The 72,089-nt window shown below is 42.3% G+C and overlaps 3 protein-coding genes across 3 annotated transcripts; 2 read left to right on the plus strand and 1 right to left on the minus strand.

The window, feature by feature from the left end:
• The first annotated feature begins 17,839 nt into the window (after positions 1 to 17,839).
• On the plus strand, positions 17,840 to 49,217 carry MLLT6 (MLLT6, PHD finger containing). Its single transcript, XM_075277211.1, has 20 exons — positions 17,840 to 17,999; positions 20,683 to 20,762; positions 29,430 to 29,484; positions 30,346 to 30,455; positions 30,546 to 30,649; positions 31,110 to 31,218; positions 32,100 to 32,201; positions 32,927 to 33,022; positions 34,427 to 34,553; positions 34,964 to 35,407; positions 36,483 to 36,631; positions 37,556 to 37,661; positions 38,116 to 38,182; positions 38,338 to 38,465; positions 39,216 to 39,377; positions 39,503 to 39,579; positions 39,913 to 40,238; positions 40,333 to 40,417; positions 41,452 to 41,664; positions 42,314 to 49,217. The coding sequence occupies exons 1-20, from the start codon at positions 17,891 to 17,893 to the stop codon at positions 42,353 to 42,355; spliced, it is 2,691 nt and encodes an 896-aa protein (XP_075133312.1). The 5' UTR covers positions 17,840 to 17,890; the 3' UTR covers positions 42,356 to 49,217.
• A 5,855-nt stretch (positions 49,218 to 55,072) lies between these two features.
• Positions 55,073 to 58,981, plus strand: CISD3 (CDGSH iron sulfur domain 3). Its single transcript, XM_075278723.1, has 3 exons — positions 55,073 to 55,134; positions 56,722 to 56,835; positions 58,209 to 58,981. Exons 1-3 carry the CDS (start codon positions 55,096 to 55,098, stop codon positions 58,386 to 58,388), a joined length of 333 nt encoding a protein of 110 aa, XP_075134824.1. The 5' UTR covers positions 55,073 to 55,095; the 3' UTR covers positions 58,389 to 58,981.
• A 5,933-nt stretch (positions 58,982 to 64,914) lies between these two features.
• PCGF2 (polycomb group ring finger 2) lies at positions 64,915 to 70,773 on the minus strand. The gene is made up of 9 exons (XM_075277213.1): positions 70,623 to 70,773; positions 70,303 to 70,399; positions 69,962 to 70,017; positions 68,296 to 68,346; positions 67,491 to 67,602; positions 67,082 to 67,124; positions 66,345 to 66,443; positions 66,108 to 66,188; positions 64,915 to 65,847 (listed from the first exon to the last, which is right to left on the minus strand). The coding sequence occupies exons 1-9, from the start codon at positions 70,732 to 70,734 to the stop codon at positions 65,539 to 65,541; spliced, it is 960 nt and encodes a 319-aa protein (XP_075133314.1). The 5' UTR covers positions 70,735 to 70,773; the 3' UTR covers positions 64,915 to 65,538.
• Positions 70,774 to 72,089: the final 1,316 nt, after the last annotated feature.

The raw sequence follows: 72,089 nt of genomic DNA on the forward strand, positions 1-72,089 counted from the left end.
TTAAGGTTCACCTACTATATTAAACAGATCTTAGCAGCAGCCTTACCTCAGCCAGAGCTGTTATCTCTCTGTGTAACCACACTCAACCCTCAGTGTGTAGACAACTTTGCATATTATCTGATCTGCTCCAGGAGGTGCTGACAAACCAAGCGAGGTGCTGAGCTGCCGGAACAATCCCAGGCACAGTGCAAGAACCAAGTTCAGCGGCAGGCCAACTTGAGAGCTGCCGAAACGCTGGAGCATGCGGATCATCAACACCAACAACACGCTTATTATATGGCGTCCCAGTGAGCTGCTGAGATGCCAGAACAATAATGGGCTCAGCACCTGGAACAAGTTCAGCGGCAGGCCAGTCTGACAGCTGCCGAAACGCCGGAGCAGGCGGATCATCAACACCAACAACACGCTCATTATATGATGTTCCAGCGAGGTGCTGAGATGCCGGAAAAAATCCCAGGCAGAGTGCAAGATACAAGTTCAGCGGCAGGCCAGCTTGAGACCTGCCGAAACGCCGGAGCATGCGGATCATCAACACCAAGAACACGCTCATTAATATGGTTTCCCAGCAAGCTGCTGAGATGCTGGAACAATCACAGGCACGGTGTGAGGAACAAGTTCAGCAGCAGGAAAGCTTAACAGCTGCCAAAATGCCGGAGCAAACCATTGATATTATATGTGGGGCTCATACAGCAAAATTTTGCTGATAGAGCCCCTTTAAGATGTCTCCTGCCCACAAATGGCATATATGTGGTTATCACTGACTTATACATTAAAAATGAATTGACAGAGCCTGAACTGCAGACAGCTATAGGATATATATAGCTCCATAATTTGCACCTCTTCAGTCTGGCAAAAAATTTCCACAAAAAGAACGTCTGTCTGTATGGGTTCCGTTGAAATGTACAGGTCCTTACTTTTATCCTCAGTTGTGGATAAAAAGTATAGTCATGTGCATTACAGTTTAGCAACTCCATTTGCCTCATATTAATAGTAGTCATGTCCCTCACATTAACCCCTGTGCTTTACATAAGGGTTACTGATGTGAGATATATGGAGGTAATAATTAGGTATCTTCATTATTGAGGACCTTCATTAGTATTCTCATGTGTCTCACATATTAGTAACCCTTTTGTGAGCTACACAAGGGTTAATATGAGGGACATGATGGGGTTAATTGCTATTAATGTGAGGCACATGGAGTTACTGAAACTAAATGAATAACCCCAAATGCCTGACATTAACTGAAATAGTAATCCCACAATGTACCTGGTGTGTTTTCTTTTTTAATTTCTTTTTGTACAGAGCCCTCCTCTCCTACTTCTGTGATAGTCCTTGCACGGTGCAGAGCTGGAGCTGAGCTTTAGCAGCAGTGGACACTCAGTCTAAGGAGAGCAAGGCTTCAGACAGCACCACAGGCCTTGCTGAACTGGAGGCTGGACGGGGGCGAGGCTACTACCTCACACAGCAGCTCATACAGAGCCTTCCCTGGAGTCCCTGCTAGCACGGCCGCTGCGCAGCTACAAGTGACTGCACAGCCTAGCGGCCGCTGCACAGTGAGTGACCCGACTGTCTGTCAGTGAGAACAGATGGTCAGTCACTCCATAAACATAATGCTCATTAGTATGTCAGTATATGATCTGTCAGGGATCAACACCCGAACCCCATACAAACCAGTTGTAATAGCTTCTGGGTAGTTATAGCCTAGTACTGCTAGCATCGGCTTTGGGCTTGTATGGTACTGCTAGCATAGGCTTTGGGCCTCGGATATTACCATATAGGCCGAAAGACTGTGCTAGCAGTACCATATAGGGCCAAAGTCTGTGCTAGTAGTAATAGCTTGTTACTGCTAGCACAGGCTTTGGGCCTGTATGGCAACAGGCTGTTACTGCTAGCACAGGCTTTGGGCCTGTATGGTACTGCTAACACAGGCTTTGGGCCTATATGGTAATATCCCAGACCACGTGACGTCTGGGACATTATCATACAGGCCCAAAGCTTGTTAGGATTCACATGAGCACAAACAGAATGTCATGCATTTTCCCCCCTCGGCTTATACTCGAGTCAATAAGATTTCCCAGTTTTTTTGTGGTAAAATTAGGGGGGTCGACTTATACTCGAGTATATGCGATATGTATATATACCCCCCCCCCCCCATACAGCTGGCACCAACTAAGAGCAAGATGAGAACCCACGGACTGTTATACTCCAAATCACCCACTCCCCCATACAAGGGTCATCACGTCCCCTCACAGGTCCTTCTCCGGAGTCCTCTATACAGTGATCTGAACTGTCCCTGTGGTCTTCCATTTCCTTACTATGTTCCTCACAGTGGAAACTGACAGGTTAAATCTCTGAGACAACGTTTTGTATCCTTCCCCTGAACAACTATGTTGAACAATCTTTGTTTTCAGATCATTTGAGAGTTGTTTTGAGTAGCCCATGATGCCACTCTTCAGAGGAGATTCAAATAGGATATCAACTTGCAATTGGCCACCTTAAATACCTTTTCTTATGATTGGATACATCTGGCTATGAAATTCAAAGCTCACTGAGGTTACAAAACCAATTTTGTGCTTCAGTAAGTCAGTAAAAAGTAGTTAGGGGAATTCAAATCAATAAAATGATAAGGGTGCCCATACTTTTGCACCGGTCAAATTTTGGTTTAATGCATATTGCACATTTTCTGTTGGTACAATAAACCTCATTTCAATCCTGAAATATTACTGTGTCCATCAGTTATTAGATATATCAAACTGAAATGGCTGTTGCAAACACCAAAATATTTAGAACAAAAAATGATTAAGATTAATAGGGGTGCCCAAACTTTTTCATAGGACTGTATATATATATATATATATATATATATATATATATATATATATATATATATGATATGGATTGTCTTGGTCTGCACTTTTATGTAGGCTGCAGAAATACATTGTTATATTTTGTCAATGATTATAAAAGAAATGAAAGATGAGCCCTGACTGGTTTCCATGGACAGGCATCTTTATTGGCAGATATTTTTTTGGTAAATTTGGGTTTCTTTTATGACATCATATGGTCAACTGTGCAGTGCCGTATTACTTTTCATGACGCTTGCTGTAATATGCACCCAATACAACACGTCACACAAAATTAAAATGGAAGCATTTATATATACAGTAGTAGTCCTGTGAAGGTCCGTGGGTACCACTGTGGGTGCCATGTGTATAAGACCTTAGACTGTGGTCACATATCGGTTGCTGTGGCACTATATATTAGCTTATTAGCTGTCAGCATTTTTTTTTTTTTTACAAAACTGGGAATATTTCCAACACGACGATAGTTATAATGTATCCTTTATATCTGTCTTTCCTGTTGGATCCAATCCTACCTTTGGTAAAAAAATAAAATGTAGGCGGAAAACACACCACAATGTGAAACCGCTGCTTGTCTGACTGTGGTGCGCTGGGTTGGGCCACCCCACATTATTTTGAGAGCTTGGTCTTATAAGAGAAGTTACTTGCTGCAATTTCTGGGAACTAGTTTTAGATCTCCTCTGCCCTGATCTCTTCTATGCGTGTCCTGATGACACTTAAATGATCTTCCTCCAGAGATGAGTAATTCATCTTGGTTTCACAAAAGCAATAGGTACAAAACAGATAAAGCGAAATGTTAACCTATAGGTTTCTCACGCGCAGCTGTTCAGTCTTTGAAGACTTAACCTAAAGTAAAGGGTCACTGAAGTGCAAGGCCTGGACTTGATGTAAAAATCTTTTTTGCTCCTTTTTTCCTCAGATCAAAGTTTTTGGACAATAGAGGAGAAAGGTAATGGAAGAATGGTTGAAGGATTGAGTGATCACCTGCTACAGATGTGGCTAGCGGAATGGAATGTAAGTGCACAAGACGATGAGATTCTTAGGTTAGTTTTCACAAACTTCAATTTCAGTGACATCTGTTCACAGCAAGCCTGATAGGAAATGATGCACATGGCCAACTAGGGCCTTTCGCCCTGAACAAACCTGTTATGGCAAAAAGATGGACAAACGATTAAACAACCATTTTTTGAAATATACTAATATGGTTGCAAGTTCTCCTTAGGACATTGCACTGGCCACAAGTGCCCCGCAAACAGCATTAAATCACTGCCTCTCACTACCTAAGACCAAGCATGTCGCTGTGACTGACTGCAAATCAGAGGCAGATACTGAAAGCAGGGGGCCCTAGGGCAAGATTTGCTTTTGCCTCTTCCCCCTTACCTTAAAAGGTTTTAGAAGGTTCTTAAAGGGGTATTCCCATGGACATAATCATATACATATATATACATACATACATACATATACAGTATATATATGCAGGTTTCCGTTTCCTGCCCGACACTGGACAGGAGATGGAAACCTGCAGTCATTTTTCAAACCCATTCAAATTAATGGGTTTGGAAAGTGTGTGGCCGTGAGCGCCTGTGAGCGTATTGTGCTCTCTGCGGCGAAACTGTTTTTTTTTTATTAACAGGACTTTGTGTCCAGTTAAAAAAAACAGTTTCGCCGCGGAGAGCACAAAACAATCACAGGCGCTCACAGCCGGACATCGTCTGCCAGGTTTCCGTTTTCTGTCTGCAGAAGACGGAAACCTGAAAACAGAGATTGGGCGCTGGTGTGTAGTTAGAAAATCTTCAGAGTTTTAGGCTAAGGCCCCACGGGACAACCCGCAGTAATAAAGTGCTGCGGGAAAAACCACGGCAGGTACACATCACGGTTCTTCCTGTAGCGCTTTAAACAGAAAGTACGCAGAGTTTTCCTCCACAGACTTTCTGTTACAATTATACCTATGGTGAAACCGCCGGCGTTTCCGTAGGTATAATTGACATAATGCGATTTCCAAAACCACACTGACTTTGGAAATTGTGGCATTTCTGTATGGTGTTTTTTTAACCGCAAAGTGGGATTCACTTTGCTCTTACTGTAAAACACTGTGCTTTTTCCCGCAGCTTTTCTGTCCCGTGGGGCCCCGGTCTAAGGCTGTCTAGTCTAACTTTGCATTGCCTAAAAGTTGTACAGTTTTGGTTCACCTGCCCCACAGAGTGCAGCCTGGAGATTTCAAGAAAGAGGGTGGTCTTAGGTAGCAATAGGCAGTTATTTAAAGAGGAATTTTCATGGTTTGGACACAGGCAGTTTTATATACTGCTGGAAAGCCGACAGTGCGCTGAATTCAGTGCATTGTCTGCTTTCCCGATCTGTGCCCCGGGTAAAGCGCTATTGGTATCGGTACCGTAGCTCTTCACAGTCAGAAGGGAATTCCTGACAGTCAGTCAGGTACTTCCTTCTCCACAGCAGCGCCTATCGCGCTGTACAGTGTGAGCGGGGAGGAACGCCCCCTCCCCTCCTCATAATACTCGTTTTATTCCTCCCCGATCGCACTGTACAGTGCTATAGGCGCTGCTGTGAAGAAGGACGTTCCTGACAGACTGTCAGGAACGCCCTTTTGACTGTGAAGAGCTACGGCACCGGTACCGATAGCTTTTCACCCGGGGAACAGATCGTGAAAGCCGACAGTGCGCTGAATTCAGCGCACTGTTGGCTTTCCAGCAGTATATAGAACTGCCTGTGTCCAAACCCATGAAAGGTCCTCTTTGAGCGCCAGGAGACAGCGAACTTGTGCCCAGTGTATCGTACTAATAAGCATGCTTGGTCTTTTTAGCATGTTTCAAAAAAGGTTATTCTGGACACCAAACATGATAAGGTATGATGGTAACAGTTGCACCAATAGGGCTCTAGTGAGGATTCCTCAGCCTGACAAATTTAACTGACTCCAAAAAAAAATGGCAAGAAACCCAATACTAAGCACTGGCCAAAACACTGATGATGAATGAGGCCTGACATTTCATTTGCATAGAGTACTCAGAGCACCCTGTTATTATAATTATTCGCAGTCTCAGCAATTGGACCCCCAACAAATGGACACATATCCCCTATCCTGCAAATAGCAAAAAATATTGCTAGCAGGAAAACACCCAAATCACTTCTAACCACTTATATGCTGTTGAAGGGGCTGTTAATGATATAGCGAACATTCCTTTCTTGTGTCAAAGTGCAAACTTGCTGCTGAAAGATCAACTTTTATTCTGTATGTGAATGGTAGATACTAGAATGGAGTGCGTAAAATCAGGTGCTGCTGGGTATGATGTGGATCCAGTAGGTGGCGCTGCCTCCTTTGACTGTTAGTATGAAGCAACACCTGCTGTATCCATGTCAAACCAGGACCAGAAGCTTCGAACAAAAACGGCTCTGCTTCTGAATGTATACCTAGTATATGACTTCCAGCAGCCGAAACAGATGATCAGGATGGTGTTCGGTTGTCAGAAACCAACCAATCTCATACTGATGATTTATCCTATAGATAGGTCATTAATATCAAATACCTTCAGATCCCCCCTTAAGGAATCTCTGAACTTCTGAGATTCTCCAGAATCCAACTGTAGTGATTAGATGGGAGTGCCAGGAAAGGACTTCACTCCATAAGTAACAAAGATACAGTCCTATGAAAAAGTTTGGGCACCCCTATTAATCTTAATCATTTTTAGTTCTAAATATTTTGGTGTTTATAACAGCCATTTCAGTTTGATATATCTAATAACTGATGGACACAGTAATATTTCAGGATTGAAATGAGGTTTATTGTACTAACAGAAAATGTGCAATATGCATTAAACCAAAATTTGACCGGTGCAAAAGTATGGGCACCTCAACAGAAAAGTGACATTAATATTTAGTAGATCCTCCTTTTGCAAAGATAACAGCCTCTAGTCGCTTCCTGTAGCTTTTAATCAGTTCCTGGATCCTGGATAAAGGTATTTTGGACAAACAATTCAAGTTCAGTTAAGTTAGATGGTCGCCGAGCATGGACAGCCCGCTTCAAATCATCCCACAGATGTTCAATGATATTCAGGTCTGGGGACTGGGATGGCCATTCCAGAACATTGTAATTGTTCCTCTGCATGAATGCCTGAGGATTTGGAGCGGTGTTTTGGATCATTGTCTTGCTGAAATATCCATCCCCGGCGTAACTTCAACTTCGTCACTGATTCTTGAACATTATTCTCAAGAATCTGCTGATACTGAGTGGAATCCATGCGACTCTCAACTTTAACAAGATTCCCGATGCCGGCATTGGCCACACAGCCCCAAAGCATGATGGAACCTCCACCAAATTTTACAGTGGGTAGCATGTGTTTTTCTTGGAATGCTGTTTCTTTTTGGACGCCATGCATAACGCCTTTTTTTTATAACCAAACAACTCAATTTTTGTTTCCAAAATGAAGCTGCCTTGTCCAAATGTGCTTTTTCATACCTCAGGCAACTCTATTTGTGGCGTACGTGCAGAAATGGCTTCTTTCTCATCACTCTCCCATACAGCTTCTATTTGTGCAAAGTGCGCTGTATAGTTGACCGATGCACAGTGACACCATCTGCAGCAAGATGATGCTGCAGCTCTTTGGAGGTGGTCTGTGGATTGTCCTTGACTGTTCTCACCATTCTTCTTCTCTGCCTTTCTGATATTTTTCTTGGCCTGCCACTTCTGGGCTTAACAAGAACTGTCCCTGTGGTCTTCCATTTCCTTACTATGTTCCTCACAGTGGAAACTGACAGGTTAAATCTCTGAGACAACTTTTTGTATCCTTCCCCTGAACAACTATGTTGAACAATCTTTGTTTTCAGATCATTTGAGAGTTGTTTTGAGTAGCCCATGATGCCACTCTTCAGAGGAGATTCAAATAGGAGATCAACTTGCAATTGGCCACCTTAAATACCTTTTCTTATGATTGGATACATCTGGCTATGAAGTTCAAAGCTCACTGAGGTTACAAAACCAATTTTGTGCTTCAGTAAGTCAGTAAAAAGTAGTTAGGGGAATTCAAATCAATAAAATGATAAGGGTGCCCATACTTTTGCACCGGTCAAATTTAGGTTTAATGCATATTGCACATTTTCTGTTAGTACAATAAACCTCATTTCAATCCTGAAATATTACTGTGTCCATCAGTTATTAGATATATCAAACTGAAATGGCTGTTGCAAACACCAAAATATTTAGAACAAAAAATGATTAAGATTAATAGGGGTGCCCAAACTTTTTCATAGGACTGTAAACAATTCCAGCACTCAAGTGTTGTGTGATACAATAATTATTATCTTGCAATCTCCAGAAAACATAATGGATCGTCCTCAGACATTGGATTGCCTAGAGAAGAATGGAGTAGCGGCCATGCAAGCGTGCAGTCCAACTTTTGTCTTGGTGCCGCTACTACTCCATACTTCTCCAGGCAATCGATGTCTGTGGAAGGTCCTTTAAAAGTTTTCTGTGTATAGCCAAAATATATTATTTTCGTATCAGACAACGCTGGACGCAGTGTTGGAGAGGTTTCTATTTTTACAGCTCTAGCACTATGGCAGATGTGCACGCAGCCTTTTTGTCCCAGACTGTATAAATGGTTGCAGTTTTTGCTCATTCTCACTCTTCTCTCTTGTCATGCATACAAGAAACATTACACTTATATTTGTTCCATAATCCAGGATTTTACAGCCAGGCTGGTTTATATGTAAGCGTTTAATCCCCATACATATATAGCAAGTAATAGAATCCTTCTGAAGAACATGAACCCATAGAACAAGTCAAAGTAACTTTAAGACACAGATATCCCTGTGAATAGTGCAGAAAGTTCATCCAAGTCAATGTGCAGCTTGTGTCCAAATAGCTGATTTATTGAGCAAACGCTAAGATATTATGAGCTATTGAATAAAACCGTCTTCTTTAAGGCCTAAAAGAATGACCATTTTAGGCAATAGCATCCCCTGCACAGCATGGCAAACATTTGCTTTACTCATACAAGGGACTCAAAGCGCACAGAAAATGCTCACCATGGGAAGACTTTATTGGGTAGATAGGTGATAACGTCATGCATCTTTAGAACAAGGACCTTTCTTGCGCCAAAGATGCGCTACATTCCCCATTCAGCGCCTCATCCTAGGACCTCAGCATTGGACAGTTCACTGATATCAGTGACAATAACGTAATACTTTTATTTCTTTATTCCTTATACATGCATGCATGAGAACCTGTCATACCTGTCCACAATCAGGAAATCATGGCTAGATTTCCGACAAGTGCCAGACCATAGAAAGTTCCTGAATTCATGGAAGTGTCTGTTGGCAACGCATAAAGACAACAGACTGTCATCACTAAGCGTTTTGGTTGTGGCGGGAACGCAGTGGAAAAAAATGCTGTGTGTTATAGTACCTGCAAAGTGGATGGGATTCTGGATAATTTCATCCACACGTTGCAGAAAAAAAAATCTGAGGCAAAAATGCGGCGATTTCAAAAACCGTTGTGTTTTTGTAAATTGAAGCATGCCGATTATACTATCGGAAATGCTGGCGTTTTCCATATAGGTACGTATAATAGAGACAGAAAATTTTCCTCTGCAGATTTTCTGTGAAAAACACTGCACAGCCACAGCGATTTTTGGCTGCGGCTCGCTCTGTGGGGCCTTACGCTAGGTTCACACCTGCGTTCAGGGTCTCCGTTCTATGGTTTCCGTCTTCTGCATGCCAGAAGACGGAAACCATAGACCAGGTACGGCCGTGAGCATTTTAGGCTGTACTGCATGTCCGACTCTGTGTTTGGATTATAAAACCCGGTTTTGCGGCGGAGAGCATAAAACGCTCACCATCGCTCACGTCCGGACAGCTTTCTCACCCATTCAAATGAATGGGTGAGAAAGAGTCCTGCAGGTTTCCGTCTTCTGCCTCTGTTTTGTGCAGGAAACGGAAACCTGCATAACGGAGTGCCAGGCGCAGATGTGAACGAGCCCTTAGCCTGTATTGAGAAGTGCTGTATAAGGGAATTGCATTCTGTAGAGGGGTAGTACATCTCATAGGATCTGTCAACTCTCCAACTACAATCATACAATCATACCAAATGAATTGCTGTCCATAAAGCTATAATAAGTGATAAAGGTACTGCTAGAAACAAAGGAAAAGTATATAGCATTATTATCTATACTGGAGTGATACCATAACACACTGGTCTCCCTCCTGCTGACTTTACAGAGCGGCCATGCTCCTTGCAGATGCATCAAATCATGTACACATCTGTAAACATTTTATCTGTGCAGCTCTAGAGTATCTTATAGCTTCCAGATGGTCTTACTACTTCTCCTCTGTGTGATGGGCTCATTGGTGAGGGGGATTATATATAGAGAAGACAAAGCATACGCAGTCTAGTGCATCTTTTATAGGAAATTGTGTCCGATAAAACGCCACAAATCCAACATTGTGAGAAAATGCTGCCTGTTTACAATATTCACCATATTGCTTTTCTATGTTTATAATGTAGCAAAGCAATAAATAACTACACAGTATAGAAAATGGGAATTCCAAGTCTTATGCCACACAAATCTATATGGTAGTATACTGTACATTTTTACTTTCATGTGGATGTCTATATGAAAAATATGGGACACACACGGTATTGACAATGCCTAAGTCATGCGCCTCATTTACGTTGTCTGACCTCTTCATAAATAGAGCTATATTAGCATTAGTAATTAGTATAGATTTCCATCATCATTTACACCAGATAACTGGTGCAAATTCACGATAAATCTGACAGAGACGATGGTCCTGCCCACAGAAAACGCCCTTACAATGCCCCTTTTTCAGGAAAGCATACCTACTATTATAAAACAACTTCACATATATAAATAGTGTATGAAACATAAGAAACTTTGTAATATATGTTATTAAAGAAATGTGTTTCTTTCTCAACTTACAGTGGCTTGCAAAAGTATTCATACCCCTTTAACTTTTTCACATCTTGTTATCCACAAACTTAAATGTATTTTCTTGAGATTTTAAGTGATAGACAAACACAAAGTAGCAGACAATTGTGAAGTGGAAGGAAAATGATTCATCGTTTTCCAAATTTTAATCAAATAAAAATCTGAAAAATGGGACGTGCATTTTATTTAGGGATATCAGGGTACAGGGTGGCTGAATATTTTGGATGTCACTACAGATTTATATTTGATTAACATTTTGAAAACCATGAATCATTTTTGTTCCATTTCACAATTATCTGCTAAATTATGTTGGTCTATCACGAATCATACAGACATGAAAGTAGATTGTGAACTACTTTCCTGTCCGCATGTTCCCTGCGGAGATCTCGCAGCAAGCACACGGACCCCATTATAGTCTATGGAGATCCGTGTGCTTTCACTGCACACCGCTTGCAAATGCGTTCGGTAGTCCGTTCGGTGGGCTCCCCATGTGGTCTCCCCCGATTACCGATGCAGATGTGAACGAGGCCTGACAAAATGTGAAAATGTTCAAGGGTTATGAATACTTTTGAAAGCCACTGTATTAGGTTCGCCTCCTCCTTATCTTCACTCAAACTATTTGTTTTCACAGAATCCGAAGGTATATCCAGCTCTCACACAGCTGGAGAGGGGAAGGTTAGATGGAAGCTGTTATTGACTGAATAAGCAGATGCTACCAAAATAACCTGGATATGCCAATTATCTACAAATTAATATCTCATGTGTATGTGGCCAGCTTTAGAGAAACACAGACTTCTTAAAGGGGCTCTATCAGCAAAATTATGCTAATAGAGCCCCACATATGCGTGAATAGCCTTTAAAAAGGCTATTCAGACACTGTAAAAGTTATATTAAATCCCAGGCCCGTTTTTAATTAAAAGCATTAAAACATATATGAAAATCTTACCTATCGTGCACCATGGGCGGGGATAAACAATGCGACGTCAGCTTCAGGCACGCTTGCTTCTTCTGTCTTCTTGTAGTGACGCCCTCTGGTTCTGTGTCTTCCGGCTTCTTCTCTTCAAATCATGTGCCTGCGTAGTAGCGCTTCCCTCCGGAGCGCTACTGCGCAGGCTCACTCGCCATTTTACTTAATGGCAGTTCGCGAGTGAGCCTGCACAGTAGCGCTTCAGAGGGAAGCGCTACTACGCAGGCACGGGATTTGAAGAGAAGAAGACGGAAGAAGACACGGAACCAGAGGGCGTCACTACAAGAAGACAGAAGAGGCAGGTGTGCCCGAAGCTGATGTCACATCGTGCATCCCCGCCCATGGTGCACGATAGGTAAGATCTGAATATATGTTTTAATGCTTTTATTTAAAAACGGGACCGGGATTTAATATAACATTTACAATGCCTGAATAGCCTTTTTAAAGGCTATTCACGCATATGTGGGGCTCTATTTTTTTCATAATTTTGCTGATAGAGCCCCTTTAAGGCCGGTTGCAGATGACTGTGGCCGTGATCAGTGTCCTATTCGTATATCACACTGACCCATTCTTTTCTATGGGTCCGTACACGCGACCATAAATTTCACGGTCCTGTATGCAGGCCGAGAGTCCGGTCCGCAAAATATAGAACAGGTCCTATTCCTGTCCTTGGTTGCCCTTGCTTCCGTGGCTCCTATTCATTTAATAAAAGGAGCCGCAGAAGCACGGCCTGTGCACAGGCGGCACACAGGGACATCCCGGTGCCCCCCATGTGCCGCGCGTGCTAGGACCCCACATAGCAAACAAGCATAGCTTTGGGCTAAAACATGAGATGTGCAGGTTGAAGCCATTCTAGACTAGACTATTATGCAAAATTGCATATAGAAAATCCTCAGTGTATTACACTACTAGCAAAGTGAATTAAATTTTACTAAAAAACAATCAGAAAAAGAACCTGTTTGAATCTGCAATATGTACATTCACACTGTGGATTTTTACTACAGATTTCATACTGTAATGCAAAGAGTGAAATATTCAGCAACCTCTGCAAACCTGTGAAAAGCACTTCAGGAAATACTGCGATGCATTTCCATCGTGGGTTTTCCCGCAGCGCTTTTTTTTTGCAGGCTGCTTTGTGGGGCCTTAGCCTAAGACTGAGGCCCCACGTTGCGGAAACGCAGCTTTTTTTGTTGCAGATTTTGCTGTGGTTTTTTGAGCCAAAGCTAAGAAAGGACTGAGCAGAAGGTAGAAGTATAAGAACTTTCTATATATTTCCCATTCCTTTTATAGCCATTCTTGGCTTTGGCTCAAAAAAATGAAACAAAATCTGCAACAAAAAAAGCTGCATTTCCGCAATGTGGGGCCTCAGCCTTAAAACCCTACGTTACGTCTCAGCTTCAATGTGTTTTCAGAGCTGATTTTGAGGCAGAAAAATCCTCAATGAGTTCCAAAAACAGAATGAACATTCAGATCTGGCAGAAATGTTGCATTCACCTGAACAAGGTTTGTAGAAATCCATGTACTTGCTGACAAAGCAACCCCGTTCAGATGTATAGAACAGATGTTCAGTTGCAAAAAGTTCTGCAATAAATTTAACATGTGTGAATTCACCGGTAGGTGTATATCCATTAGGGACTCAACACTTCCAATTTTCTTCATGGAGTTTCTGTGCACACAGCAAAGTAGATATTCTTAAAATAATTTTCTGCACATAGCTTGTCCTGTGGTGTAGATTAAAAACCTGCAAGGAGTCAATTTTTCTGCAGACTCGCACCACAGCACAAAAAAACGAAAACAAACAGATTTCTGGCAAGAAGGACCTCATTTGCATCTCTGGAATTTCGAGTTTCTGTTAGGGTACTCCACCATTTCACAGATTGTCAGACCGGCCTATGAAGTGATCTGGTAATGACTGAGTTTGGCAGAGCTGCCACAGCCCAAGGCAAGAGACTGACTTCGGGCCGTTATGACTCTGCACAGCCTCGCAACTGTGTAAACACACGGTGTGGAAAACACATTCATGGTACAACGTCTGTAAGGGGGTGATGCTGCCTATAGTGTTGTAGTTCATTAGCTAGCTGGCAAATATTAGGAGCCCACTGAGATCTATGTGCAGCTAGGATGTTCTGGGACTGATATAGACAGAGAAGTCAGTGACAGGTGAGTGGATGTCTAAACGGACAGATTTGTACTCCATATTACTTGTTTTAGATCAGTTTATGACCCCTGGGGTCTTAGGGCAGGCAATATAGAGCACAAGAACAGGGCTTAAGCAGTGAGGAACCAGCTTAGTAGCCATAGCTGCTGGCGACCAATGATGTGTGTGTGTCCCAAGTGCTAGCCACTGCATCCAGGTGGGCACGCGTTGGTAGCCCTCTTCATCGCTGAAAGGGGACAAGGTCCAGCGATATGCCACTGGAGCTCGGTGTAAGCCTACAACGAGGTCCGACCCCACCCTAGCAGCAGGAACAGAGGCCATTCTGCGCAACCTGGATACCAAAAACGAATGATCAAGGCCAACATTGGCGGAATTCTTAGGGAACTCATAACATCGGACTGGATCGCTGGGATCAGCGAGATATATATATCTTTTTTTAAAAAAAAAATAAAAATTAAAGGTCGGCGCTGGCACGGTTCCAAGAGGGTGTTCCCGCCCAGCACTGACATGGATATTGCTGGGGGGAGACCTGCCCCCTCCCCACCACCAGCCATTGTGGGGTTTTTTCTTCTTTTACCGTGGGGGATAAATAATATTTTTGAATAGTGGGAACTTATACGCACGTTTGTTTATTTTTTTGTGTACATTATATAAAGTTTTTTTTTTTGTTTTTTTTTTACTTTTTATTAGTGTGTGTTTTTACTATGTTCACGGGTTGTTGTTTTTTTTTTTAAATTTTTACACGTCCCACAAGGAGACTTGAAGCTGGGATCTCAGATTCCCAGTGCAATGTACTGCAATATATAGTATACATAGTATTGCAGAACATCACACATAAGTTCCTATTGGAACTATGCAAGGGCAGTCAGGAAGCCATGGCTGCCTTGACAACCCCTCAGAACCTGCAATTTTTTTCTCGGTGGTCTAAGGGAGCAACAGACAGGGGCGATCTTGTCCTTGGATGCCGTTATGACTACTGATCATGGCATCCAGGGGGTTAATCTGCTGGAGTCGGGGTATCTTCTGACTCCAGTGACCTGGTCCTAGCCCTCAGCTGTATAACACAGCCAAGTATCGAAAGTAATGTCACAGGCACAGAGTGCACATCAGAACTGCTGAAAACCTGTATAATTAGATATATGTGGAGCAGTACAGTAAAACAAGTGGTTGTCTCTTATTACCTCTCCAATTTACAATCTACTTCAGGGTCCCTGTACTACAATTAGAAGCAGTTTTACTGCAGGTGGTGGTGCTGGTGGCCGTGGTTGAGGCCGGTACACATCTTGTAATGTAATTTATAGGATGTCTGACCTTTAGGACCCCTACTGGTCCTGAGGATGAAGGTGCTGCTGCAGTGATGATTCAGTGCAGCCCCTTCACTAGTTTCCCTGGCACAGCGGCGCTCACTTCAGCTGTTCTGCAGTTCCATTGCACAGCAGGAGGCAGAGATGCTGCTGTGCAAGAAAAACTATGAAGTGGTTTCAGCACTGAATCAGTGTGATGTCCCTTTTACTGTGACCATTAATGACGTCCCAAAGGTCAGTCCCCCACTGATCATATAATGATTGCATATCCTAGCAAAAAGCCATCACATTATGAGATGGAAATGCCACTCCAATGCCAGGGCCACATGATCTGAATGTGCAGCAGGTTGGCTAACCTGCTGGAACGTATAGTAGCAGTATTTTTATTTCTTTAAGTTTGAGGGTATTTGATCCTTTTGTTTTGTTGCTTGCCCAACCTACATTACAAGTCTAGGTAGATGAGGTATATTTATTAATCTTATGTAATATCTTTTTAAATCAACAATTTTATTCAGGATAAGTGTAAAGGATATGCAAGAACATGACTTTGAACATCTCCTGGGTACATCATCAGTCACAGTCCAGCATAAGGATGAAAACATATACATACAACACAAAAGCAGAAGAATTAACGCAACGTTCTATGCCCTATCAGCTAATGCACTAATCCTGAACCTAGTCACCTCCCGGGGGTGAAATGTGTGGAGGAACAACATCCAGCACCAATACTTTATGAGGGAATCTATCTTCTAATCCTTGGGTGGCTCAGCAGGGTCAGATGGAGAGGGAAAGAGGATGGTAATCTAGCCACCTACCTCACATGCTCCAAAATGTATCCTCTGTGAACATAGAGCCACTTTTTAAGGCACAAGTTAGTATTGACTGATTGTATCCAATCTTGGAATGAAAGGACATCCAAAATCTAAAATGCATTTTCCTGGCACTGTATAGGGCTTCAGCTAGGAAGTTTCTGTCCGTGGTGAAAGGATATACTGTAGTTCTGAGTCTATAAAGAGTAAGCAAATTTACGGTTATTAAGCATCACAAACACTCCTATTCAAAACTACGTCACCTGTTCACAAAAAACTCTTCACAAAAGGCCATGCCCAGAGAAGATCCCCAAAACCACCTCACATTAGAAGCATATATCTCCAAAAGTTGTCCAGAATCGTCTCACTCTAGATGTAGATAGATAAGGGGGCGTTCACACTACCGTCAGTGTCCGACAGGTAGTGTCCGCTCCTAGTGTCCGTTCAAAATCTGGCACGGACATTAGGAGCGGACACTAGCTGTGTCCATGACACGTTTCATTCATTTAAATGGTGATCGGGTGCGTTCTATTGCACTCCGTGCCCTTCCTTCACTGTCAAAGTCGGACATCTTTACAAACGGACAGTGAAGGAAGGGCACGGAGTGCAAAAGAAAGGTTTATTGAGGCTGCGCGCAAGATTATAAAAGGAAATAATGATGAGCACATGGACAACACATTAGTTAACACATTAATATCCGTGTCCTCCATCTTGTGCATGTGGCAACACTAGCTCATTATTGTCATTAGACCTTGGAATGTTTCACAATAAGGCCTAGCTCTTGTATCTCGTTTCCCACATGAAGGGAGTAAGGGACAGCCGGACCATCTTATCAGGAGACCTTGATAATAAGGCATTCTAAGGGCTAGTTCACACGGGGCTAAAGGGGCGGATTTTGACAGTGGAATCCACGTCATAATCCGCCCTTTTCAATGGTGGTCTATGGAGACCACTAGCTTTCTTTTTTCCGCTATCGGCAGCACCCTCCAGTGTCGGCTCATTCATTTGAGCCGGCTGCGGAGGGGGAAAACCGCGACCACGATGGTTGTCACCGGTGTCAAAACCCGCCGCACGTGTGAACGAGCACTAATGAATCAGCTTCTTATAATATACTGAATATATTCTCTTAAAGCCATAGACACAATTACCATTGATTATTGATCTGGAAGCCATTTTCTAATATTTTTCCACCACAACGGAAACCTGATAACGGAGTCCAGACGCTGGTGTGAACCCAGCGTAAGGTTGAGGCTGCACTGCAGTTTTGGCTGAAACACTCAATGCGCTACCAAAGACTATCATGTCACTCTGCAAGTAATAGGTAATGGGTACCCTCAGACACAAACCATCACAACTTTGCACAGGAATTCACCAGGCCTCCTGCTCACTGATGCTCAAGTGTCTAGGAAATGATGGCAGTCGTGTAGTCGGTTACTATGTGAACTTTCCCCTCTACTGGTTTTCATAGACGTTCCCACTGTTTAGATTGTTAGAAGATTTCTGATGGACAAAAGCGAAAAAGTGACATCTCTTCAGAAACATTAGCTCGTGACCTAGCCAGCAAAGCACCTGTGGACTGCGACCGACCACTACTAACACCGTGCACGTAGCGGACATGCGCAGTACACAACCTTCGCAGCCACTTATGCTTTTGTACTATTATTCTGCAGTGCGCATGCCTACTACTAGAGAGCTGGGTTTGTACGCATGCGTCATGTCCCTAGAATTATGGTCGTCGCCCGGGGTGAGCGGAGCAGGTTGCGCATGCGCACTGGCCCCGGCAGGTCGGCCGCCCGGCCCCGGGGAGAGCAGTGGCGGCGGCTCCATGGGAGGATGAAGGAGATGGTTGGAGGTTGTTGCGTGTGCTCGGATGAGAGGGGCTGGGCCGAGAACCCACTGGTCTATTGTGACGGCCACGGGTGCAATGTGGCGGTGCACCAAGGTGGGGCAACACGTCCTGGGGGAGGGGCAAATATTGACAGAAGGGGCGGTAGATAGACACCTTTGGGGCAACTGTTCGGGTGAGAGGGGCAGGTGCAAGAAGAGAGGCTGCGCTAGAGACTATTATCGGGGCAACTGTGCATGGGACGGGGGTATTACAGGCTGACAAAATAGTAGTGACCCCAACTAGGGGTTAATAAAGGAGCACACACTAAAGGAAAGCTAATCGTATTCCTCATTTACATATATGCTAATTAGCTGTAACTTAGTTACAATGAGCTGGAAATAGAATATGACATGTTACATAGTAACAGTACAGCAGATGATGGCAGGTTCTTCCTGTGCACTGGACACTGGGGAGCATTTGTTGCTTTGTTTTGTTTTTTATGTCCTGTTCACACTTAGCTGTTTGGTTGATGACAGTTTCTGTGTAAATGGCTACAAAAAATCTGATATTAAAGAATATTTTGCTGATGACTTCATTTTGGAGAATAGAAGAGTTTATTAGACTTTTTGCATGATCCATATCAGTGTGTGTCTAGAACAGCTCAGCTAATAATGGGTTAAGGGGCGATGCCAGTGTTACCAGCTATAGACTAGTTACGTGTAGTTACTGGTATATAAGCACTTATCAATAGGTTGTATTTCTATGGAAGAAGATGGTGAAATGCTATATAACTGACTGGCTATACTACATGTATATGTGTGCGTGTATATATATATATATATATATATATATATATATATATATATATATATACTGTGTGTATATATATATATTTATAGGTGTGTGTATGGAGATTATACAAGATGTTGTAGATCCAGTTACAAAAGTTTGCAGAGACCGGTGTGGTTTGTTGATGCCGTCTCTGACACACGGATGTGGGTTCCATGCCATTGACTTGTCACTGTCATTCACATTACAGGAAACCAGGGCAGGGTGACAGTATATAGCATGCAACAAAGTTATATATGAAAGCAAGATTTGTGTTTTGAGATCTGTACACTTCTGGGGATTGTTTTGGGGTTTTTTTGTAAGGCAAAAGTAAAACTGTCCTGAAAAGTTTGATCTATATGACCTATTGTTATAGGAGAATTTATGCATTATGTCTACAGCGCCACCTAGTGGCAATGTTAGTGAGAAGGTGATTTTATGGTCCATGAAGAATGTGAAAAAATGAAAGTATTTATTTATTTTTAACTAAAATCATAAGTGTTAACTAAATGAAGGAAAATACTAGTACTTATTATCTTGTGTCTTTTATTTGGCTGAAAAAAAATCAGTCGGTCATTGCAATTGAACTATTCGCATGTTCAGTTTTTTGATGGTCCATTTTTCACGGATCTGTGAAAACAGTCGCTCTGCAGATGCAAAACAGCTGTGAGAAACTGACCTTTTTGTCTTTTTTTTTTCTTTGCTGTTTTTTAGCACTGACGTGAATATAGCATTACACTTTTTAAGGTGATCGCATTAGTTTACCAGTTATATAGTCCTTAAAGAGCATCTACATCAGGTGTAGGCAACCTTCGGCTCTCCAGCTGTTGTAAAACTACAACTCCCAGCATGCATACTTGCTCTGCTATTCATGGAAGTGAACAGAGCATGTTGGAATAATACTTCTTCCTTCTAGTTCTTCTTTCTCTCTATTCATTTATATCGTATAGCTATCTATCTTTTTCTTTACTTCTCTTTTCTATTCATAATGTACTTTCTTCTGCTATTCTCTCTAGTTTCACAGCAGCTGGATTGCTAAAGGTTGCTGACCCCTGATGTATATATAAGATAAAAAGGAGTCCAACTCTAGGCACCCCACCAATCAGGGCTCGTTCACATCTGCGCCCGGTCTCCGTTCTGCAGGTTTCCGTTTCCTGCACAAAACAGAGGCAGGAGATGGAAACCTGCAGGACTCTTTCTCACCCATTCATTATAACTGGTAAACTAATTTGAATGGGTGAGAAAGCTGTCCGGCCGTGAGCGGCGGTGAGCGTTTTATGCTCTCCGCCGCGAAACCGTTTTTTTAATCCGGACATAGAGTCGGACATGCACTACTTTGTGTTCGGATTTTAAAAAAACGGTTTCGCGGCGGAGAGCATAAAATGCTCACGGCCAGACCCGGTCTTTGGTTTCCATCTTCTTGCATGCAGAAGACGGAAACCACAAAAAGGAGTGCCGAACGCAGGTGTGAACCTAGCGTCAGATGCATGAAGGGATTTTAGTGATTTAGCACAGCGCCATCCATTTCATAGTAGCTGTGCAGCTGCAGTGAAGATAATGCCACTATACAATGTATAGTATGAAGCATTTAGCCAAGACCTATCCTAAAGATAGGCAATCACTATAAAGTCACAGAAAACCCCATTAGGCTAAGGACACTAGGTGCAGAAATGCAAGTGTCAGGCTCGGTTCACATCTGTGTTCAGTTCATAGATAATGACACAATAAACTTCTTGAGTTTGACATTTTTACACCTGTAATATAACTGTGCAAAATATATTAAACGTACCACCTGCTCGTGGCTAACACTACGTAAAGGAGAGATGGGTGCTGCAAGTCGGCACCAAAGAGGTATTCTCTATTTCTTTCTAGCATTTGGTAGGAATCTGAGATAACCCACGATGTATTGAGTGAACATAGATTTTGTCTTCTACGTTTGATCTTATAATATTTCTCACTCTCCTTCCAGCATGTTATGGGATTGTACAGGTGCCTACAGGACCATGGTTCTGTCGAAAGTGCGAGTCACAAGAGAGAGCCGCCAGGGTGGTAAGTTGTGATTTGTCTGTATTGTTGCTATGTTAAGCATGTATGTTAGATATGTTTTTCAGTCCTGTCAGCAGATGCTTCATGTGCCTGTAGCCCCATAAACTGCTGTAAATGGTGCCAGGATTAATAGAGTAAGGGCGGGTTCACACCTGCACCCGGTCTCCGCTTTAGGCAATTCAGGGGGGTATCCATCTTCTGCCCGAGAAACTGGACAGGAGACGAAAATCCGGCAGTCAGTTTTCAAACCCATTCACTTGAATGTGTTTGCAAAGTGTCCACCCATGAGCGTCTTCTGCCTCTCTGCAGCGAAACTGTTTTTTTTTTAACTGGACACAAAGTCGGACATGCAGGACTGGTGGTGTGAGCCCGCCCTTAGATTAATTTTTGCAAGATTATCATAGATATATAATATATATTTATTTATTCATAGGGGTTGTTGAGGACCTGAAGATTTTTGATACTGATGACTTATACTAAACTATGAACCAATCAGCTGATGCAGCTGCCAGAAGCTATATACTGTGTATACAGCCAGAAGCAGCCCTGCTTTGACACTTAAACTCTCAGTGACATTCTCATGACATTCAGTCATGAGTCTTCAGGTCCTGAACAACGCTTCTAATTCCCTGAAAGCCATTTGCACAAAGCAGGGCCTAAACAGAATTCTTAGGGCCCAATAGCAAAATTTAGAGGCACCAACTAAACCTAAGCACAATATTTTTTTTAAGGTATTTATGTTAAAAAACTGGCATAAATACACTGGCTAATGTCCACAATTCACTTCTTCACTGAAAAACCTCTGGTTGCCCACAGCCAGCACTAGGGTAAGCTCAGTACATAGACATACAGTATATACAGAAATCTTTACCATAGAAATCCTTTGAGCTATAAAAATCTCTGTATAGTGAGCTCCCCCTAGTGGCAACATCTGGGAAACACTTATATACGTCCAGTAAGCAGGAGAAGGGAGTTCTGTGCTGGGCCATACACTGAGCACACAAGTCCGATAGAAGCTTCATTGTCTGTCTACATAGAAGGTACCCACTTGCACAAAGTTTTATTATTGATATTCAACCCCTCCCTTCTCCATTCACTGTGTTAAGACAGAAGAGAACCTCCCCTCCACTCACTGTGAAAATATCTCACTTATCTAATGTATCTATGGACGGATCAGGGCTAGCAACAGGGAGTGAACTGCAAATTAACTAGAAGGGAGACATATAGTAGCAGGAACTTTAGAGACGTTTTTCAGGCAGAAAGCAACCACATGTTTAATTAAAGTGAATTACATTTTGGTTCAGAATCACATGCTCTATGAAATGAGACTAAGTTGAAAGTTAGTGACCATTTAAGCCCTCTACATGGACCCATTAGAGGAATTTGGAAGCTGATAGACTCGCTTCAATAATAGTAAATCCATCTGAAGGTTAGTGATGAGAAAAGTTTATCTACAATCTGGCTAGTCATATTCCAGAGTAAAGAAAAGGGTGAACATATATGAGAACGCTGTCTTTATTTGAGGTACGTGGCCTCTAGTGAGAATGAAAAGCACGCTCTGTTCCTCTGATTCACACTTAACTATCCGTCTGCTGGCATCTATACTTCCCGTACTACTTAGCTATAGCACATGGCCTTCTAGCGCAGCGCCTTAAAACCTGCTATCAGCCAGGTATGTTTAATATGTGGTAGTTGTTACAACCACTAAAACAATACCAATATCAGGAGTGTTTTCTTATGGTCCAAATACTCCAGAGGAGGGTGGGAGCTTTCCGAGCGCTTTATATTTCTGTTAGTACACCAGAGAAACTACACTCTGTAATGGGATCTGGGTACATTCCATAAACAGGTCTTTTTTAAGACCAGAGTTTTGACCTGGTGTGTTTTCTACCTGACCCAGTGTTTCACATGCCGACATATGCTGGTGGTTTACTTTTCATTCTCACTAAAGGCCACATACCTCAAATAAAGTCAGTGTTGACATATATGTTCACTCTTTTCTTTACTTTATACTATGGTCATGGTGGACATGGTCTATTAGGCAATTATTTGTTAATTTCATAGTTATATTCCAGAACATACTTTCACTGATGATACACCTCAACACTTTTGTTCTTTTCCGTATATCGCCTATCTCTAGTCTTTATGCATTAGTCACTTGTATTGCATCATAAAGCTGTCCATAGACCATAGAGAGCTGAAAGTTGTCTGGGAGGCTGTGATTATAATATCATATCTGCATAAACAAGAATGTTATTTCTATCTTACTTCTCTGGCGTCACCCATTACAGGATAAAGTACTGTTTTCCTGAAAATAGGGAATCAACTACACATTGGAAGTTACCTCTCGTTCACATCTGCGTTTGGTAATCCAAACGCATTGGTAAGTGGTGAGCAGTGAAAGCACACGGACTCCATAGACTATAATAGGGTCTGTGTGCTGTCCGCATGCTGCCCACACAAGTCATGTGGACATGAAAGTAGATCACGAAGTAATATTTTGATTTGAAGAGCAATTACAAGATGTATCATTCACATATTGGAGAGAGATCTAGATATTCATTATAAAGCTATGCATGCCATCCAGCAATCCCTGGATGGCATGCACCAGGACAAAATTAAGAGTCAGCGCACACAGAGTTTTTTAGCGCTGATTTTGATGCAATTCTATTGGGAGGCTTTTTTTTTAGGCTGATTTTAAGGTGGATTCAGCGTCAAAATCAGCGCCCAAAAACTCTGCGTGCACTGACCCTAATGGTGTCTGAGATATACTAGCAAAGTTGTATTTCACAGCCCCTGTCTTTCTCGTGGTTCTTATGTGTGAAAGTCTATTAGATTCACTACCACTGGTGCACGAAAAAACTATAACCCTGCCGGTACAGGTACCATTTAGACAATCCAGAAAAAGGTAGTTGTTCAGCAACCAGTCTAGTGTCGACTTAAAAAATTGCTTTTATTCAAACATTTAAAATTCCAAAATAACAAGAAACCAGTGAAAAAATATTAGAAAAAAGAGATATGCCTGAGATATGGTTGTGGGGAGAAAAGGTGGTTAAAGGGGTTGTCCCATCACAAGGATCCTATCTATACTGCTTGTTAATGTGGATGTAAGACTTTTCCTAAATACAATGCTTCAGCAAAACTGCTTTGTTTGGCCACTATCTCACTTTATTCATTTTTTTGTGGCCACAGCCCTGACCTAGCTGCTCCTGAGTCAAGTGATGTGTCTGCTGCTCTCAGGGGGAGGGAGGAGGGGCTAAGTACACGGGAGCGAGCCTGGAGGGGGGGGGTAGTTTACCCTTTGGGGGACAGGTGAAGCCAGCAACATCGCTATGCTTCTGCCCTGCATGAAGACAGCAGCGGCAGAAGCGATGCTGTTCCGCTCCGGGGTCACATATGCAAAGCCAAGCGGCGAGATGCCGCCGGACCTGCGTGCAAGCTCATACACCAGTCTACCCTTCACAATGCTAATACAGACCCGCAGGGTGTCGGGTCTGTATTTGCATTATGAAGGCTAGACTGGTGTATGAGCGCGCACGCAGGGCCGGCGGCATCTCGCCGCTTGGCTTTGCAGATGTGACCCCGCCCACCAATGACGAAACAAAGCCGGAAGACAGAAGATTTTAGAGGAACGAAGGCGGGTGAGTATGCGATGTGGGAGTACCCCTTTAAAGGAGTTGTCCACTTTTAGAACAATATTGAAAGACAAATCATATTGTTTGTATACTAAAACGTTATACAATTTTCCAATATACTTTCTTGTTTTTATGTAGATTATGAGCCCCATATAGGGATCACAATGTACATTTTTTTCCCTATCAGTATGTCTTTGTAGAATAGGAGGAAATCCATGCAAACACGGGGAGAACATACAAACTCCTTGCAGATGTTGTTCCTGGTGGGATTCGAACCCAGGACTCCAGTGCTGCAAGACTGCAGTGCTAACCACTGAGCCACTGTTTTGGCCCGGTTTTCCAATATACTTTCTGTACAGTCCATGGTCATGTGTAGGACACAGGTGCACGTTGCCCATAGACTTCAATGTTAAAAAACTAACGTCTCTTGCTGTTCTTTTTTTCAAACGAACAGAATAGTCCTGCATGTCGGATTTTTTTTGTCCACTTGAAAAAACAGACATGGGTGTAAACGGACACAAATAGACACAAGATAAAATCCCATTGAAATGAATGGTAATTTCAGACGGACCAGTTAGTGTCCGTTGCTAAAATCTTGTATGGACAATAGCTACGGACATTGCTGATGGAATCCGACAGTAGTGAGAACACCCCCTACAACAGTATCGGTTTTCAATAATAAGCCGGACTTGGGTTAGACCTTATTTATAAAGAAGAAAAAATGTTACTGGGTAATGGAGGAACTCGCTAGGATGGATTGTGAAGAATTGTTGCACTGGCTGTAATTGAGAACCATGTACTCTAATCTGCTGGTTTGCTGGTGCTACTTGTATAGAGGTTAGGCTTGTCCAGAGTGGCATACAATTTGAAGAATATATCAGGTAACTCCCAAAGTAACAATCCCCTAATATTATATTATATTACTCAAGCTGCATGACTATTTCTTATAATACTATGCTGAACTACAAGTCGGTCAGCAGTGTCTCCAGACTACAGACCTCTGGAAAGCAGTATGTGCCAGATAGTAAATCGTATCATTATCATAAGAAAATGCCAGCCAAGCTATTCCTTTTAGTCTTTAACATTACTCCAAGACAGAACTTCATTGATACGTGAGAACTTTGTTCTTCCTGTTGTGCATCTTGTGTGAAGCACTATGGGAATTCACATTCATTAAGTTTTGTATTACAAAGGTCACCACTCGATTAAAAATTAAACCTACTGGCAGTAGTGTGTGAATATGTCTATAGTTGTGTTGTGGGGGCTGAATTTAAACAAGATATATTAGGAAGTGTTTTGTATTGATGCGTCCTGTTACTTAGCCCATGTTTTTACAAAACTGGATAACCCCTTTAAAGAGTACCTCCGGTTGTAAACAACTTTTCATAAATCTGTAGTACAGATGAATATAAGAACCTTTGTAATATATTAAAGAAATAGGTTTCCTTCTCCGCTTTTCAGGCTGAGTTACTTTCTACATACAAGTCTATGAAGAGGGGGAGTAGGAGGCTGCTGGAAGAGACACTCAAATAATTGCTGCTGGTGCTACATTCTGCTACTCTGAGTGAGGGAAAGCTCTTCTTCCAATACGACTTTATTAAACCACAGAATGATGCAATAAATCACTTAGCCAATTGACAGCAGCATCCTCCTCCCCCCTCCATACAGTTCTGTGTGTGAGGAGAATACGGACATGGATCTGTATGTAAATAAATAGTCTAAGTGAAGATAAGGCAGAAGAAAGAAGCTTAATAAGTGGCGAAAGAATATATTTCCGTATTAAGATATATTGCAAAGTTTCTTATTTTCACCTGTACTATTAATTCATGAAAAGTTGTTTATAGCTGGAGGTACACTTTAATCCTGGGGACATCTTTCAAGGTATTGTTCTGGTAGTACCCACCAGAATAACATCTGTACCAAAGTAACTTAAAGGGATTCTATCATTAAAATTACATTTTCTCGTTCACACGTAGGAATAGCCTTAAGAAAGGTAGGCTATTTTTCTCCTACCTTTAGATGTCTTCTCCGCTCCGCCGTTCGGTAGAAATCCCAGTTTTCACCCGTATGCAAATGAGTTCTCTTGCAGCACTGGGGGCATCCCCAATGCTGCAAGAGAAATTTCCATTGCCGCCTCCATCTTCTTCAGGAACGGCCTCTTTGCGCATCTTCTTCCGGAGCTGGGTTCAAACTTCTAGGTCTTGGGCAAAGCTGACTGCGCATGCCCACCGGCCGCTTACTTAATGTGTACTAAGTAATAATACATATAAACTGAGAGAAATCTCAACAATGATGATATAAGTAGGTCTTATACATGGCCCATCTACTGTAATATAGCCACTAATAAAAGGAAAAATACCAAAAAACTACAATGGATAATGCGTAATATATAGCGTCACAGGCACCAAGAGGTACCAAGTGCTATAAATGAACACAAGTGTGCCATAGAAAAAAATAATCTGGCATCTAATGCAACAGTATATGTAGACAAACTTTGTATATACTCAGTGCCATTGTGAAATAACCAAGGGGGCTCCAGAATACACCTCTGGGGGGGATGGGGTAATGGCTTTCACACCCAACATGCTTTTTTGCCAACAAATGGCTTCTTCAGGAGTAGGATATCATCAGTTTGTATCCATCACTTGTCTGTGTTTGGTCTTACTTTTACCATTGCCCATTACTGAACGATTTTTGATCCGTTTTTCTTAAAATTCTATATTTTACAGGTCCTCTGTTATTGTTTTTAATTTGACAGTTGTCGTTACCATGTCCCTTGTTAAAGGGCTGTTTCCCTATATAGCACTGTCAATGTGTGTAGGGGCGCTACTTTTAACTGGTAACACTCGGTTGTCAGTGTAGAAGGAATAACAGAGGACAGAACAGCAAAGATCTTCAAGAAAAGATTTTTCCAGAATGTTTATATTCTAGGGAATACAATAATTTATTAAAAGGTGACTTAGGAGGTGACAGATCCCCTTTAACCAACAGGCCTATCTTCCATAAACTCAACCAAAAATGCAACTGGAACACAAAAGCAAAGTGTAAGCTACAGTCCTATGAAAAAGTTTGGGCACCCCTATTAATCTTAATCATTTTTAGTTCTAAATATTTTGGTGTTTGCAACAGCCATTTCAGTTTGATATATCTAATAACTGATGGACACAATAATATTTCAGGATTGAAATGAGGTTTATTGTACTAACAGAAAATGCGCAATATGCATTAAACCAAAATTTGACCGGTGCAAAAATATGGGCACCTCAACAGAAAAGTGACATTAATATTTAGTACATCCTCCTTTTGCAAAGATAACAGCCTCTAGTTGCTTCCTGTAGCTTTTAATCAGTTCCTGGATCCTGGATGAAGGTGTTTTGGACCATTTCTTTCTACAAAACAATTCAAGTTCCGTTAAGTTTGATGGTCGCCGAGCATGGACAGCCCGCTCTCAAATGATCTGAAAACAAAGATTGTTCAACATAGTTGTTCAGGGGAAGGATACAAAATGTTGTCTCAGAGATTTAACCTGTCAGTTTCCACTGTGAGGAACATAGTAAGGAAATGGAAGACCACAGGGACAGTTCTTGTTAAGCCCAGAAGTGGCAGGCCAAGAAAAATATCAGAAAGGCAGAGAAGAAGAATGGTGAGAACAGTCAAGGACAATCCACAGACCACCTCCAAAGAGCTGCAGCATCATCTTGCTGCAGATGGTGTCACTGTGCATCAGTCAGCAATACAGCGCACTTTGCACAAGGAGAAGCTGTATGGGAGAGTGATGAGAAAGAAGCCGTTTCTGCACGTACGCCACAAATAGAGTTGCCTGAGGTATGCAAAAGCACATTTGGAGAAGCCAGCTTCATTTTGGAAACAAAGATTGAGTTGTTTGGTTATAAAAAAAAGGCGTTATGCATGGCGTCCAAAAAGAAACAGCATTCCAAGAAAAACACTTGCTACCCACTGTAAAATTTGGTGGAGGTTCCATCATGCTTTGGGGCTGTGTGGCCAATGCCGGCATCGGGAATCTTGTTAAAGTTGAGGGTCGCATGGATTCCACTCAGTATCAGCAGATTCTTGAGAATAATGTTCAAGAATCAGTGACGAAGTTGAAGTTACGCCGGGGATGGATATTTCAGCAAGACAGTGATCCAAAACACTGCTCCAAATCAACTCAGGCATTCATGCAGAGGAACAATTACAATGTTCTGGAATGGCCATCCCAGTCCCCAGACCTGAATATCATTGAACATCTGTGGGATGATTTGAAGCGGGCTGTCCATGCTCGGCGACCATCTAACTTAACTGAACTTGAATTGTTTGTCCAAAATACCTTTATCCAGGATCCAGGAACTGATTAAAAGCTACAGGAAGCGACTAGAGGCTGTTATCTTTGCAAAAGGAGGATCTACTAAATATTAATGGCACTTTTCTGTTGAGGTGCCCATACTTTTGCACCGGTCAAATTTTGGTTTAATGCATATTGCACATTTTCTGTTAGTACAATAAACCTCATTTCAATCCTGAAATATTACTGTGTCCATCAGTTATTAGATATATCAAACTGAAATGGCTGTTGCAAACACCAAAATATTTAGAACTAAAAATGATTAAGATTAATAGGGGTGCCCAAACTTTTTCATAGGACTGTATATAATTTCCATAAGGGAGTCTTAAGAATTTTCTATAATATCCATACAATTATTCAAAATTATTTTAATCCCTATACATTGAAAAAGAGAGCAAAGTATTAGGAGATGAGATTGTTACCTGAAAAATAAGACTTAGATTTAGCTTGCTGTAGATCATGGAATTGCGTAAGTAGCAACTTCCATAAGTTCGTAACACTGCAGGGAATTGCGAACCTCCCCCTAACCCTGCAAAAACTATTTGCAGAATGCCCTTTCTAAAAAGCTATATTCTATATATAGAAGAGCAGACACAAGCTCCTGTACCACCCAGTATTCCTACACACATACTAATAGATTTGGCGTACTGCAAACACTTGTACAATTGACCATTCTGCAATTCTTCTTTCCAGAGATGTGATCTTTGTCCACATAAAGAAGGGGCGCTGAAGAGAACAGACAATGGAGGTAAAGTTTGTCATAGATGTAACATTGGGAAATACAGTGTTGTGGCTAGGCATTGTCCTCTCTGAGGTTGTAGACTGTTTGGAGCTTTGACGTTCTAATTCTAATGGTAACAAAATGTTTTATCTTTCACCACATTTTGGAAGACCTACATGACAAGCCGTCTGACTTGGTGCTGGTCAAGGGTGTCCAGTTGCTATTCTGGTAGCAAAAAGGGTATTTTGCACCACTGGCTGCAACTTTGTTCCACTTGAAGAAAAAAAAATGACTGAGGCAATTGTTTTATAGGAAAATATTGACTCTGAAAGACTTGGGGACATATCTATTTCTTCCTAGTCCTTCTGTAAAAAAAATCAAGAAAATGAATTGTTCAAGTCGTTTGGAAAATGGAGATTTTCAGGGACACATCCTGGTACTGCACTGAGGACGTCAAGGGGGCATTGGGTAGAGTGGAAGTGGGATGTGGGCTGGACAAGGGGCAAATATGTTAGGATGAGTTTGGTACTGTGTTGTTTGTTGTATTTTAAAGAAAAATGCAGAGTTGGTATCAGAGTGACACTGTATCAGTCAAAGACCGAAGGACTTCTACTAGCTATACTGCTATCTTGTGTGATGTGCTATTTCAATGGTGGGAATGGTAGTGTAAAAAAGGCTGAAACAATTTTTGAAGCATGGATAAAAAATGTATTGACCAAACGGATTTCTATAAGTCAAAATGATCTATAGGCAAATAAAGCATTAACAGTTAGTAGTGTTAGGACTGTCACTTCATGCTTTGGTAATGGATATCGACAGAATACAACTTCCAGCTTTCCCTGACAATTTATAATTTTGCTGCTTCCCATTCTTCCATGTTTCCTTCAGGTTGGGCACATGTGGTGTGTGCGCTGTATATCCCTGAAGTTCAGTTTGCAAATGTGCTGACAATGGAGCCTATAGTCCTGCAGTATGTGCCGCATGATCGCTTCAACAAGGTATTCACTTGTTAAAGAGTCACTATTATGTGTTTTACCATTTATCTGCTTCAATTCTCTCTTCCAGTCTCACTATGCTTATTCTCATAGACTTGCTATATATGTGAAGACCAGGGGCGAGAAAGCAGGGCTGCATCTGGGGCCTGTATGACCTGTAACAGACATGGTTGTCGACAGGCATTCCATGTGACGTGGTGAGTGTGCCGATATGAAATTGGTTCAAGAATGACATGTTCTTTCACAAGCTGGGTTCCAGTTATGTTTGTGTGAATTAAGATACAATTATTATATTATAAGGCAACACTATATCTCTGTAAATACCTGTATAGCATCAGTAAGCAGCATGTCTTATACTTTTCAGTCTGAGGTTATTGCTTAGGGGATATCTTGATACTGACATCTACACTATAGTTGATTTGCAGTTATGTGTATGATACATTATAAAGCATTGTCCTTTATTGACGAATAGATACACTCAAAGTAAAAACAGCATATATAACATGTATGGGTAAACCACTGATGTGTTTCTGATCCATACAGGATCCTTATACATATAGATACTGTGTGTACAGTATGTGTATGTACAGATATTTTTATACACATACTGTGACCTATTCTTTTATTCTTGTTTATCCTTTGTTCTTGTTATTTTAGTGCCCAGATGGCTGGTTTGTTATGTGAGGAGGAAGCTCAAGAAGTGGACAATGTCAAGTATATTGGTTACTGCAAATACCACTATAACAAGATGGTGAGAGATCCACAGGTACCTGTCCTAATATACTTCTCTGTTACCAGTTCCTATTTTAATAATAATTAATTAATAATGAAATATGTTTTAGGATTCTTGTACACAACGAATTTTGTATTCCCAGTGTCTTCCGTTTTTTTAACGGAGGACACTCTGATGAATCCGAGTCTCATCAATTTTGCTTTGATTTCAATGGGTGACTCGGGTCCGTGAAAACAGATCTGAATAGAACAGAAGTCTTAATAGAAGTTTTAATTCTTATAGTATTTACACAATGATATTAAACTAATTTTAAGAGCTTTAGGGAATTGATTCAGTAACAACCCCCTGATGTAATGTTGTCAAGAGAATGGCAGCAAACCTTAGAACACATATGGCAGGGCTGCTTGTGGCATTTCATGAGGAAAGTCCCTCAGTTGACTTATGTACTTTGTTTTGTTGTTTTATCATTACAACTGCGTGTTGTCAGTTACAGCCTATGACTACACTCAGAGCTGCATTCACAATTCTGCATTCAACACAGACACATCCCTACATAGCCAGACTTCTGTAATGCAATGCGACAGGTTTTCATGCATTAGAATGCAGGTCACAGAATGTAATTCCCATAAGCATGTTCATTAAACCAGTGAAGATTATTGGGATATTGGTGGATATGTTCCTTAAGAACCATATTATATTATAATAAAATATAAGTATTGGGGGAATTTCCATTGACAGTCTTAATTCATTCCCCCACTGGCGTGAGATGCACCTGAATTATTACGAGGCTCCGGCCTCCTAATAATAGCATGTGCAAGGTCCCATGCTTCAAAACTGAAATCTAGGCCAGTCAGGAACTGTAATGCTTAGTGTTTAAACTTATTATGTGACATAATTTTTTCCCTCTTACTCAGAAAGTCTCCCGTCTTCCTTGTCCTTTCATCCCAGGACGGTGTAGTCGATCAGGTTCCCCTTCTATAGAAAAGCCTCTCCTGTATCGAGAACGACAGAAAAAGGTACATATTTGGCCAATTATTTTTTTTTATTGCTTGTAATATACCAAATAGCGGTTTCCCAAAAAATGCCGCCTACACACATTAAAGTCGGCAAATGAAGTGGGATCAGGGAGCAATGTAATGTGTATAAGGGAAGCTAGCTTATCTTGTGGGATTACAAAAGATCAGTCTGATTTATTTATTTTTTTTCCTTTTTTTTTAAATGGAAACACATGTTCTAGCTCATTCCTCTTATTCTAATGAAATAAACCAGGGCAGTAGAGTTGGTAGGCCACACTCCCGACTCCAACGCCTCTGTTTTTCCACAGCCCAACTCTGTCTTCCAAATTCTTCATAGATGGTTGAGCTATGGTCAGGACAAAGCAGCATGCAATAAAAGCCAGTGATTAAATTCTTATGGAAGTAAATATGTAACAAATTACCGGTATACATTTACTTGATTATACAATATAAATAATTGCATAAGATAATCATTCATAATTTTATTTTAAAGCGGGAATCAGTAAATTTTTTAGATTCTGACTCCACCTAAAACCAGCCATAGCTCTGAAATATACATACACACACCTGTCACATTTATCTCCCAGAAGTCCTGTACCAATAGTAGGGCAACCTATTTATACCACCTATAGCCGCAGGAATAAACTGGGTTACAAGAATAAAGCTTTGTTCACTAGAGTGCTTGATTTTTTTGCCATTTATATATTTTTTGAATTTCTGTTCAGAGTCACAAGGACAGGGAGAGAGTTCGTCATCGAAAGCATCGTGATTCACCCGGTCACATAACTGCCCCTCCTTTATTACCCATTTCTACTGAGAAGGTATTTCTTTTCTATCTATCTATCTATCTATCTATCTATCTATCTATCTATCTATCTATCTATCTATCTATCTGTATCTGCCTACATGGTTTCTTATCTGCTATAAGGATATGGCTATATAAGGAAATGGCTATTATACCTGTTTATTGTGCATGCATTTCTTTGGCTCTATATATACAGTCGATGAAGGTCTGTGACAGATGCCATACTGTCTATAGGATATATTATAGGGTCCCAAAAAGTATTGTGTGTAGGCCTTCTGAACTTTACTGTACCATTACAAAAAATAGCATATCAATGTATACCAACTGGGTGGCGGCAAAAAGAACATTAACATATACACCGGTCATTTTTTCCAGCATTTAGGTTAGGCGCTCATCCCCCAAGCGAGTGCTCTAGTTTGCACTGGTAATTCTACCATCTTGAGAGAGTTGTCTCAGATGAGCGTCTGCTTTTACTAACATTCTAGTTGTGTTCCTAGACTTATTTTAGGGGTTGGCCTCTGAAAAACAAAGGTATATCAATGTCTTTTAGTAATAGCATTATGTCACTAATAGATCTTTCTGGCACCTCTATAGCTTTTGTAAGATTTCATAAGCCGTGCCGCCACTGTTTCTTCAGCATGGTGCTTCCATGAGTGGGCATGAGACCCTACACATCATTCTGCTTCCTCCACTGGGCCTGCACTACATTTTGGAGTGCAGTGAGTTAGTACTGAGGATGATGATGTAATGGCCATATGTACCTCCACCTGATACTATCTTATGGATGGGAGCTCCATGCTGGCAAGATGGGGGTGGCAGAATTGCAGAGGGAATGGAGCATATGAAACCATAGAATGACCAGACAGATCTATTAGCAAGTGACCAAACGCTATAGTTAAAAAGCATTTAGGGAAACTTCTTTTAAAGTGGCCAAGACCTTTAAGAGTCAGACACTGACTTATAGGAGTGCATCCTTCCATCAGGTTGTGCTGGAGACCCAGGTATTTGTTTCTTAGAAACAGAGCTAATTTGCACATTTGTTTCCCAAAGGACTTATGAATGACCTATAAGACACATAGTGCTCTCTGTAAGTAGAAAGAACCCCCTCCTCCTGATTCTTGCAGTGGCCTCAGCCAGGCAGATTAGTGCTGCTCTTTGCACTGATGAAGGGCAGTCATCTTGAAACAGCTGTCTACAGATGGGTGTCTGCTTTGGCTTTCTTCTTCATTGTGTCCCAAGACCTGTTTAAAGGGCTGGGCATTGACTTATAGGTTGCTGTCTTCCAACTGGAGGTGTTAGAAGAACAGCTTTGTGAGGTTTTTTTTTTTTTGCTAACTATGTGGGCTCAGTGTGCACTTAGCTTTACTTTTATTACATCAAGTATTTTTCTCATGTCATGTTTTGCATTGGGTCCATACAGCTGGAAAGCAGTACAGACAGTCCAGAGGTCACAAGGTCTGAGAAGGGAAAAAAAACATCAGGTCACAGAGGTCGAAAAACAGGAGCTGGCAAAGGGGTTGCAGGTGCAGGCAGTGCTTCCTCTACAGGTATGTACCAGAATTCTGAGTTCTCATATACAAAGCAAAAAACACCTGATATCAGCACTCAGGTTGTGATGGTCAGTTATTTTTTTCTTTACACTGTTTGCTAAATTTATCACATTGTCTCATTCTTTTTTTGGTGATTTATTTTTCATAATCTTATTTCTATTCCTTATACTAATAATATGTAAATACAACATTATGGAGCCTGAGATATTATCAGTCTGTTGCAGTTAATATATAACCTGCAAAAATTAAAGGGCCTGTGTTTTCTACCCTTATTACATTTTTAGATTGCTATATGTAGATACAGTTTTCTCTTACCATAAAGATATTGTCCTATTGGTTCCATGTCTAAAAATATGCCAAATGTAAAAGTGTTCTCTATTTGCCACTAAAGAGATCTCCTATTGCAGGTAGTGCTCCCTCCCCCCCTGAATTAGTCACGTTCCCCAAACTGGAAGAACAGGAGGAAGAAGAGGAGGATGAGGAAGAAGAGGAAGATGAAGATGTGGGAAGGTCTGCTAGACCCACACCATCCTCTCCTGCAGAACTCACCTTCTCCAGCTTTGGTTCCATTATGCGCTTTTCAAGCGACTCATCAACTCATCCCCGGCCATGGGATCCATCAACTAGTGAGCATCGGCCACAGAAGTGGAGTAGAGAAGGGAGTGAGCCCCCAAGAGAGAAAAAACATAAAGGAAGTAGGAAAAGCAGACATGGACCTGGGAGACCACGAGGGAGTAAGAACAATCCACCTCACAGTGTTGCCTCCTCCACTTTGACCCTGCCACCACGACAGTACACCCACTCATCTTCCCTACACAGCGTCGGCATGGAATCACCCATAATGTCATCAGGTACTGTAAGATTACTTGTATGGTGGTGCTACGATTGTCTACTTTTTAGGTAAATCTGTCTTTAAAGTAACACTCCAGAAACATTTTGGGGACATGTTACCTAACGTAACAGCAGTATTCTGGCTGTGTAGTTTTTAATCCTGGTCCAATTCCATCCATACATTTTGAATCCTTTTTCTAAGAGGAGCTAAGTTACCGTATATGATCTCCAGAGCTTGTTCTCCTGTGTATACAGCATGATATTCTCTCCTATATGAAGGACTTCCTATGATCTAAAAAGGTACGTCATCACCAATTGAATCTATACAGCAGCTCTCAGATGTCTTTGTATTTACCCATTTTTACCATTTTTGTTCCTCTGAATGTCTCTCCAGTGCCACTGAAGATATCATTTATGTCCTATCTAAAAGACCAGTGATATAGTCAATGAGTCCATATAATGGTTAGCTGCCGATTTATAAAACTCCCCTCACTCACACTTGCCTGTTGAGTGATGTCTGTGTGTGCAATGTTCAGAATCTCCAGTGTATCCTATAAGATGGCCTTAACACTGCTCTCTCCTGCCTAATGCTTGTAAGAGCTGACATGGAGAGCCCTATAATAAGCAGGAGGCAGAGGAGAGGGACTGAAGCTGCATCACGTAGGAATACAGTGAGAGTTACTGCACAGCCATTCTATGTCACTTATCTATAACTGTTCATAGATAGGACTTAGAATAATGGTAGTGTGATGTGACGTAATTTACCCCACCCCATCTCTGCAACGCCATATGTATCATGGGGAATGTAGTCTGCACTAGGTGAACCATACCAGATGGTAATAAGGGATTAAGATGGCAGACAACCCATAAGTGATACTTCAGATAAAACTGGTATATACAAGGCATACGCGGGAGCTTCCAAGTTACTCTTTAATAATAATTTTTAATTATTTAATAATAGCAATGCTACACTATATAGACTTTTTTAGTTTTTTGCTGGAGTGCTTTGTTCACTAGTATAAATGAAAACATTCCTGTAAATTCCACAGTTTTGCTCTAGTTCTTTCTGATGCTATGTATTTTTTCTAATCTCAGGAATCTACACCAGTAATAAGGACCCCATCTCTGTGAGGACAGCCGGCAGCACTCAACTCCCTTCTAGCCTGTTGTCTCACCAGAGCTCTCTTACGCCATACAGCAGAGGCTGTTCCATCACGCCATCTTCCACGGCTTCTACTACACAGGTCTGAACTTTGGAAGAATACTGTAAGATACAGAATATCAATGCAAATATATTGTCTATTTGATATTGTACTCATAGCATTAAAGTTCTTTGTGCAGTTTTATCTACTGAATATATATCAGTCAAGTTTATTTACTGTCATTTACATGTGGTACAAATAATACAGTAGGATGGGAGGAGAGGGAAAACTGTAAGTTGATCCATAAGGGTCCTAGACTTTCCACACGCCCCCATGCCTGTAAAGTATTAATACCACATATCGTGTTACTTTAAATAGTCACTGTCATGAGAGCACCATCACCATTAAAAGTAGCTAACACTAATACCGATTTAACTAAAATTATGTTTTTCTGATGAAAACATTGTACTAAAGTTAGGCACTAGGAGTCTCCTGACTGATGGTCAGAAACGCCCTTCTGACATGACGGTGAAGAGCTACGGTACCGGCACTGATAGCTCTTCACCCGGGGCACAGAACATGAAAGCCGATAGTACACTGAATTCAGTGCACCATCAGCTTTCTAGCGGTATATAAAACCACATGTGCCCCAAGTGGTGAAAGCTCCTCTTTAAATAGGTAGAGAGCAGAAAAGGTTAATATTAAAGTCAATACTGTGTTTAGAAGAAGTGCAGAAAGACTTGCGGTTGTGTGAGGGGTAGGTATGAGCAAAAAAGCGAAAGTATCATGTAAGCATCAAGGCCCTGGTTTTATTTTATTTTTTCTGCTGTCATGCAAGTTATGATATAAGAAGTTGTTGTCACGTTCTTTTATTGTTAAAATTCTCCATACAGTCTAACATGATGTATTTGTACTGTACACTCCCTCTGATACATTACATACATCATGAAATTTAATGAAATACATAATAAAATATAATTCTATATTGTAATACATTTCTCTGTTTTTCCCCACTTACTTTGTTAGGTATTCTCACTGGCAGGTTCCACATTCAGTATCCCATCATCTCATATATTTGGAAGCCCCCTGTCGATGCCCCCTCTCCTCAGTCAGGCTGAAAACAATAGGACAGGTAAGCTCACTCTATAGTAATATTGTGTTGCCATAAAATGTAAAGAAACAAAGTAATAATTTCCTTTCTTACTCTGTATAAGTGAGGACCTTTCATTAATAACATTTATTACAGAGTAGGTGATATATAATAGATGGGTTGTAGTCCACAATTCCCTGCCACTTAATGGAACTGGGCTCCCTGAACCTCTTCACCAGGATTTTCTGCTAGCTGTGACAGTCAGAATCTCGCTAACTATATAGAGATTGTATATATGACATGAATGTAAGATTGATTTCTCATGATATCCCATGCATCGGCTTAGGGTACACCAGTTCATGAGGAGGCTTGCCCCCCACCAGACTCTGTGCCTGCAGAAGACTGCTGTACCAGATATAATGTATTTATACAACTCATGAATGTAACATTTTACAGTTTTATGAATGAAAGTAAATGTCAAGCTCTTCTTTTACAGAGCCTGAACTGGAAGACTGCAGTTTTATATGTAGAGGTAGTTCGCCACGGGAAAGTTTGTCCTCTATGTAAGTAAATTTGGTAAAGCAGAAATTCATGACAAATTGCATTGTGTGTTCTTTTGATGTCTCCTCATCTGGTGTATATGTTGTTTTCATTTTAGGTCTCCACATTTATTGTATATTTAAATTCATGCTAAGAGAAATACTTTGTTCGCAAACAGGTCACCAATAAGTAGCCTGCCTCCGTTGTATGATCCAAGTGTCCCCTCTACACAGAGTGACAATGTACCACAGATTACAGCCAACCTAGAGCAACTTCTGGAGAAACATGGAGAGGCAGGGGTTAACAGTAAGCACTTATTCCTCTGTTTTTAACAAACTTTAGAGACGTATTCTATTTTGGTCTGTTTTGTGGACCATTCACCCCCATTCTTGTATAGGTTTGTGAAAATACCAAAAAATGTACAGTTGTCATCTGTGCGCTGTCTATTTTCAGAACCAACACAATACAATGCTCTTGCCCTTGACACCTTCCCAAATAGGGGCATGCACGGGGCAGGGCCATCGGCCGCAGCAGATTTATCGCCATTTATGCCAGAAATCTGATGTAATTGACATGGACTAGCTGGCATACATTTGACTCCAGACGCATGGCCCAACAGCTGGTGCACGTCATTTATGAGGAGGTGTGCACCTTGTCCTTTATGAAGCGCCGGCTCAGGGGCTATGAAGACTACTAATTACTAATACCAGTCTTCATAAACTGCCCCAATATGTCTATAAAATCAGGTCCATGTGCTTTCAGTGGAAAGAGTGGCATAAACATTGGCATAAGGGGTGCTGTGGATTGTCAAAGCAGAGGTAGGTGGTGTCATGGCATTAGAGGGATTAGAATGGTATAAAATATATGCAGTAGTCACAAGTTATATATAAGAAATATTAAAAATCTATGCTATGTGAAAGCTCCAGTAGGAGAACTTGTGGTAAAGAAAAAACAGCCAGAGCCCATTAAAAGTGGCAGGAACAAATATGTCCTTTTTGGATATAGTGCAACCATCAGTCTGATGTTCGGATGATCATTCTTGTCCTTTCTATACAGTTGTGGACATGCTCCAGGCATTGCACTCTCTGCAGAAAGAGAACCGCTCACTACAAGACCAGATCTTGACTCTGACAGCTCGGAAGGAGAAGCTGCAGCTACTGAATGTCCAGCTTTCTTGTCCCTTCCCCCCTACCTTACCAGCTATAAATGTCCCTCATGGTGAGTCTTTTGTATATGGTCGTCCTCATATTTTAGAGACCAGCAGTTTCTATATAAAAGGACTCTTCTTCTACATTGTATTCCTTTCTTTAACTCATTCTTATTTTTCCTCTCTGTATATGCAGTGAGCTCCCAAGACTCTTTGAGCAATAAGAGTCCCACTTCCAAGAGCAGCGTTCGTACTGAAAACTCGCCTTCTGAGGTGGGGATTTTATAGACAGATCTTGACAATAATGATATTCTATCAGTAAAGGCAATGTAACTGGATACAATGTCCATCTTTGTGTCTTTCCCATCTTACTGTATTCCCATTTTCTCCTATAGTCTCCTATTGTTTTGCATACACTTAGGTTTTTCTATTTGTATATTGAAATACAATATCTATTGCTTATTTTTCCACCTAAGTTCTGGTGAAATGTCTTACTTGACCCTTATCTCATAAGTTTTTGTACAATAATATACGTTAACTTTTAGCGTTCTAATTTTTCCTTACATTTACTGACGTTTGCTTATTTTTCACAATACAATTATACAGGACCCACACTCCGGCTGCCCCAGCAGAAGCAGCTCCTGTCTATCCTTGCACAGCACTCCTCCCCCTCCAGGTCCGCTATCTCAGACAGCTTCATCACTTCCCACAATGGCAGCAGAGCAACTAATGAATGGGCTGGTACGAACCACAGGCTCTGTAGCCCCCTCTGCACTGGCAACCATTCCTCTTCTTGGAGCTCTTTCTGGGAACCCTGGAGCACTATCGCTCAATAGTATTCTAGGAAGTATCACAGGAGGCCTACAGAACCCATCCGGACAGACTCCGAATCCTCTGTGCAGCGGGACTGCCAGTAGCCACATACCAACCAGGTAAGTTGTTATGTGTGTAAGACGTCACCTCTCAATTTTCCACCAACTTCATCATAAGACTGACTGAAATGTGGCTGGTTCTTTTCTAATTCAGCCTCTCCCCACTGAGTACACTGTCAGAACAACAAAGGCAGCTAGCACAACAGTTGCAGCAGCTCACCTCTGCTCATCTATCCGTGGTAAGTAGCTCTATCTCTTTTACAAGCATTAAAGGGTTAGACAACTGCTTGCATGTACCTATGACAATTAGGTTTTATTGTTTGGCTATGCTGCCGTTATATATATGAAGTCTATTCTTTCAGACCTGGCAGGCTCATTTTACAGTAGCGGTAGCTTTGGCTAATCCCATATGTCCAAATGTAACAATATAGACAAGGTTTAGCAGGGTGGCCTGGATTAGAAAAAACATTGCTGCTTTTTTCGAAACACAGTACATAGTCAACTCAATCAGTCAGAGGGCCGGATATGGCCCGCAGGCCGTACATTGCCTAGGTCTGCACTGACTGATGTGGCACTGTTTCTAGTAGAGAGCCATGCTTTATTTAACCCTGAGCCATTTAAATCAATTGAAGGCCATTGGTTTCAATATAATTCTGTATATTCACTAAACTAATGCTCTAAGTGAAATGAGCATTAATAAAGTTTTTCCTTCAATTTGTGTTGTCTGAGCTGGATAATAGTTTACAAACCTGTTCACACTTTCATTTGCTCAGTAAAACGAACCCTGATCCCATAAGTCAATGAGAGAAGAACACTTGACAATTACAGAAGTGTCAAATGGAAAGACGAGTCATAATAGATCTTGTAAAACCAGAAACCATGACACCAATGTGAACAGTGCCTTATTCTTTTTATTTACCGTATATACTCAAGTATAAGCCAAGTTTTTCAGCACCGTTTTTGTGCTGAAAAAGTCCGCCTCGGCTTATACTCGAGTCATTACGGTAATTCAGCAATATTTATAGTTACAGACCCAGCATCCGGACCTGGCATACAGACACTGGGGCGGGTGCCGGGCTGCAGCTTCGGCCATTTTAATTTTTGAAATTTTCCAGTAGCTGCTGCATTTCCCCCCCTAGGCTTATACTCAAGTCAATACGTTTTCCCAGTTTTTTGTGGTAAAATTAGGGGCCTCGGCTTATATTCGGGTTGGCTTATACTCGAGTATATACGGTATGTAAAATGTTTGTTTTGTGTGTTTCTTCTTTCCTAGGAACAACAAAATGTCCTTTATCAACTTGTTCAACACTTACAACAACGTCGGGATTTACAGCGTCTGATAACACCACCAGCAGCAGCCCCCTCTCTGCTTCCTGTAACATCATCCTGTAGCACCATGGCATCATCACCTGCACCACCAATTCTCACCGCCCAAGCCCCCCCCTACCTTGGGTCACAAGGCGAGGGGGGGGTACAGAAGTCAACAGTATGTTTCCTAAAGTAGTGATAGAGGAAGGGAAACGGGTGTCTTGTTTGCTGGTTGTGATTCTGGAGAATGTGAGATCACTTAAACCTGGCCTTAAACTTTACACTGAAGGCTGCTGAGCTTACCAATTTTGGCAGGATCAGCAGACAGTCCAATGTGTATGCAAGTCTCCTGTGTGTCCCCCAATGGTCAGTCTCGAGGGAAAGTAGAATTTACCTCTATAGGGAGTCTCCCCATTTTGGGGAGAAGGTGTATCAGTATGTTAGGATAAAGAGCTCCACTAGATACAGGACCCTGTGTACTCCATTGTCAAGTTCTTAAAAATTCTCTAGACATAGATTTATCTCATTCTGGTCAAGCTTAGTAACAACAACTATAGCTGCTTCTATAGGAATAATGTGCCAGCTTTTCTTGATTCCTTAATATATTTTGCAGTTATAAACTAGGAAGAGTGTATTATAGGCGTCTGGGAATGCTGGATGGCAATGCCTGTGGCAAGCTGTAATAACAACCATATTAGTTTCATATCTTGCAGTTTTTTCAGACCTTGGCAGAAAATGACAACTTGGAACTTCTGTTTACTGACTTGCCTCATACAACAATTAACAAAATTATCCCACGTAAGTCCCTTGTCTGTTTTGTTTCACAGAGAGGAGGCGAGAAGACGCCCACAAATCATGACAAGGGATGATCCAAGCATCTACTACATCTGAACATTCTCTACCCAGCGGACGAGGAGTGGACTAGAGGATTGGAGAGGATGTTCCTAATATCAACAGTAGGAGAGGATACCCAGATGTTCTGGGGGAACAGAGCACATGTCAATATTTAGTGACCTGCAGAAGAGGTCATAGTATGTAGAATAGCTGGAAATATCTGTTCCAGACACATAAAGAACATATGTAGCATATCTGTGTTTCTCACATAGTGATTGTGTCATTTCCATGTAATGATCTGATTTTGCAGAGCAAGCATTTAATGTATGTGTCATGCAGATAAGTTGGCTTCTCAATAGATATGCACTTCTAACACAGTACACATCCCTGTGTGCCTGTGTATACATGTCTAGATGTTACATGTACCAGTAGCCTCTCCTATTACATTTACTGTAGGGGTCCTTGCTCCCCCTCTCCTTTTCTCTTTGTGCACTCGGCCCCTTTTAATCCCATGCCTGTTTCCGTTCTCCGGCACTAGGGGCAAAGCCTGAAGCACCTTGTGATACAAAGTATCAGTCCATGTGAAGGATGAGTGCCGGCAAGTTCTTCGCTCTGTTGCACTATCCTTGTGTTTCTCTGTGTACATTAGATCCATATTTTATAGTATATGTTCATTTGGACACATATGTATATACAAGGTTTTTTTTTTTCTTGACCCTGGTTGTCCATGTTTCCGTGATTCTTTTGTATGTGCACGGAGCGATCTATGTAGCAATTTCTTGTGAATTAATTAGCACAAGATGTAGATATTTGACCATTTGTGTATCTTGGGGTAAATAAGAATTTATTGATCCCTTGTAAAGGGGCCTGGCTTCTTTGTAAGATAAGCATATACACTATATGGACAAAAGTATTACAACTCATGGGCTGTTATGACATCCAGGCATTAATATGGAGTTGTTCCTTTTCCCTTTGCAGCTAACGCAGTTTCCACTCTTCTGGGAAGGCTTTCTACAAGATTTTGGAGTATGTCTGTACCAGTTTTTGCCTATTCAACCATCAGAGCATTTGAGAGGTCAGATACTGATGTTGGATCACTTATTGGGCTGTCATTTCATGCCTAAGTTGCTGTGGTTCCTAAAAGCTTACACTTTTCAATAAAACCACTGAAAGTTTATTGTGGAATATCTAGGAGGGAAATGGTTTCTCAAATCTAGGCTGCATGTACATGATCTTGTGCATGGTAAGGTCTATGGGAAAATGTCCTGGGCTGCACATGGATAATATCCATGTTCCATCCATTCCCTCTGTAGGCCCATTCGTTTTCTGCATAGAAAATAATGGCAAAGCCCAGATTTATGTACATGGAGCCTTCCATGTTGCAGCTGTGGCATCCTCTTATAGGCACTTTCTGAGTACTATGCTCAAATCAATGAGAGACAAACTGCGTGGCTCGGTGCTGGATTTTATATACCTGTGGAAATGGGACTAAATGAAACACTTGCATTCAGTGGTTTATTAGCTGGGGATCAATACTTTTCTCCATATAGTGTGTGAGTATATGTATATATCTATATAACTATGTAAGAAATATGTCCAGAGCATTCAGTAACCCCAGAGTTTGCACCTTCAAGAAGTCGCTAGATGCGTCTCAAAGACTGTTTTGTACAGAAATAGAATTGTTTTTGTCATAGGACGGGTGTAGGGAACCTTTGGCTGGCAAAACATGCTGTATTTTATTTTATTTTTTTTGCAACGGTCAAGCCAAAAGCTGCCTACCCTTGTATAGAGTCTATAATATGATGTCTCCTTTGTCATAAAGCAGGAACATTTACCATTGTCTACAGTCACAGATAGCAAGAAAAAAAAATACATTGCCCTGGAGATTGAGGCCAGAGATTGACTGAACATGGTGTAAACACTGCAGCCAAAAAAAAAACCAGACCAGCAGGGAGCACAGATACAACGGTGCAGGGTATAGCAGATAGATTTCCCTGCCAAATCCTCTGTCCTTTATAATGTTATGCCATCCCCTGACCCCACACTAGGCACTTTCTGCCTAATCTTGGCAAACCCCTCTAAAGAAACTAGTGATTTCTGTACCATTACAATTCCAGCATGTTCTGGTCAATAGGACAAACTTGGACTTCCACAAAAGCTACAGTCAGTGGTTTCTCACATATACACAAACTAGTCCCTAGATGATATCGAGTGGCACAGGCTACCCGTATTATGTCACAAATGGCATATTAAAAGGGGTTGCCTGTTATTCGAAGTTCACTAGAAAGGTTTTGTGTGGATCCTATATGAGAATAAGACACACAGCCGACAGCTGCTTTGCATCTGCATAGGGGTATTTCTATTTAGCCCCATATAAAACTTCTTTAAAGAACTACCTTTCACATAAAGGTACAGAATACAGACATTATAATTTGGCTGGGGAAGATGTATCATTAAAGCAGATTTATCAAAGTAACTCTCCTATAAAGCTATAATAGGACTGGTGTTATCACATAGGTCATAGTAAAGTCATAGGAATTGCAAAACACAGCTGTAAGAAATGCTGTTTCCAAATTCTTACATTATGGTGAAAATGTATACTTACTAAAATCTACATGTCCAGAATGCTGACAGGTTCTTTTGGCATATTGAACATGAAGCAGGCAGCATTGTACAGAGTAGAACTCATTGTACAGCTGAGCAGATCAATGTTTAGCTATATATTGGAATATAATAAGTTTAACTTCTTATTAAGCCCTTGCTCATTTTGGGTTTAGAAGTCCGGTGGACAGTCCTACCAAGTGATTCACAACCTTCCCTGTATGCACAGTATTTCAAGAAAGGTTGTCAGTCAATGAGTGAGCCATAAGCCTTCGAAAAATTCTGAAACACGTTATACCTGTGCAAACATTATAGTATGCACTTATATACCATTTAAGTATATGTCTGACTTAGGCCACAGACATGATGTGAACAGAGCCTGACACAGGTTTCTGGCTAGTGACAGTTCTGATACGTCTCCCTCATAAGACTCATGTTTTGTAACTTCGTGCTTCAGAACTGTGCTGAGGAGCAGCTCCTTAACAGTTTATCCTAAAGCCCCGTAGCTCCTTAATAATTTTTCCTTAGGATAAGTCAGAAATATTAGATTGGTGGAGGTCTGACTTCTAGCACCACTGCTGATCAGCACATTGAACACACTGAATCCTTTTCATTATCAGACACATGGATCATTACAATCTATAGTATCCATGTCTGTTTTTGCTTGTAGCTTAGTCCTAGGCTGAACTACAATGTATAGCCGCTACACAATGTAAGTGGCAGGTAAATGATAAAGAGGCTGCAGCACGCACCACCGCTGCCCGCCACCACCGCCGCAGCCCCTTCAATCAATCAGGTGATCAGTCTGATAGTCTGATGTTAGGAGTTGGACAACTACCAGTCAGATATTGATGGCCTGTCCTAGGGAGGACAGGTAGAATACACTCTGCATCTCTGCCTAGTTCTCCTGATTTGGTTAAACTCTATATTTCTATGTATTGTTGCATTTTTCTGTATACAGATTTGTACTGACAGTAGATCGGTGGGGGGATGGATATGGTCCATAAAATTTTAAGTCGTGACAGAATCTCTTTAAATTAAGTTTTTTTTGTTTTTTTTTTTAATAAAACTAGCTTTGTCTACAACACTCCTATGCCCTGCTGGTTCACACCACAAAACATCTGTACTAGGACACTGTAGTACAACTTGTAGCGATATTGTTTCAGAAAGATGATGAAAGTCTCTGAATTCTCCATTGGCCTCCCCAAGAATCCCGTTATCCATGTCCGTTCTGAAATATAGAAAACCTGACATGCTGGTGCAGAGATGTTTTGTTACATAGAAGATATGATGAGGGACTGGTAGAATTTACTGTGTTTCTCTGCCTTGATTACACTCCATATTTTTATGTATTATGATATATTTCTGTATAGAAATGTGTACTGACTGCACAGCAGAGCGTCTACTCTTAGCACTGTAGCACTCCTTGTATTATGTATGACCTGGTTATTCTCATCCGTCCAACGTTATTGCAATGTATTATAGTTGGCTTGACTGTACAAAAAAAGCGTACACCTAGCATCTGATACTAGGATCTTATGGGGAAGGCGGTGGGAGGTAGCACTGTTACTGGACCATGTTGTCCGTTATTCCCGGCAGATCTTTGCAGCAATAACATGTATCATGGAATTGGATCTCTGCTCTAAAGGGAAAAGGAACTTGAATGTTAGTTGAAGTAGACTGCAAAGAAAGTGGCGTCCTTGGTGATCATATTGCCCCAGTTGAACAAATAGTGACATTTCAAAAGCTTTGATTGGTGGGGTCCGGCTGCTGAAACCCCCATAATTTTAAAAATAGAGGGGTAAAAGTCCGTTATGTACTCCGTTTTCCTCTGAGAGTGTTGTGAGCTGTTGACATGCTCATAAAAAGCATATGGGACTGTGTAGCATATGCTTCACTCTACAAGGAGGGCCATTCAGATCCAAAGGAGCATTCAGCTTCTGTGTTATAATGACAATTACCCTTTAAGGCTATGTTCACATGGCAGAATTTGGAGCTGATTTGGGGGTGAATTCTGCATCAAAATATGTTGCAAATCCCAGATGAAACCTGTGACTGATGCTTAATTTTTTCAGTATGCTGAAAAATGCTGCGGACTCCTTGTCTAAATCAGACGCACAACCCACGGCCCAAGGCTCGTGCTGATAAACCCATTATACCTGACACTAACCAGCGAGCAAACCCACAGCAGAAAGCCGAACCTCTGCTTTGGCATTTCGCTACAGATTCCACGGGGTTGTGGAGAGGAATCTGAAACGGAACACTTCATCAAATCCTCTCCAAATTACAATGTGTGAACTTAGCCTAAGGCCAGGGCCCCACTTGGCGTAAACAAGGTAGCGAATCCCATCCACAACTTGCAAAAAAGTATGCGTTGTGGACAAGCTGCAATTTCCAAAACCGTTGCAGTTTTGGAAATCACAGCATGTGAATTATACCTACAGAAACCCCAGCCATTTCCCTATAGGTATAATTGAAGCAGAAAGTCCACAGAAACTCTCTGTGAAAACCACTGTGGGAAAAACTGCCACTGCGCTTTTTCTCACACCACTTTATTTGCATTAGCCTAAGAAATTGTACAACAGTTTTACAGGGAACCACAGGTAATTTGAGTCATCCCGTTACTGGCTCTTTGCTAGTATGACTATGAGGGCTTGGGGAATTTATGTCATCCTTGACAGTGGATTTATATAAAATACTTTCAAGATTAACTATTACCATTGCTGGCAAATTCTAGGTTTTCCTTATTGAATATAGGTCAGAAATCTGTAACATAGATACAGGTGAAAAAAAATTTTTTACACCATTGACTGGACCACCAGCCTCATGTATGAGAAATACGTTCTTAGCACCGCTATATCCCGTAATAATTTGCAGTGGAATGCCAGCAGTATCAGAAAGCAGTAACCACATGTGCTATAACTCTGGCAGTATTCACATTTCAAAGGTTCATAGTGTTTCACAGGAAAGGCATAAGCTAGCGACATCCACATGTACTTTACATTTCATTTCATTAGTAATACAATACAATCACAAGGTGTATACATTTCTGCTTTGCTTTCAGCTGTAATTATTATAATCTGCATATGTATATACATTTCTTTTCAGTAGACCTCATTCCCTGCAGACATGACATGTTTTACATAAAGCATTAAAGTGGAGCCCCACCTCCTATTAGCAATTCCCTAAATTACTGCCATTACCTGAATTATTTCCTTTGCCTTCACAAAGGAGAGGTTTATGTAATAATGGGAAACAGCCATAAAGAATTGCGGTCACATTCCCAGTGGTTGCTCTTTAACCTTATTAGCAGAATGCCGGTAGTATTGACTCCTTGCTGCTGCTCTTTTCTGTTACGCAGATCTCCCTGTTTTATGAAAAAATACATTTTGGTATTAGGTATATAGTATTTGGTTATAATAAGTTCCTTTATCTGACACCCGGGACCCTGCAGATCTAATATTGTGGTATATGTTAGAAACCAGATTGTCTGCAGGCACCACCAGAGGAAGTACTGGAGCATACTGTATGTTTTATGTAATATAGTATACAGTAAGCGCCAACTAGTGGTGGCTGCAGACAGAACGCATATTATATTTAAAGACCCCAGGTTTGTTTGTCTTTTAATCCTGATGACCATATCTGATCAGTGGAGGTCTGATACCTGGACCCTACACTGATGAGCTGACCTGGTCATGTCCCATTGCTTGAAGCTACTACACAGGATGGGGGAAGAAGCAGATCTGCTCCTATTTATGTAGTAGGCACACAGCTGCAATATCCTGGCACCACAGCTAGCGAGTGGACAGGGCTGCAGATATTACATGAATAGTAGCAGAGCTGTTTCCATCCCTGTCCTGTGCAGTAGGATCCCCACCGATTGGATACCGATGACCTATCAACAGTAGAGATGAGCGAACACTGTTCGATCGAATACATATACGATTGAATATCATGCCGTTCGGGGTTTTCGATTGGAATCGAATACCACGAGGCAAACGCAGTAAAAATTTGTATCCCCTCCCACCTTCTCTGGCGCTTTTTTTGCACCAATAACTGCGCAGGGGAGGTGGGACAGGAACTACGACAACGGAGGCATCGGAAAAAAAAACGGAAAAAGTGATTGGCTGGCTAAATCAGATGACCTCCAATTTATACGAATGGTGGATTTAACATTCGATTAATTTGAGACTGTGAACTATGTGACTGTGAGACAGGGATAGATGTACTGGCAGGGTTAGCTAGGGATTACTTTTATTTAGGTGGGAATGTCACTCACCCAACTCTTTTTCCCATAGGAATGCATTGACCAGCGTTGATTGGCCGAATGCCATATAGAGTACAGCATTCGGCCAATCAACGCTGGTTCTGCCGGAGGAGGCGGAGTCTAAGATTGGTCCACAGCAGTTTCCAGTGGTCCGATCTCAGATATAGCAGTGCTGACACAGAGAAGTATCAGAGCTCAGCACACACAGAGATGCAGCAGAGCTGAGTGTGCAGTAGGGTTCAACGCACACTCAGCTCTGCTGCATCTACATATTTGAAACGAATATCGAATATTTTACTGTTCGCTCATCTCTAATCAACAGTATAAAAAAAACACCTAGGGGGCCAAAAATCCCTTTAACAGCTGAATTTGTACATGGGATTTTTATCACAAAAACTAAGCTCCGACTACTATAAAGAGATGTTGATAAAGTAATCGGTGCAGATTCACTTTAAAGTTTTCACACAAGTACAGGTGTATACAAGTATACCGCCACTGATGTGTGGACACTGCCCAGAGACCTGGCGGTGCATAGGCTCACAATATCTCCCAGCACTGAACATTGGATCGTTCTAATGCATGTGTGAATTGATTCATGCAAAGAGCACTTTTATAGGATATTTTAGCTCATAAAAAATGTAGGAAATACGCCCTTTTATTAATTTTATTTTTATTGATATATTGTCCAAAGATTGTAATTGAAATGCGTCAAGTTTAAGGAAAAATTAAAATAAGTGAAACTTACAATAGGTGGCAGGAGACGCAGCACCAGGCGGGATGACCTGGTTGCTGAGATCACCGGACAACACCTACAGCTGCTTAATGGAGTAATCCAGTTAGGACCAGGGACCCCTGTTCTTATGACTGGTGTGGGGTGGTGGGTAGTTTTCACTCTTAGAATCCCCATCAATCCAACATTAGCACACATAACTTACTTGCACTTACAGCAATGACATATAATGTTGTTGTATTCAGCATAGATCGAACACTTACTGTTGTCACAATATAGTACAACAATGGGTTCTCAGCACATTTTGGAAGTGACTGGTAAAGTGCAGGACCCAAGATGAAATAACTGGTAATATACATTATGATTTTTAAGAAATGATACTTTTTGCAATTGTTTCTGGCTTTTTTAAAAACAAATCTTTTGTTTGCATTTTTTATAGCACCCGTGGAAACTTTTCATGAGGTCCCTTGTTATACTTGTAAATATGTTTGGTGTGTCTTTTTGTCTATTTCTGCAGGAATAAAATACAAGACTGTTCTCTTCATGGTTGAAATAAAATGTCTGTTTAACTTCCTGACTGTTGTCTTTATATTATTTTCCCACTTCTTACCAGCTCAAGAAAGCAAGCTGTAAGATTGGATGGATCAAAAATAAATATATGATCTGTAAGCTGCATGAATGAACACTAAGGGTATGTTCACACGTGGAAATCTGACGTGAATTTTGTTCATTCATTCATTCAAGCCTAATCAGAAGATAGCCGTGACTGCATGCCAACAGAATTTTTACTTTGTTTTCCCTATGTGAACATACCATTAGGCAGTGGTGTAACTAGGAATGGCGGGGCCGCAGAGCAAACTTTTGACATGGGGGGGCCCCCCCCTGACCGACGTCAAAGACCAATACTGCCTCCCCACACACACACAAACACACACATTCCTGCGCACACTATTATGCCCCATAGTGGCCCCTGCACACAGTATTATGCCCCACTGTGGAAACCCATGAACAATTATTATACTTTGGGGTCTTATAATACTCAGGGGTCTGAAAAGACCCCCGAGTATAATAATAGTGTTTGTGGGGCCCACTGCGTCACTTACCGATCTCAGCCCCTGCCAGGATCGGTAAGTAAATAGGGCCCATTACCGTCCGGAGTAACTCCAGCCAATAATGGCCTATAAAAAAAAAAATGCAGCGGTAGCGGCTGTTGCCAGGCCCCTAATGTCCTGGGCCGTGTGGCAGCTGCTACCCTGGTAGTTACGCCACTGCTCTTAAGCTATGGTCCAGTGGCGTAACTAAAGTCTTGTGTGCCCCGCCGGTTCAATCTTTTGTCTGGGGCCCCCTGCCTCTTCTGTACAGTGAATTCTTGATGGTGATGGTTACGGGAGCTACGGAGTGTAAACAGCCTTAGTGTGGTTAGTGTAATCTGTGGGTCTGCTTGGCTTATGGGGCAGATGGAAGCTGCAATCTACTGATGCCAGTGTTTATGGGCCCCCTAAGGCTCCTGGGCCCCGGTGTGACTGCACCCCCTCAAGTTACGTCCCTGCTATGGTCCCATGATTCAGAAATGCAGAGTTTTGGGCTGCAGCATAATGCTGTGGGAAAAAAAAACGCTGCAACAAAATGAATGAGATTTCATTTCATCTCCTCTTCATATTGGAGGAAGAAAAAGCTGCCTTATAAAATGTATGTGTTTTTGGAAATTGCAGAATGAAAGTTTTAATTTGAGAATTTTGCAGCATTTTTGTAATTGTTTTTTTTCTACATGAGGACGTCCATATACATTAGATCAGGGGTCTCAAACTCAACTCAGCATGTGGGCCGCAGAGCAAGATCGCAGCCAGTCGGCGGGCCGCACTGCGGCAAATTTAGCTCCACCCACTTTTATGTTGACTCCGCCCATTCATTTTTCATGTGCCCCCACACTGTATAATCCTCCTACAGTCACCCGCAAACTATATGTCCCCCCTCCATCTTTCCCCCAGTTACATATACACCCTTCATCTGCCCCCAGATTCATGTCCCCCCATCTCTGCCCCCAGATTCATGTCCCCCCATCTCTGCCCCCAGATTCATGTCCCTCCATTTCTGCCCCAGTGTCATGCCGTTCTCCCCCCTCCCTTCGTCTGCCCCCAGTGTCATGAGCCCCTTCATTCCACCTCAATGTTTAAAGAGGACCTTCCACCATTTTGCCCACAGGCAGTTCTATATACTGCCGGAAAGCTGACAGTGCGCTGAGTTCGGCACACTGTCGGCTTTCCCGATGTGGGCCCAGTGTGAAGAGCTTACGGTCCGGTACCGTAGCTCTTCTATGGTCAGAAGAGCGTCTCTGACACTCAGTCAGAGACGTCCTTCTTCACAGCACAGCCAATCGCGTTATGCTGTGAGAGCCGGGAGGAACGCTCCTCCCGGCTCTCACAGCACAGCGCGATTGGCTGTGCTGTGAAGAAGGACGTCTCTGACTGAGTGTCAGAGACGCTCTTCTGACCATAGAAGAGCTACGGTACCGGACCGTAAGCTCTTCACACTGGGCCCACATCGGGAAAGCCGACAGTGTGCCGAACTCAGCGCACTGTCAGCTTTCCGGCAGTATATAAAACTGCCTGTGGGCAAAATGGTGAAAGGTCCGGATTCAACTTGGATCCGGCGTCCCTAGGCTTGTGCAGGCCGCACAAAATTGTTCGGGGGGCCGCGAGTTTGAGACCCCTGCATTAGATAGTTTGATCTACCGACCTACAGGTACAGCTCCCACAGTCTCCTTGTCCATCTAGACACAGGTTACTCCTTCATTTAACACCCCTGCCTTGTACCAGGGTCTGTTACACATGTATATGATGTATTAGGGTTTATATTTCACGTATATATACATGTACCATGGTCTGTATTACACATATGTGTCTCTTGATCCAGAAACCAACTACATATACAGTATGCCCATTGTAGTGTCTGACACAAACTGTATATACATTTTATGTGAGAAGATCTGTCTTACTAGTGGCCTAACTAGGATTTGTGGTGGACACAAGTTTGTTAGGCAGCCTGTATGTGGTAAATGTTTCTCCTCTGCACTCAGATGCATTGACATTCTGTAGTGGAGGAGAAAGGAAAAAAAATATGACGATACACAGGCTCTGATGTCAGAAAGCAGATCATGAAAGGGAGTCTGTCAGCAGGGAAACCTTGCCAAAGGCCACATTACCTTGCAGTGCTCATGGTCCTGAGCACAATGCTATAGTTATTTTGCTGAATCACTACTACCTTTTGCTGTAAATCTGCTTTTTATATTTATGCTACTTAGGTAAGAGTGCTTCGGGGGTACGTATTACAGCGGCAGAGCATCCCCGTTGTTCCTCCCCTTTCCTTCATTCCTCCTTCCAGGAAAAATGACATAACTGTCAAGCCCTGAAGTGAGAGGTGCACTGTACTGTGCAGGCAGGTGCCTTCATTGCAGGACCACACATAACCACCCATGGCACCTGAATGATTGCACCATACTGTTACCAAATAATAAATACCTCTACACCAGGACCACATCTTACCACCACATAGCGACTGAATAATACCATCATTCCAGGACAACACATTACCACGGCATACTAATAGTTGCAATTTTTTGCGCTAAAGTTATGACTTTTTATGCCTTGTTCAAGCAGAAAGGGTAACGGAATCCCCGAATGAAGTGTCTAGCACTTGTGTGAACCCAGCCTTAGAGGGCGTTCACACTTGCGCCACCGTCCGCCTGCTGAAATTCCGCCAAAATTTCGCACAGACATGCAGGACTTTGTGTCCGTGCAATAAAAAAGAGAAATGGTTTCATGGTGGAGAGGCTGCATACGGAATGGGTGGGTTCTTAAACTGACCGCCGGCAAACTGCCCCCAAGCTGTTTTTCCAGGAATTTTGGTGGAATCACGGTGGGTGGACAGCGACACAAGTGGGAACGTCCCCTTAGCCTCCCTTTTAAATAAGAGTCCCTATTTATAATGGGGGGACTACTATTTATAAGTGCAGGGGCATCCCCATGTATATTATTTGGAGCCAGTAAGAAGGAATTCTACGATGTGGGGGCCATTTTAATTTGGGTGGGTCAGGTATGCTTAAAGTGGACCTTTCATCAGATCGGGCACAGGCAGTTCTATATACTGCTGGAAAGCTGACAGTGCGCTGAATTCAGTGCACTGTCGGCTTTCCCGATCTGTGCCCAGTGTAAAGCGCTATCGGTCCCGGTACCGTAGTGCTTTACAGTCAGAAGGGCGTTTCAGTCAGTTAGCCAGGGACACCCTTCTGCCCAGCACCGCCTATCGCACTGTACAGTGTGAGCGGGGAGGAACGCCCCCTCCCCTCCTGATAATACTCGTCTATGGACAAGCTGTGTGAGAAGATGGAGGGGGCGTTCCTCCTCTGTCTTAGAGCACAGCACGATAGGCACTGCTGGGCAGAAGGGCGTCCCTGGCTAAGTGTCAGAAACGCCCTTCTGACTGTAAAGCGCTACGGTCCCGGGACTGATAGCGCTTTACACCGGGCTCAGATCGGGAAAGCCGACAGTGCGCTGAATTCAGCGCACTGTCAGCTTTCCAGCAGTATATAGAACTGCCTGTGCCGATCTGATGAAAGGTCCTCTTTAAGTAGTGGTGATTGCGGGAGGGGGCACTCATGAAATTTTTGCACTGGGCCCACCAATGGATTAAAATGGCCCTGCATTTGGCATTAAAAGGTTATTCTTTCTGACAGTAAAAGTCTATGTATTATAAATCTTTATACCCTTTCGCACTCCAGTGTAACTTTCAGATTTTAACCTTTTTGCACACTTTTAAATGTTTTTAGCCCCCAGAAAAGTCTTGAAATGATAACGTTTTACCTGCTTGTAATCGCCACTAGAGGGCGCTCATCGCATTATAAAGCTCAATGGGAGCTGAGAAAATAAACATGATTTGTAGCCCCACCTAGTGGTGGTTTCCAACATCTACACCGAATACCGTAAAATAAAGGGGGGGGCGCGTTTTCCCCAATAATCCTATCCCCCTCCTCAGGTTCACCACTGGTTCATACAATGCCGTTTCAGAGAAACAATTCCAAGCTAGTGCATGTATGATTGATGTGTATTGAGAAATAAGCGGAACCAAGTTGCCGGGGAAGTGTTTCCGGAGGAGACGGATATCGAGTGCTACCATATACAATGAGGTCACTGCAGGGATTGAAAGTCATAGTGTCGCGGGTGAGTGTTAGCTTTACGGTAAATGTGTAAATATGTGCACCGATGAGGTAATTCCCGCCATTGTGCCCGCACCGTGCAGTCCTGGGTCTCCCCTCACACGCAGCCTCGCTCTCCTCGGTTTTTAGAGCTGGTGTTCCATTACCATGCACCTGCGCCCTCTGGCGACCAATGATGGGTATTACAAGCCTTACATTAAGCTGCAGAGCACTGGAGACATCTTGAAGAAGTTTGTTCCAGTAGAAAATTGGTATTAAGACACTATTCTTCCCTATGGCAGGTCTGCCTAATTTACAAACTTGCACTCATCAGTGTTAGTTTTTAGTTATATCTGATCTCTAAGGGTGCATTCACACTGAGTAAACGCTAGCTTATTCTGAACGTAAAACACGTTCAGAATAAGCGGCGTCTAAAGCAGCTCCATTCATTTCTATGGGAGCGGGGATACGAGCGCTCCCCATAGAAATGAATGGGCTGCTTCTTTCACTGTGAGCAGTCCCATTGAAGTGAATGGGGAGTGCCGGCGTGTACGCTCCAGCATGAGCAGAGCTTGCCGTACGGAGTGAAAGAAGCAGCCCATTCATTTCTATGGGGAGCGCTCGTATCCCCGCTCCCATAGAAATGAATGGAGCTGCTTTAGACGCCGCTTATTCTGAACGTGTTTTACGTTCAGAATAAGCTAGCGTTTACTCAGTGTGAATTCACCCTAAGGCTGTGTACACACATGGGTCTGTGAGAAAACAGTCAGGTGGTATACATGTACCACCTGTGCCCTTCACAGACACATACATTTCGGTGAAAGAGCCAGGACAGCGGATCGGACAGGAATAAGGTCAGTCCTCAGTTTTGCGTCGGGTTTATGGTCATCGCCTAGCACATTGTTCGTGTGTATGCCGCTGCTGGCTTCACCTGTGCCGGCGTCTACACTCCCCGGCATCCGCCTCTCTATTACAGTGGATGCCGGGTCTGTATTGGCAGCCCCTTCCCCCCAAAGGGTAAACTACCCCCCCCCCCCCCCCCCCCGGCTCGCTCCCGTGCACAATAAAATGATATAGTAGACAAACAAAGCAGTTTTGCTGAAGCAATGTATTTAGGAAAAGTCTTACATTCACATTAAAAAGCAGCATAGATAGGATCCTTGTGATGGGACAACCCCTTTAAATCTGCATGGGTCCAACAGCCAAAGCCTCTGCAGGTCTGCTGTTCGAGGCTCCGGGTAATGTTTACATGCTAGGAGCCACATTGTTCAAATGCCCTTCCATCATAGCATTTGTAGAGGTGGGTTCTAGTACCGCCCGCTGTCCCCAAGCCCTAACATCTTACACTCAGTGGCAGCAAGGACCAACGATTGTCCCTGCTGCTTGCACAAGAGCCTTCATATGTCTAGGCAGCAGAAATGATTACTGATCCTTGCTTCTACTAGAGCAAAGGATCAGGGACAGCAGGTGGGAGATGAAAGTGTCACCCAGCCGCGGCCATAGTGAAAGAGCCAGGAGGGAGGCAGAGGTCCACCGCTTGAGTATCCCTGCTCTACACATTACTGTACCAATGGGCACAGATGCATGTAAGTAACGCTTTTACTGTTTATAGGCATGCAGCACCGCACAGTCTGCTCCAGTTATTGCAGCAAAACATCCTTTTAAAGTGGAGCTAAAGGCAGGCAAACTCTACCCATGGTGTAGCTGTGGACACAGCAAGAAACAGGTGGGTGATATTCATACTACCCTGCACCCATTATTCTGAAAGTATGTGGACATACACTGAGCAGTAAAGGAATCCAATGATGAGAACTGTGTCTAGGAAACACTGACTAAACCACTAGCACAAAAGGGAGAAGTAAGGCTAGGTTCACATCTGCGCTTGGGTTTCCATTCTTAGGATCTGCTTGGGGACCCCAAAAATGGAAACCCAGTCCTGCTTTTAGACTATCAAGTCCTGCTTGCAGGACCTTTCTCTTCACATTTTTAATGCGGAATGGGGAACGGAATCCCAGAGTGCCCACCGAGCACAGATGTGAAAGAGACTTCAAGATTCTTCCTTCTTGTACTTGGTTGCTGGGTTTTTTACCTTCATAATATGCTAGAATATGTCATAGCATGGAAGAGATAAAAAACATTGCTACACCATGTTGTTTCATTGGCATCCAGCTTTTATAAATAGGTAATAGCACAGTCATAGGGCATAGATGGGGTTAAAATGTAATGGCTCCGTAAGATAGTAAACTTAAAGGTGGCTCATATGCGTGGCCATATTATGGCGTCTTTTGTCTAGTGCTGTAGAGGAGCTACTATAAGGGGGCGTTCACACGGGGTACCACGGTGCTGATTCTTGCACGATAACTCGCGTAAGAATCAGCGCTGCAAAACAGAATCCCATTGACTTCAATGGGTTCCTCTTAATGCGCGTAACACATTGAAATCAATGGGTTAAAAAGCCTCCCATTGATTTCAATGTGTTACGCACGTTAAACGGAACCCATTGAAGTCAATGGGATTCTATTTTGCAGTGCTGATTCTTACGCGAGTTATCGTGCAAGAATCAGCGCCGCAATACCCCGTGTGAATGCCCCCTAAAGGTCCCTGAAGCTGCTGCAATTCCATGTGATCCCTTAGAACATTTACTCAAATGTACTGAGGCTGTGCCGCTCCGTACTAAATAACTGAATGGCCTGTGTGAGCTACCGTACATTCTACATGCACTGTATTTTACAGTGTGCATATGGGGGTGAACAGTGCTACTGTTTTTATCTATCAAGTGGTCCTCTTTTTTTGTGCTGAAATATTGAAAAACTGTTGAATTATTTTGGAGGGGTTAAAAAATGTCATGACAATAAAAAGAGGAGACTAGTAAAGAGGAATTGTTGTAGAGATGGATGTAATTTCACTACAAGCAGTCCAGTGCCAAAGGAGAAGGATCTAGTAGTTTGATCCTGTTAAAGGGATAGGTGTATCTAATAAATGACTCAGTCTGATGTTTAGTACCAGGGCACCATATATCTGGTTTATTCCTGATAATAGATGTTTCTTATACAGAGGATTGTTTGCTTCATAACCACTGTTTCCTTATCTAATCTCCAGCCTTTCTGTGATGGTTCACATAAGAAAGCAGCTCCCGGTCTAGCTCCAGTTCGCTTCACACCAACAGAAGAGAAGGCAGCCTGGCTCTGTGGCTGCAAGCAAACTAAAAACCCGCCATACTGTGATGGAACACACAAACAGAGTGATGTGCAAAATGGTACCCTGGGATCAAATCTGTGAATATCGGTCTCATTGTTGATCACACCCAGGACCTGTAGTCTGTGTGTGTTCATTTAGCTTGGATGTAATTGTGCCAATCTCTACAAATAATACATCAACAGCCATTATTATACAATATGATTAATGGGCCATCTGTGCAACAAAGGTAGGGTGACAGTAAATATAGACGGTGTGGTTTTCTCATGGAATGGGAGTCCTCATCTGCCATCTTTGTACAGTTCTCATCACATTTCAACCACACAAAGGCTTGTTCAGATGGCCCTAACATGACTACATTATACAGACCTCAACACAGCTGCACATCCCATGCCACCTGTGCACTGAAGAAACGTGACTAGCTGCATTACTATCACACAGCTAGTTCAGGTCATCAGTCGAATGTGACAGGCTGTAATATCGTCCATATAATACAGACATTTCACTTAGCCCTATGGTGGAAAGTAGCTGCAAGGCCAAATTTGACACCTATGCAGATTGCCTATGGCAGGAGAAAACCAGTGAGCCCATTGCAGTATATCTCTGTTCTGTAGAAACGATGATGTACAGTTCTTTCACTATGTATAAAACGCGCACAAATCAAAAACTATGTAAAATCATTGTGAATAAAATGTATTAAATGCATATGCTGTTTTATGGTTTTATTCACATTGTGTGTTTAGGATACAGAAATAGGATGAACCTGCAGTAGTATTTTCTATCTATGTAGAGTCCATATACTTTCAGGGTTGCCTCTTGCAGGCCCCAAATCTGTATGAAAGCTGTAGGATTCTATGAGACTGTTCTGACATATTTCTGCCCATTGATGTTTGATCACTCCTGCCAAATGGACTTCACCCGGTGTGAGCTCTTCTTGTGCCAATCTGTATAGCAGCAAAGGTGGCAGCAGCTGATTGGCAAGTCGCAAGTTCAGGCCCATAGAAGATCTAAGTATATTGTATTGTATATATGGAATATCTGCAGGGTGACACCACAATACAGTGTGGCTCATGTTTGACCTGGTTCATACCCCTGGCTTTTACTCAGTAAAGGGATTAGGGTCATAATAATATTTAAAAAACAAAAAAACAACTTTATGTTCACACTACCATTACTATTACTATTGTCTGTTGCAGTCATCACAGGATGATAGCAATGAACGTTAAAGATAGCAGAGTAAGGTCGCATTCACACAAAAGAGTTTTCCTGTGTGTTGTCTGGACTTACCAGCCTGAACAGTGTGCCAGGAGAGGAACTCCTAGCATTATAGTTATCTATGTCCCTGCCTCCCAGCAACATACTGTACTGTCTTGTAATCCTTATGTGACAGTATGTCGCTAAAAGGCAGGCCCTGGCATTATATTCAGGCTGGTAAATCCGGCCAAAACACAGACTGATTCTCAGGAGTGAAACTCAGTAATATGAATGTGAGCTAACAGACACAGATAGACCAGTCTCCATTTATGTACATTCCCATTGACTCTAATGTAAAAAAGCACGACAGAAGAAAGTGCCCGTCATGTTTACATTACATTCCGTTATGTTTTTTATAATCTGGTGAATGCAGATGGGACACCCGCCACAGGGTACCACAAGTGTCTACACCATGGGTCCCATATATATATATATATATATATATATATATTACACTCACTGGCCACTTTATTAGGTACACCATGCTAGTAACGGGTTGGACCCCCTTTTGCCTTCAGAACTGCCTCAATTCTTCGTGGAATAGATTCAACAAGGTGCTGGAAGCATTCCTCAGAGATTTTGGTCCATATTGACATGATGGCATCACACAGTTGCCGCAGATTTGTCGGCTGCACATCCATGATGCGAATCTCCCGTTCCACCACATCCCAAAGATGCTCTATTGGATTGAGATCTGGTGACTGTGGAGGCCATTGGAGTACAGTGAACTCATTGTCATGTTCAAGAAACCAGTCTGAGATGATTCCAGCTTTATGACATGGCGCATTATCCTGCTGAAAGTAGCCATCAGATGTTGGGTACATTGTGATCATAAAGGGATGGACATGGTCAGCAACAATACTCAGGTAGGCTTTGGCGTTGCAACGATGCTCAATTGGTACCAAGGGGCCCAAAGAGTGCCAAGAAAATATTCCCCACACCATGACACCACCAGCCTGAACCGTTGATACAAGGCAGGATGGATCCATGCTTTCATGTTGTTGACGCCAAATTCTGACCCTACCATCCGAATGTCGCAGCAGAAATCGAGACTCATCAGACCAGGCAACGTTTTTCCAATCTTCAATTGTCCAATTTCGATGAGCTTGTGCAAATTGTAGCCTCAGTTTCCTGTTCTTAGCTGAAAGGAGTGGCACCCGGTGTGGTCTTCTGCTGCTGTAGCCCATCTGCCTCAAAGTTGGACGTACTGTGCGTTCAGAGATGCTCTTCTGGCTACCTTGGTTGTAACGGGTGGCTATTTGAGTCACTGTTGCCTTTCTATCAGCTCGAACCAGTGTGGCCATTCTCCTCTGACCTCTGGCATCAACAACACATTTCCGCCCACAGAACTGCCGCTCACTGGATGTTTTTTCTTTTTCGGACCATTCTCTGTAAACCCTAGAGATGGTTGTGCGTGAAAATCCCAGTAGATCAGCAGTTTCTGAAATACTCAGACCAGCCCTTCTGGCACCAACAATCATGCCACGTTCAAAGGCACTCAAATCACCTTTCTTCCCCATACTGATGCTCGGTTTGAACTGCAGGAGATTGTCTTGACCATGTCTACATGCCTAAATTAGAAATTAAGTGTTAACGAGCAGTTGGACAGGTGTACCTAATAAAGTGGCCGGTGAGTGTATATGTATATATATATATATATATATATATATATATATATATATATATATAATATACTAGCAGAAGGACCCAGCTTTGCACGGGTATATTTAATTTTTGTTTGGGCCAATAAGAATTGATTGGTTCCTATGGAAACCAGGTGTAAAGCTGTGTGTATGTGAAGACTGAAGAACCTGTGAGTTTCCTTTAGCCCTAAAGAATCGTGTTTCAGTTTGGATTTCAGTGAAAAACCTGTTATTGGTTGTTATGGAACCCTGGAGTAAAGCTTTGAGTATGTGACCTTGTGCAACAGTGTCATCCACAACACCATGCCCCTTTAAGGGTATGTTCACATAGAGGAAAAGGTGGCAGAAAAACTTTTCCACCTTGTGAACATTCCGTGTGGCTAGCCGCAACGGAATGCCGATGCGGCAAAGGTACTCCATCGCAGCATCCCGCTCGCCCGAATGAATGGGCCTCAACAGGAGTGTGCCTCGAGCCGTGGACGCTGCGGCTGACTCATGCACGGCAAGATAGGTCATGTCGCTTCTTTTTTCCGCTACTAGCTAGCAGAAAAAAAAAGCATGTGGCTCCTATTGAAGTCAATGGGAGACATTTTTGCAGGCGGATTCCGCATCAAAATCTGCCTGCAAAATACGTTGTGTGAACCTACCCTAAGGCCGGGGCCCCACAGGATGTAAACGCCACAATTTGCCCGCAGCGGAGACGCTGTGGGAAAAATCGCGGCATTTTACAGTGCAAGCAAAGGTGATGGGATTCATGCGAATCCCATGCTCACTTTGCGGAAAAAAACGCAGTGCGAAAACCCTGCGATTTGCAAAGCCGTTGCGTCTTTGCAAATCGCAGCATGTCAATTATATCTACAGAAAAGCCGGCGGCTTTCCCATAGATATAATTGTAACAGTCCGCAGAGGAAAACTCTGCGAACTTTCTGTTGAAAGCGCTGCTGAAAGAACTGCAGTGCGTTCACGCCGCAGTTCTTTCCACAGCGCTTTAGTTCTACGATTACGGCCCATGGGGCCTTAGCCTAAAGCTGACCTACAGCAGTGAAGAAAAATGGCTGGGTTGTAATAGAAACCTGGAGTAAAGCTGTGTGCATGTGAAGACAATGCCTGCGAACTTCTATTGGCTGATAAGGGACATGTGACTGTATGTATGACAGTTGGAATATGAGTCAAAGACTGGTAGGCTTCTATTGACTAATGCAGGTAATTTTTGGGGATTACTGTATCTCAGGAACAGTACGTTCTAGAGAGCGGAGACCCGGTCTAAAACCTTCCCTGTGTGCCAAATTTGGTGAGGATCGATCCAGCTGTTTGGTCACGCATAAAGAACAGACAGAGAGAAACTATGTGTGTGTGTGTGTATATATATATATATATATATATATATACATACAGTGTTGGCCAAAAGTATTGGCACCCCTGCAATTATGTCAGATAATACTCATTTTCTTCCAGAAAATGATTGCAACCACAAATTCTTTGGTATTATCTTCAATTAATCTGTCTTCAACTGAAAACCACAAAAAGAATTGTCAAAAAGCCAAATTGGATATAATTCCACACCAAACATAAAAAGGGGGTGGACAAAAGTATTGGCACTGTTTGAAAAATCATGTGATACTTCTCCAATTTGTGTAATTAACAACACCTGTTACTTACCTGAGGCACCTAACAGGTGGTGGCAATAACTAAATCACACTTGCAGCCAGTTGAAATGGATTAAAGTTGACTCAACCTCTGTCCTGTGTCCTTGTGTGACCACATTGAGCATGGAGAAAAGAAAGAAGACCAAAGAACTGTCTGAGGACTTGAGAAGCAAAATTGTGAGGAAGTGCAGTGTCATCAAGAAGTTTAAAGCCCATGGCACTGTGGCTAACCTCCCTAGATGTGGACGAAAAAGAAAAATTGACGAGAGATTTTAATGCAAGATTGTGCGGATGGTGGATAAAGAACCTCGACTACCATTCAAACAAGTTCAAGCTGCCCTGCAGTCCGAGGGTACAACAGTGTCAATCCGTACTATCCATCGGCGTCTGAATGAAAAGGGACTGTATGGTAGGAGACCCAGGAAGACCCCACTTCTTACCCAGAGACATAAAACGCCAGGCTGGAGTTTGCCAAAACTTACCTGAGAAAGCCAAAAACGTTTTGGAAGGTCATGGGTCTTCCAGCAGGACAATGACCCAAAACACACTTCAGGTCAGCACTAGAAAATGGTTTGAGAGAAAGCACCGGAGACTTGTAAAGTGGCAGCAATGAGTCCAGACCTGAATCCCATAGAACACCTGTGGGGGAGAGATCTCTTGATGGCAGTTTGGAGAAGGCCCCCTTCACATCTCAGGGGCCTGGAGCAGTTTGCCAAAGAAGTATGGTGTAAAATTCCAGCAGAGCCTTGTAAGAAACTCATTGATGGTTACCGGAAGCGGTTGTGCGCAGTTATTGTGTCTAAAGGTTGTGCTACCAAGTATTAGGCTGAGGGGGCCAATACTTTTGCCTGGCCCATTTTTGGAGTTTTGTGTAAAATGATCAATGATTTGATTTTTTTTTTTTCATTTTCTTTTGTGTTTTTTCATTGCAAGCAAAATAAATGAAGATATTACCAAAGAGTTTGTGCTTGCAATCATTTTCTGGAAGAAAAGGAATATTATCTGACAGAATTGCAGGGGTGCCAATACTTTTGGCCAACACTAATATATATATATATATATATATATATATGAGATATTTAGTAGATATAACGCATACTACGGATGTAGTGGTACAGGTCATATAGTATTACATTACAGGTGTGGGTGACATTTCACTAAAGACGTGAATACAAATATGTGACAGATCAGGTAGCCCTGCATGATGCCATGTACCTGAAGGGTTAATACTACATCATATTGCAGGTTGAGGAAACTTGGATTAACTATATGCATGACTAGTCTAGGGTTGTTTCTGTCAAACATTGCTCATATTAAATTCTACGCACTGTATATATGCATAGCTAATGGAACCTCCTTGTCTAGGATTATGTTTCCATTCATGTGTTTAGTGAAATATGTTCCCTGGAGATTTCAGGCACATAGCACTGACTGCTGTATATTCCATGAGTTCTTGTGCACAAGTCAGTATTCCAGCATTGAAAAGTGTATTGGATATCTCCAATATACATGATAGGAGGGGTTTTTTTTATGTTACAGAGCCTTAATGGGGTTTTCTTGGCCCCAAATTTTTTTTCAAAGAGGTTTCCTTTACTTAGTAACGTCATATAAAAGCCCCACATTCCTTCTCATATACAAATTTTCCTCCCTCCCCCAGGCCCTGACGTGTGCCTGGATTGTTTACATCCCAAACTTTTGGTCATGGCATATAAAACTTTATTATGACAAATCTCCATGTTTCCTTGAGCTAGAAGCAAACGCCCAAAAATGTATCTCCCCCTTTCATGTTATGTTGTCTCCCCTACAGCTTTCTGGCCAGGCTCACTTAGCAGAGACAACACTGTTCTTTGCTTTTACTAGAAGTAAGAGTAGGGTAGAGAACAGAACATCACCAGAAGTGGAGAAATTGGCTCCAACCCTATCCCATGACCACTGTGGGACTGGCACTGCAAAGGGGAAGGTGTTTGCAGGATGACACTGTTACACAAGGTCTAAAAGGCTAAAGGGCAGGCACTCTGTAAGAGACTGATCCTAGAACACAATCAGCCAGAAACATGCATACACAAAAACAGTTTGTATATCTTTATTTATATTGACAGGTAGAGACATATCCCACAACCCCAAAATCCCACCCATAACAGGAACACAAAATGCTTGGGGGGGAGGGTTATATGAAAAATAGGGGCAATAGACCCCATTGTGCCATAGTATTGTAGTGACCAGGTGCTGCTGCGGGCACTTTGAAAATATACATTCAATTGTGTAGTAAAGAAAGTGGCGCCCCCTAGAGTGCACACCATACATAAATGGCTAGCATTAAAGAAGCCCTCCGGTCACATTTCTCCTCTATCCTGTCTTTCAAAGTTTGCACAATTAAAATAATTTATTAAACACCCTGTAGAAAGGAATCTTGCAGGCGGCCAGCCCCAGTGATGACCTGCCAAGGCCGAGTCCCTTCATTCAGAATACAAACGTAACAAAACCGGAAATTCTAAAACAACTGGTGTGGATCGGGCGGCGTTACATCCAAACAAGAATGTGTCTCCCAACCGCTTATAAATTATAATAAGAAAACATTACAAAAGATTTTGGGTGTAAGGAGGGATTAAATTACTCTTGTCCATAGAAAATAAAAAAGTTCTTTTTTTATATATATACATATGTATAAAAGACTCTGGACAATTACAATTCTCAAGTCAGGGGGGGTCCAGGAACCCCATTGAGCGTAACTTTACGCCCCCGGCTGGCAGAGTGGCCATTATGGATGGTGGATGCGGGGGCAAGTTCAGTGCTGGGATTTGGAGAGCCTTGGCAAGGAGTGGCAGGACTGGGGAGGGAGGAGGAGGTAGAGGGAATTGGCGCTGGGCTGCTGGCCTTGTCACTGGTTGATTCCCCTTCTGATGTTGTCCCACGGTTGACTTCTTGGAGGCTTCTTGGACGACTGAATCGTAATCTCTTGCAGGTTGGCTGTACCCGATACTTGAGAGGTAGTGGACCAGTCTTAAGAAAGAGGAGATATGTACAAGGTTTCAGTATCCTGTCATAATACAGACTAAATCTATATAATATATCTTCTTAGTAATTAACTACTTAGTATCACAGCTCCTCTACCTTGCGAGCGCCATATTGGTGAAGAGACTATGAGGTGACTTTAGAGCAGGACATACACAGGAGAGTAGCTATTGGTCCATCTAATGACTCCTGTGCTAGGACTGGCTACAGACTACTACAGTAATACACAATAATAGCATAGTACTTACCCTTCCCCAGGGATATATGTAAGCAATGTCCATTAGTGTATAGTAGTCCTTTAGTAGCTCTTCTTCATACAGAATCTCAACCTGCAACCAGAAGTATACGGTAAGACAAGACAACAAATACTACCCATCCTAACATCATTACTTGTGTCTGCACTGACACAACCAGATCACTAAATAATCTGGAAATCTATTCCTGACATATTGAGTGTATGAGGGTCTTTGCAATGGGATGCCCACCTTATACTTGCTTGGAACATCCATCTTGTTTCGTAAGAATTTAGCAAGGTGGGTTATGGTCATGGCTGCAGGACAACGCAGGAAACGAAGACTGTTCCTCTATAAGGAGAGAGTTGAAAAGTCAGCCACACATAATAGTCAGTGAAATAATGTTAAAGAGGACTTTTCATGTCCTTGGGCACATGCAGTTTTATATACAGGTAGAAAGCCGACTGCGCTGAATTCAGTGCATTATCAGCTTTCCCGTTATGTGCCCCAGGGCTGGAAATATCATTGCTGTTATAACGGCAACAATCTCAGCCCACTATCAGAAGGGTGTTCCTGACAGTCTAGCCATGCTGTGAAGAACTCCCCTGCTGACAGTACTCATCCATAAACTAATAATGGGGGAGAGCGTTCTTCACAGCTTAGCGTCATGGCCAGGCAGTAAGGGACGTCCCCTACGACAGTACAGGGCTATGGATGAGGGGGCCCAGCTAGATGTAAGGAACACCCTTCTGACAGTGGGCAGATATCATTGCCAATATAATGGGAGAGCCTACAGTGCATTGAATTCAGCGGTATATAAAACCGCGTATGCCCAAGGACATGAAAGGTCCTCCTTAAATGTTCATACGGAGAGTGCAGACCTCCTACAATTAAGGAACAGCTGGTCAACTATATATATATATATATATATATATATATATATATATATATATATATATATGTGTATGTATCCATGCTTTGCTGCTTACCTTCTCCAGGTCTTCACTGTCAGCTGATTCTTGTGTTTCATCCCTGTTGGAATGTAAAACATGATAAATGAACAGTAATAAAATCAGTACAGATGACAGTGGCGCCTTCTATAAGCACCATATACCCTCTTACGTTCTCCACAAACAGCCCGTACATATTAGACAAATGTCAATCAAACCCACCAATTATGAGGAGACTGGTCAGCTATCTAATGTGTATGGGAGCCCCTCTCTTCAGACAGCAGATGTGGGGGGAGATAAGGATCAGGCAATTGGATTTCAAGTGCCAATCCATCTCAGGGAGATAAGCTGCTGCCAGAGAAACGTAGAGGCGGCTTTCTCGTGTCTCTCATCCAGTACACATGCATTGTTCAGCCGACAGCCATCTTGTGTATGGCCAACATTGTACCTTGCATCCTCTGAGAACTGAATTGATAGACTGATGCTCTCCTCCTCATGTACCACCAATTCTCCAGTCTCGGTGACTTTGTCCCCCTGCTCGGAGCTGGAGCCACTGTTAGCTGTAAGATATCCGCACACAACAGACTAATCAATAAGGGAAGTGGTGTTTTTACATTAGATCACTTCATTGTATTCCTCTACATCCTGAAGCTCGCAGTGTGTTGTTGTGTCCTTGTTTTCTGTCTTACTTGTATTCATTCACAGGAGTTTATATACTTATGTTAGAGAATGCCTCCTGCGGCGCACTGCTGACACCACTACGAGACTAGCTATAGGGTATATGTCTGTCTTCTTCTCTTATCAGATGTGCCCCCTCTTGTAAAGGGAGGGATAGATGTCAATAAGGCTATTACGTAATAGACTGCTATATAATAGTGTAGCCAGCAGCATCCTAAACAAAAGCACTACATGAACACACAAAAGTACTGCCAAGCAATGTGAACAACAAACGCAGGTCCACGTTGCTGTGGCTGCAATACAAGTGCAAACACAAAAAAGTTGCAACAGAAATCTGCAGAGTGCTTTGCACCTTTGTGTGTTTGAGCCCCAACATTAAGGATGGACATTTCCTGATACAAGCTCAGCTTCCTGTCTGCAGATAAGAATATAATATTGACGTATGATGCTATATACCAGAGCACAATAAATGGAAAGGCAGATTGCCTGCACTCACCTACCTGACAAATATAATGTAAAAATCATATGAGCCTTCAAGGTTAACTGCTGTAAATGAAAAGTTCATGGAGACTCACCTTCTTTCCGAGCATATGAAGCGTAGAACTCCCTTCGTCGCTTCATCTCATCTGCGGAAGAGACAATAAATGACCTTCAGATTTCCAGCGGCAGCACATATCTACTGTTCGGCCGACGGCTGCTCTTTTACCGCAGGATTTTCATTCTATGTAGAAGCTTTGTGCTTTTTGACAAAAATTAGAGCATATCCTATAGGATCCCTTTCCTGTGGCTTTCTTTTCTCTTACTGGAGATAGTTAAATGGATCCTAAATAGCAATGGTAGCTTAAAGGGGCTGACCCATAAACAACATTTACTACCTATCCATAGGATAAGTATTAAATGTGTAAACTCTGGGACCAGACAGACAGTGTGGCACATGCCAAGTGGTCCTGTTGTGTGAAGGAGACATGGAGAAGAAGACTGGATCTTCCTCGATCACGCCTTGCTTCTCGTGAGATAACACACATGTTCTGCTCATTCACCTGCACTTATTATTGGTGACATTGTAAATGACAACTTTCAGCTATCCCATGCCCAGAGATATAGCCAGCATTTCCATTTACACTCAGCCCCTAATCCCGCCGGATTGGAGACACTCTGAGCTCTGGGAGTCCTTAACCAGGTACTTGCCCTTACTCATATCCATATCGGTCTTTGTTCCTTACACCTACATCAACGCACTTCCTATTACAAAGTAGAAATCAATATGAAATAGAACAGTGCTTGATCAATATAGATCATATTCCTAGCTTCTACATACTGAGGAGAAAGTGTCTATGGGGACTACGCTCTATTAGTATGGTAATAAAAGGGAAATGTCAGAGAGTGTTGTCTTATGAAATTGTAATGTCTTACAGGACATTAATGCAAATGTGTATCCCAGTGAATCTGTATTTAGAGTTATCCCTTATTTCCATTTGCCTTTAGGAGAGCTCACACAAAATGCAAAGCAAGGAAGAACACAGAAAACTGAATCATAGGGAAAATCTAGAACACCTGCTGTCTGAACACGACGCCCAAAATACTACTAGCCAGATGGGGATTGTATACGGCAGGGGTAGGGAACGTACGGCTCTCCAGCTGTTGCAAAACTACAACTCCCAGCAAGCATACTGGCTCTGCTGTTCTGGGAACTCCCATGGAAGTGAATGGAGCATGCTGGGAGTTGTAGTTTCACAGCAGCTGGAGAGCCAAAGGTTCCCTACCCCTGGTATATGGCCTGAAGAAGATACAGAGGAGGTGAACAGATTAGCTTACAAATAAAGGAGACTTTACTGTATATATGGTCTTTTGGGCATGTACTGTGACCCGCGCACCTTTACTGTTACCTTACTAAGTGGGGTTGAGTATAATTTGGCATGGTGAAGTTTAAAAACAACAAAATGGCGCAACAGTGTCACCGAGTCTTCTCGCTATTCACATGGTAAAATCATCACAAATGACACATTTCAAGCCACATGGATCATAGCATACATGCTAAGGGCTGCTTCAGCTCCTGTGGTTGGGATATAAATAATGAAAATGTCCAGCATTACAATGGTCCGAAATCAGATTCGGTCAAAGCCTGAGGGCCAACGTGGCCCTGCAGAAGACTTTATCAAGTTTCCGACTCATTGTCCGCTATGTGCGATATCAGATGTTACACTCGCAGGAAGAACCCATACACAAACAATGTGCGCTCACCTCTGAAGAGTCCTGGCACAAGCTTATATACAATATCTTGCAATGTTTTGTCTGACCTATACAAGAAAATGAACATACAGTAAACTACACAAACATGACTTAGACAATGTATGCCATAAATGCAGATTCCAAACCAAATGTTAAATAATAAAAAAAAATCTATTAAAAGTATAATCATTCAGTTTTAAAGCGGATCTGTCAGCTGACTATGCTGTTCTATGTAAGAAAAGCAGATTACAGGTGACTGATAGGAGAGATGAAAATAACCCTTCCCATCACAACATGGTAATGCAGTGTATATGCACATAGCACAAACATGGCAGCTTGTAGACGTGACTCACCTGATGCTAAGTAGTGGGCGTCCTTTGTGCACCTGAGAGTCGCACATTGGGCAGAATTTGTGGGCTTCTAAGTAACGCAGGATGCATGTCTTACAGACTGTGGAAAGACAACCAGTGCTGTTACAGTGGGTAGTAATAGGCACCATCCATCATCACATCCCACTACTGGTACAAGAAGGAGGATGCAGAAAAGCATTGCTGGGGTTTTCAGCAATAAAGAAATGTCAGTGATTTACTGATATGATGAAATGCTACAACGAACTACCCCATCACACCATAACAGGTACCAAGGTTTATATATTGCCAGTATATTCACTTACAGGAATGCAGACACTCCACAATGGTGGCCGCATCAATGAAGTACCCGCCACACAGTGCGCACATGAGGTGCGGGTTGAGCTCAGTCATTTTGATCCGCATGGTCCGATGCATTGTTGAGCAGGGGGAGGGGATGTGGGGAGGGGGACTCTGTAGATGGAAAGAAGAAAAATTGAGAATTTATTAAACATATGCAAATCCATAAGCTAGCAAGCAATATGCAAATATGTAGCATCAGCTGAAAGAGCTGAGTATATATATTCAGCTGCTATATGTTCTCCTGTGTGATCACAAGGTCTCTTAGAACACTGCCCCCTGGAGGTTATACATTACCTATAGGCTAATGTATTATTGAAGGAAAATACATACGACCAAGGTACAAAGTTACATAAAGATGTAACCGGGTATGGCAAGCTATTATACATGTCTGAGGAGCCGACATCCCCCAACATATTAAGACATATTAAAAAGAGCTGTCGACAGGGGGTATGATCTGACGCCAGTGACGCAGGTAATTTACCGACCCCCAGTTTAAGCCACCTATACCTGGCCCACAGCAGACTATTGAATCGATGTATAGTATAGAAGAACCTACAATGTCACAAACCGCTTTTAGAAGCTTTCCTTGGCATCCAATTCGTTCAAAGGGTTAAAGTGCTCAGATCATAAGAGTGCAGTGTCAGGCCAAACCTGCTGCATTGTAGGGATCTATAAATGTTGGGAGCTTGGACAAAAAAAAACAATGTCCGGCTAGGCCACTCGTCCATAACATGCCTGTGTGCAGCTGGCCTAAGGCTGGTTTAAGACAGCCGGGGTTCTACAACCATGTTACAACAGTCTGGGCTGGTCTTTTTAAGAACAGCTGATAAAAGCAGTCAACACATGGATCTCCAGCCAAAATGGCTGATAACAGAGAACAACAGACTGCATTCAGCTGCAATGCAAATATTGATAAAGGTTGACTATTTACAAATCCTACTCAGTTGGTAATTAAATAAAATCAATTAAAATGTAAGACATAAAATACACTTTAGGTTTAGTGCCCCTTTAGCAAAAACATATTCCTGAGAACAAGAAATCTACATGTGAAATCAATGCAAGGAAGTGCAAAGCGAAGCTGTGTTTACATTGGTATTATAGGAAAGAGTCGTGATGATGTGCCAGAAACATTGCACGACAGGTCCAGATGGTAAATCATATGGCTATACCATAAACGTCTGCGATGGGAATACCCCTGTGACAGTGGGCTGTGACTACTCGCTCATAATCCTCAGCAGAAACTGGAAGAAATAATAAACCCAGCTGTAGTTAGTGGTTGATGCCACAATTGGGTTAGTGGTCAGCTCTCCTGAGGACCCTAAAGAAGAAGCGTTCCAGTGAGTAATGATAATAATAGGGTGATATTACCGCTGACCAGTGTGTGCGGCACAGCTCCTTACAGCCCACGCCGTGCAGAATACCCAATACTT

This window comes from Leptodactylus fuscus, chromosome 6 (genome assembly GCF_031893055.1).
Source record: "Leptodactylus fuscus isolate aLepFus1 chromosome 6, aLepFus1.hap2, whole genome shotgun sequence".
NCBI classification, from domain to species: Eukaryota; Metazoa; Chordata; class Amphibia; order Anura; family Leptodactylidae; genus Leptodactylus; species Leptodactylus fuscus.

Coding starts and splice junctions, on each gene's coding strand:
- CISD3 (XM_075278723.1), top strand. CDS start 55,096: ATGAGGTCACTGCAGGGATTGAAAGTCATAGTGTCGCGG. Junction 55,135..56,721: donor TGAAAGTCATAGTGTCGCGG/GTGAGTGTTAGC, acceptor TACTGTTTATAG/GCATGCAGCACCGCACAGTC. Junction 56,836..58,208: donor GTGGACACAGCAAGAAACAG/GTGGGTGATATT, acceptor TCTAATCTCCAG/CCTTTCTGTGATGGTTCACA.
- MLLT6 (XM_075277211.1), top strand. CDS start 17,891: ATGAAGGAGATGGTTGGAGGTTGTTGCGTGTGCTCGGATGAGAGGGGC. Junction 39,378..39,502: donor AGCTATAAATGTCCCTCATG/GTGAGTCTTTTG, acceptor CTGTATATGCAG/TGAGCTCCCAAGACTCTTTG. Junction 40,239..40,332: donor AGTAGCCACATACCAACCAG/GTAAGTTGTTAT, acceptor TTTCTAATTCAG/CCTCTCCCCACTGAGTACAC.
- PCGF2 (XM_075277213.1), bottom strand. CDS start 70,734: ATGCATCGGACCATGCGGATCAAAATGACTGAGCTCAACCCGCACCTC. Junction 68,347..69,961: donor TGTGCCAGGACTCTTCAGAG/GTGAGCGCACAT, acceptor TCTCTTCCGCAG/ATGAGATGAAGCGACGAAGG. Junction 66,444..67,081: donor ACAGTGAAGACCTGGAGAAG/GTAAGCAGCAAA, acceptor CTCTCCTTATAG/AGGAACAGTCTTCGTTTCCT.